This window comes from Anomaloglossus baeobatrachus, chromosome 4 (assembly GCF_048569485.1).
Source record: "Anomaloglossus baeobatrachus isolate aAnoBae1 chromosome 4, aAnoBae1.hap1, whole genome shotgun sequence".
NCBI lineage: Eukaryota > Metazoa > Chordata > Amphibia > Anura > Aromobatidae > Anomaloglossus > Anomaloglossus baeobatrachus.
The window spans coordinates 508,681,399-508,753,487 of NC_134356.1; the positions used below are offsets into that span (position 1 = coordinate 508,681,399).

Consider the following 72,089-nt stretch of genomic DNA (forward strand, 5'->3'; position numbering starts at 1 on the left):
CCTGTTGGCTATTTGCCGTGAAACACTTGATTGTTCGGTGATCACGCTTCAAAAGTTTGGCAATTTGAAGACTGCTGCATCCCTCTGCAAGAAATCTCACAATTCTGGACTTTTCAGAGCCTGTCAAATCTCTTCTGACCCATTTTTCTACAGGAAAGGAAGTTTCCTAATAATGAAGCACACCTTATATAGGGTGTTGATGTCATTACACCACACTCCTCCTCATTACAGAGATGCACATCACCTGATTTACTTAATTGGTAGTTGACTCTCAAGCCTATACAGCTTGGAGTAGGACAACATGTATAAAAAGTATCATGTGATCAAAATACTCATTTGCCTAATAATTCTGCACACCATATATGGCCAAAATGTGGAATATACAAAGCCTAAAGCCAAGTGCATTCATCCTAGATTAAATGGAGGAAAACTTTTTTTTTTTTCACTTAGAACAAGATAATTTTCTTTTTCAACATTGCATTCAGAGACAGTAACCCCTTCCCCCGACTGTCAAGAATTGCATCTTTCACACCAGTTTTGATTAAAAGTACCAAATTTAATCACCTATGTGCTACCGCAAGAAATTTACTTCAGTCCAAGACTAGAGTACATGATTGTAGCAAGTTATGATGAAGTGTTAGCTGTGCTTGTCCTTACCCTACAGCTAAGCATGACAGTAGGCAGAGCTGACCAGTACTTAGGTAAAATATCAAGACTTTTGCGCAATGTCACGTTTCTTTATGGGGAAGTAAATGGCAATTCCAATATTTTGTCCTTTTAAATCTTGAGCCAATAACGTGTAGACAAACCTTTTGGTTGTATAAATATGACTTTAGATCCATTTAACACCTTCCTAAGGTATATAGGTGTAATCACCGGCGGCTGCTGCGGGCCGCTGCCTGTGATCTGCGCACATGTCAGCTGATTTGAACAGCTGACATGTGTGCCTCAGACATGAGTGCATTCGTGATCCACCCGTGCCTGTTAATCCCTTAAATCGTGATGTCAACATGTGACATCGCGATTTAAATCCACGCCGCGGTAAATCGTCACTTACCTGGCCCCAAAGGCGGCGCTGTGACGTGATCACTGTGAGCTGATGGTTGTCTGGTAGCATAGGGTCATGTGATGACTCCTGTAGCGATCATGACTCTCTTCCTGTTTCACCCGGCCGACAGTTGCCAGTAACGAGATGGGCATTTTTGGTGATCAGCAGAAATGAATTTAGCGATCACACTGCTGATCCTTTGTCTCCTAGGTGGACTAGCAAAATAAAGTTTGTTTTTTTTTAAAAAAAAAAAATCCTGAAAGTTCAAATCACCCTCCCCAATTCGTCCCATTGAAATTGAAAGGGATAAAAAATATACACGCATTTGGTATCGCCGCGTTTAGAAATACCCGATCTATCAAAATATAAAATCAATTAATCTGATCGGTAAATGGCGTTGTGGCAAAAAAATAAATTTTTTTGGTCGCCGCAAAATGCAATAACAGGCAATCAAAATGTAGCCTCTGCGCAAAAGTGGTACCATTTTAAAAACGCCAGCTTGAGACACACAAAATAAGCAGTCACTGAGCCGTAAATCCCAAAAAATGAAAATGCTACAGGTCGTGGGAAAATGACGCAAAACGTGAGCCGCTTTTTTTGGACAAACGCCTGAATTTTTTTTAACCCCTTAGATGAAAGTAAACCTATACACGTTTGGTGTCTATGAACTCATACCGACCTCAGGCATCACACATGCCCCATAAGGTTTACCATATCCTGCCATCATTATGAGGAAGGCTCACCACATTCTGTATGTGCACATATCATTTGTCTTGGCTCCTATTGGTGAGGTTTTTTTTAAAATGCTGAATAGAGACAGCCATGGTATTCTAATAGCAAACCACAATTGCAATCCTTTGCCACTAATAATGGAAGATTTTTTTTTTTTTTTTTTTACACATTCTGATTCTTAAATATTTTATACAGGTAACATATACCTGTGTATTTTACCTGTATAAAATATAAATTTAAAAGAACTGAGTTGTCAGTGGTTGATACCTTTTTAATGGCTAACTGAAAAGATGGTAATAGCAAGCTTTCGAGACTACTCAGGTCTCTTCATCAGGCTCAGTTATACTGAGCCTGATGAAGAGAATTGTCTCAAAAGCTTGCTATTACCATCTTTTCAGTTAGCCATTAAAATATATCAACCACTGAGGACGCAGTGATATTTAAAAAAATATTTAAAAGAACTATCTCAAATGAATGTGTGAAGATAAAACCATGTAAAAATATACAGGGATCAACAATATAGGTACAGTAACAATAAAGATTAAGCAGTGGATAGATACAATTGCTTAGCAGAAGAGATATGGTACAGAATTAAAAATTACTAATAATGGAATAAATAATAAATAAATATTGTCCCTATATTCTAAATCTCTAATCACTGTTCCATTACCGCAGCGGTTGGCACTCTAAAAATTAGTCAGTTGTGCTCCTGCTCAACGTCGGCTCACCCCCAATACCCCTAGGAAGCCCTAATATAGCTTATTAATAAATGGGAGGGAAGGAGTATTAGAAATAAGACGTACAGGTAGGGTTTAGTTACTTAGCTTCTGACTGCTACAAGTCCATTTCTAAGATCCAATCCAGGACAAATTCGATGCCACTGGCCACACCTCTATCCAGAGACTGATGCGGGCTGCTACATTGAATGTTGATCTAGTGTTTGGCACAATAATATGATTTGTACATTGTCATTTTTATGTGTCCCATTCATTTTCTTTTGATTATAGGCATAGAGATAACAGACAACGGAGAGGCTGGGAAGGGAGACGTGATTGGTCCAACACCGGCTATAACCAACAGCGAGGTGGTAGTGGCTGGGGTAACAACCACCATCAGTACCGACAGGAGCGATCCTACCATTCAGAAGGCCACCATTCCGGGAACCAGAGATATTACTCTGATCGTTATTAGTGTTTAGTTTCTTTTTCTTTTTTAATCAACATTCATTTGCATGTGTGGAGACCAGCAATTCCTATGGCAATTGCATGACTTACCAAAAAATAAAGGTATTTTTAGCACATAAGTTTTTGCAGTGCTGTATGTAGTGAACGTCATCATGCTCTGTGTTTGTGCATTTTGCAAAATGTACTAAATCAAAAATCCAAATTTTCTCTTGTAATGACAATATATCTTATACAACATAATGCAGACAGCATAGCGATCAGGGCAAAAGCTCTGGTAACAGTATTTGGGACCTTGAGCTGGAGGAAAGGAAGTCTGTAACGAGTAGGTGAAGAATAAGCTAAAGTAAAGGGTCCTACACACCCCATATTTTCAGACATTTTGAGGGGACAGGCTGTTTATATACAAGTAAGTTAGTCTGGGGTCCATCCTCACATTTAAATAGCTTTGCCAGAAAAGAACAGATTCATATCTGCTTTCAATGAAGCATTTAAAACTTATTTTGTATGTATATACCCAGGGCTGCCACCAGGAATTTCACGGCCACATACAGGCAAACTTTTCAGGTACCCTTCAGACTCAACCCAGGCTCTACCCCCTCAAACCTTCCACAGTCCCACCGCCACTCGTAAGAAAAACTACACTTCTGCACTACATACTCGCCACTAATCACACATTAACTGTTCCCATCAAACACCATCTGCTGGCTGAAAATGTGGTGTGAGTCATATGTATGTTAGCACCCATGAAGTTGTACCAGAAAATTAAGTATTTCCCCTCATAAAAATTAATAAACCGCCCCTCTAAATCTCTCCCACACACTACCCTTCTGTATAATATCTCTCCCACATACTCTGCCCCTCTGTATAATATCTCCCCGCACACACTGCCTCTATGTATATTATTGCCCCACACACTGGTTGCAGAGTGATGACTTCATCAAGCTGCTGGATGATGTGCACTGCTCTGTCCCACTGATCCTGGAGCCACCACATGGCTAATTTGGATGTGAGGCAACATGCAAATTAGCCATGTGCACTCACCTAAAGTGGCCCCCTCTGCTGCGGCCATACTCTGCAGGCTAGGACTGGGGCCAGGTAAAGAGGGGAGGGCCTGACCCAGGACTTAATAAAGCGAAGTAAGTAGCCCGGCCGGGCCCCCCCTCTTCAATGAGCCCCATACACCAGTAAGAACAGTAATGCCCTGATGATGGCCCTGTGTATACCAGTTGTATTAATATGAGCAGAATCTCGTGTTCTTATGTCATCACTCCTAGTTAGTGATGGGCAAATAGTAAAATATTTGGGTTTGGATTATTCATATCGCATGCCTAGTACTATGCCAGTATTTGTCACTAATAACGAACCTAATGCAAGTTATTGGGAAACCCGAGCATTTTTCTTGAGGATTTCCCAGGAAAATGCTCGGGTTCCTCATTGACTTGCATTAGGTTCTTTATGCGTGACAAATAATGGAATAGTACTAGTGGGATGCCCCAGGGCTGTGGGGTACTCTGTCCTTGGCGTGTGTGACACTCAGGGTAGTTGTGATCGCGGCCGATGCCCCGTTCTGTGACCCTGGGGGTCGGTACAAATATAAAGGGGTTAAAATGAAATAAAAAGTTTTTCGACTACGCCACTTACGGTGTGCGGCCAGGTTATTTTAAGCCACTGGGGCTGATGGAGTAATGCAGCTTAGGTGTTTTGGGCCCTCCGCAAGCAGGGCTGGACTCCAGCAGTGTATGATGGAGGTTATAGTAGGAGACAGTCAATGTATGTGTAGGGAGGCAAGAAGGAAACAGTCCACACCAGTATTGCAGTTTTAACTTGCCTTGTTTTTACTTGAGTGTTTGTACCCGCTGGTGCCGGTTCCAGGTGTTCCCGCTCCCCTTGTTCTCCAGCCGTGACCTGGTTTGGCTGTCCTCTGTGCACACTTGTTGCTGATGGGCTCCCGTGGCCTAGAGCTATTTGGGAACCCCTCTGTTTCTGTCTTGGTCCTATTGCAGGCAGCCTGGACTATTTAAGGGGTTTGGTCCCCGCTTTATTGCTGATGCTTCAGACTCTTTGGTTGGCGATGGATCCTGAAGATCTTCTTGCCTGGCAGATTTAACAGTTGACCATAAAATGTCCCGCTGTTCTAGGGTCTGCACCCTGCCTTGTGCTGAGTCCTGTGAGCCTTTGTTCCAGACTTTCACAGGCGCCCCGCGGTCCCTGGAATTTTCCAATTCCACAGGTAACTGACGGTCCCTGGAGTCCTGGTTCCTTACTCCAGTCCCTCACTCCTGTCACAGCACTCATGTTACTTCAGGTCTTTTCCTTTCTTTATGTACATTCACTCTTTCACTCCTGACTACTACTCTCAACTCCTCTCTCCTTCCTTCTCTCGACTTCTGACTGACTGCACATCACTTCCTCCCGCCAACTTCCCAACTGACCACTGGCCCCAACCCTTGCTGGGTCTCTCCCTCCAGATTGGGTGGCGACTATCCACTAAGTGCTCACCTGTTACCTCCCTTTTACCTGTTGCTAGGCAGTCCTCCCAGTTTGGTGTTGGGGTTGTGTGTGTGTGTGTGTGGCCTGAAGGTGCCGGTGTGTTGACTGGCACGGATATTCCGGGGCTTGGGTTTCCACGTTCACGTTTTGTGGCACCTGGTACCACAGGGGTGCTACACTAGATATTCGGTACAAAAAACCCGAAACTGAATATTTAGTATTCACACAATTTTAAATGGTAACTTAACCATTTATCACTTTTTTTTTTAATTTGATTGCCCTTTTAATTGCAAGCAGATCAATTAGGGCCTAGTCCTGAGACCAATGATTGATCACTAAAAAAAACCTGAGGTGTTTAGCTCAGGCAACAAGACTGTATAGCAGAATGGGGTATGGATTCCACAGAAATCCTTTAGACATGAAGCCTATTCTTTCTTTGAATTCATGCTACGCGCTGCATTTTCAGGCAGCAGCTATACGCTCCTGTCTCATGAGCTGCGCCCCTCTCAAATGATTTTTTTTTTTTTTTTGTAGCCATTGCTGGTGGTCTGCGAAACCAGAACTTCTCCAATTCCCCGCAATTAAAAGGGCACTTAAAGAGTAACTAAATGTTTATCACTTTTTATATTCAAGGCCTCTTTCACACGTCCGTGAAAAACCATGCACGTTTTTCACGGACGTGTCAGAGGTGGGTATTGCCCTCCGTGAGCCGTGTTTATGGCACACATGTGTTCTCTGTGTGTTATCCGTGATAACACATGAACGGGAACTTTCTACTTACCTGTCCCTGGCGTCGCTGTCCGTGGTGCTGATCTTCGGTCTCTGGTCCTGCCGACTCCTTGCTGCTGCAGCTTCTGGTCGCAGTGAAGTGAATATGCAATGAGCATAATGAGCGGCGGTTGAAAGCAAGTGACAGCAGCGGCAGAGACAGGAGGGCTGGAGAAGGTGAGTAAAGGTTTTTTTTTCCTCAAACGTGGTTTCTCCGGCGCGTGTCACACGGAACACCTCCGTGTGGTCCATTTGCGTTCCGTGTGATGCCGGAGAAAAACTGACGTGTGGAGCACACTGACACACGATCCATGGCAGAACACGCACGTGAGCGCAGACCGATTGATTTTAATGGGTCTACGTGTGCCCAGTACGCGAGGAAACGAACCAAACACGTACCGGAGACACGGACGTGTGAAAGAGGCCTAAAAGGGAATTGTCAGCTTGTTTTGCTACCTCATCTGAGAGCAGCATGATTTAGGCAAAGGGACTCTGAATCCAACAATGTATCACTGTCTCAGAAGTGCTGCAGCCAGTAAACTGAGTATAACTCACATGATAATGTTTCTGATGTATTTTTTGAGGATCTCTTTATTAGAAAATGAATGTTCTGCTTTGACACATAAAAAAAAAATAACATTCTATAACCGAAAGAAAATATTACAGCAAATCAAAGTCCATCAGAAGGAAAATCCAACTCATGTTTTGGATGCTTCATTCTTTAGTTTTTCTAAAACAACTTCTGGCGAGATAGCGGCTGAAATCTTCACTATTTTCTCTCGACTTTTTCCACCCTGTAATGATAATTAGTCATTTTTTTTCCCATCTATATCATCATCATCATTCTCAATAAAGTAGAAGCATTTCATATACAGTACAGCAATATTGGTGCAGCATCTATGGTGTGTGTGTGTGTGTGTATATATATATATTATATTATATTATATTATAATATATATATATATATATATATATATATATATATATATTATGTGTATATATGTATGTATGTGAGAATTGAGGGGTCATTAGATTATCCGGTTCTTCTGTGAAAACAGTGGGCACAAGAGCAATACATAACAGTGCATCAGGTTGCAAATTTTATTGATTAATTATTTTGTGTGGCATGATCATCTGTTCTATGCAAACAAATTTAACAGACTTTTTTTGTTGGAAAGTTAAACCACTTCACTTTTAAAGTAACTTTAACCCCTTCATGACTTTTGACGTACATCTAAAGTTGTGTCTCTGCCTTTGATGTAGGCTTGAGTCTGCATCATTTCAGTCGCTTATTTAATCAGCCATCATGTGCCTCTAACAGCAGTGGGTGGATCAGAGATCCTCCCGCAGCTGTCAACTAGTTAAATTCCACTGTCAGAGAATCTGTCAACTAATCTGAGAGCAGTGTGATGAAGGAAGAGAGGTCCTGATTCCAGTAATATGTCACTTACTTGCCTGCTTAGCGTAGTTTTGATAAAATCACTGATTAAAGGGGTTATCCAGCTTAATTTGCTTTTTTTTATTATTAGCCTATTGGGCTACATTGGGGCAGGTAAGTAGATCATGGGTCCCCAATTCCAGTCCTCAAGGGCCGCCAACAGTGCATGTTTTCAGGATTTCCTTGGTATTGAACATGTGATAATTTAATCACCTGCACAGTTGATGATTCCAACACCCATGCAATGCTAAGGAAATCCTGAAAACATGCACTGTTGGCGGCCCTCGAGGACTGGAGTTGGGGAACCCTGAAGTAGATTGTGAGCACTTATCTGCCCTGGTGTCAGCCCCTCTCCCCCGGCTCAGAGTGGTCATGTGACCGCTCCTGCCGCAATTTTGCTGCTTCCGGTCATTTCATGTCAACATGGGCAGGACCATGTTGACATGCAACCTCCCCCTGTACTGCTGTGGGGGTCCGTGACCTGGGGGAGGGGCCTGCCTGCGGCTGCCGTGGTGTCAGCGCCAGCACCGGGCCCCTGCTCAGGATCGCACATTCAAATGTACCGGAATCACAGATCCCAAATGCCGATATATTTGAAAGCGTTAATGAGAGGGAGCGCAGCGCTGCTTCTTATCACTTCCTGTGCAGTCTGTGTCTGACAGTTCAGGACAGTGGTGACGTCACTACTGTGCTGATATGGCCAGACCAGACAGCGGACGAACGTGCAGGAGCGGCGGCGACCGAGGACGGGTGAGTATGTATTCCCTACATGTGTTCCCTATGTGGGTAGGGGGGGTCGGTACAGAGCGCTGTGTGTGGGGGTGGGGGTGCAGAGCCCGGGGTGGGGGTGCAGAGCCCGATGTGGGGCTATTTGCAATACTGTAGTGATAACAGGTCAGGTGCAGGGGGCGAGGCTGGACACTGAGGCCGGGCGGTGCCAGCTGTGACTGGGAGGTTTGGCACAGGAAGTGGTCATGTTTGCTGGAGCTGAATGTAAACAAAGAATTGCAGAGAATAAAGGGATAATTCAAGAGGAACAAAAGTTAGAAAACAAAAAATAACAATGTAGGGGTGTTTCATATGACAATACAGCACAGATTGGTTTAACAAAAATTTTTGAGTTTGTCGGACAACTCCTTTAATCAGCAGTAGTTCATCATTACAGGACTACTTTGCGTGCTGCAGGTAGTCCAGCATATTTATGAGCTCTGTATAACTGTTAGATCTGCAGCAGAGAAAACATTGATTCTATCAAAATGACAGCATACAGTTCAGTAAGTGACACATTGCTGGAATCAGGGTCTCTGTCTCTACATCATGCTGCTCTCAGATGAGAGAGCAAAACCTGGTGACAGATTCCCTTTAACACACGCTGGCAGGGAGCGTCTCATCAACACGCCTGTGATGTGATTGCAGGGTTACAACTGTATCGGAAAAGTGACCATCAGCCTCCACAAATGTGAACAGGCGCCAACCGAAAAAACAACGCAACTACAAAAGTATATCCAGTGGCACGCAATAATATAAGGATGCATTGCATTACTGCTATAAGAACTTTGGAGATAGGAGAAAAATACATAGCTAATGTGAAAAATGAGTAAAAAGACATAGGCATTGCATTACTGCTTTGGAAATATTGAAAAAAAAAAGATTTTAGCTTACATATTCACCAATCCATGTGAGCCCAATAACCGACGGCAAGGTGATCTCATTATATCGGGAACCTAACTCTAAATGCCTATATGTGCAATTAAAAATCTGCGTGTCTGTCAATATTTCCAAAACAGGGGTTTTGTCTGAATCATGTCTTTTGGGATGTACACGAAAACCCTGACAAAAGTGCTCAGAGGAGGCAGAATGAAGAAATAATCAGCAGTACAGGAATAGTTCTTATTTTTGTGAGGTTCACTTCACTGTGCGGTGTTAGTGATAGGAAGGATTTATTCTGTGGGTCGGTATGATTACAATACCTGATTTATACAGTGTGTCCACCCATATCCTCTCCACTGCCATTAACTTGAGACCGGCGGCAGCTATAGGCGTAGAAGTGGTGTCTAGGTACAGTAAAGTATCCATGCGTTACGTAATGAAACCACCTATAGCGCCACCTGGTGGAAAACCACGGAGTTAGCATTTTTATCTTGAAAACGGAACAAGATAGAGGAAAAAAAAGTGAATTACAAAGTTGTAGGACATCATCGATTCAATACGAATTGACACCTTGCACGCAGAAATGCTATGATAAGAACGTGTAAAACTCACAAGGCTGCGGACGTGAAGTGATACCTCATGGAGACCGTCCTATAAGTCATTGGGTATGGTGGCTGCGTGGAGTGGCCTCCACACTCTCCTGACCTGACCCCATTGGACTTCTTTCTGTGAGGTTACATCAAACGGCAGGTGTATGCGACCCCTCCACCAACATTGCAGGGCCTACGACGACGTATCACAGATGCTTGTGCAAACGTGTCACCTACCATATTGCACAACGTGCAGCAAGATACAGTATGCTGTCCAGAGTCCAGATGTGCATTGCAGCTGACGGTGGCATCAAAGTTAAATGAGCGCCATATGCGTGACCAGCATTCAATGTTTTGGGGGGTCATAGGTTTCATATCATAGCAATTCTGTATACAAGGGGTTGATTCCTATTGAATTGATGATGCGCTACAATTTTTTAATTCACTTTTTTTCTCTATCTTGTTCCGTTTTCGAGATAAAAATGCTAACTCCGTTGTTTTCCACCAGGTGACGCTATAGGTGGTTTCATTGCGTAGCGCATGGCTACTTTACTATACCTAGACACCACTTCTATGCCTATAGCTGCCGCCGTTCTCAAGTTAATGGCGGTGGACAGGATATGGGTGGACACACTGTATTGTTTTTTTTATGTTCTGCTTCGATCACACAGATTTTTTTTTTAATAGTTTTTCCATTGCAATATTCTGAAAGCTGTAACTTTATTTTTTGATGAAGAGGGCTATAAGCAGGGCTGTGGAGTTGGTAAGCCAAACCTTCGACTCCGACTCAGACTCCTCAATTTCTCTTGCACCGACTCCGACTCCTACATATATTGCTTATAGTTAGGTGAAAAATTTATTGTAGTACATGAACATGTGTATGTGAACATCAGACATTTAATAATTTTTTTGATACAATAATCAAGATATTTGGATAGAACGTAAAATATATTTATTGGAATACAACTTTAGAACACAAAACTAATAAATTGTAAATATGTAATACACTATGTAATATACAGTAGATTACATATATATCTTGTGTGTGTGTGTATATATATATATATATATATATAATATAATATATATATATATATATATATATATATATATATATACACACACACACACAAGATATATATGTAATCTACTGTATATTACATAGTGTATTACATATTTACAATTTATTAGTTTTTTGTGTTCTAAAGTTGTATTCCAATAAATATATTTTATGTTCTATCCAAATATCTTGATTATTGTATCTTAAAGATAATTAAATGTCTAATGTTCACATTGTACTACAATACATTTTTCACTTAAATATAAGCATTATACTAAATATTATTTAGTAAAATATTCAGCACATTCTGCATTGCACTACTGTCCCCAATTTATTATATATTTTAGGAGTCGGAGTCGGTGCATTTTATACCGACTCCACCAAAATGAACTCCGACTACGACTCCATGACTCCACAGCCCTGGCTATAAGGGGGCTTATTTTATGCATGACAAGTTGGGGAATTTTTTGGTACCAAATTGGGGAACACAACATTTTTGACCACTTTTTATTCAGAATTTTCAAATGAAGAACTAATAAAAATCAGCAATTCACTTATTGTTTTAATTTTTTATATTTTTATGCAGTTCACTGTGTAGAAAAAGTAAAAAGGCAGATGCATTCTTTGGGTCAGTACGGATACGATACCATATTTCTATTGCTTTGCTTTATTTACACACTAACATCTAGATTTTACAAACATTAATTTGTTTTTGCATGGCCATATTCTGAGAGCTGTAACTATTTTTTCCCAAATGAGACAAATTAGTGCTTATTTTTTGCGAGACAGTTTGGAGTTTTCATTACTACTATTTTTTTTTACATATGACTTTTTGATCACTTTTCATTTACATTTTTGTTTTAACACAATAGCTGTGTTTTAAATGGGTACATAGGTTTTCGTGATGTGTGCGCTTTTTTGTTTTTTTTACCCCTTAACTTTTTTTATTTTTTTCACTTAGTTTTACTGTGGGACATGATTTTTTTCGAGCTTTGATCATATGAGATCAGTGCCAGTGACTCATTGAAAGCCTGTAGGGCCTAGCTTATAGCTGAATCCTACAGGCCACAGTACAGTGAGGTCATCTGATGACCCCACGGTACCCTGGCAACAATCGGCACCCACGATCATAATCGTGAGGGGTCATTCTTGCCTTAAGGGAGCTTTTAAAGCTCCTTTAACAACTAAGATACCGCTGTTGCGATTGACAATGGTGTGTTTAAGGGGTTAATCGACCCGGTAGTTTCTAAAACCCGTCGGGGCCAATGCCCATGGGTGTCAACTGTCATGTACAGCTGCGACCCGTGGGTTTCCCACATGCGGCGCTATTTACTTAATCTTCAGCGGCGTTAACAAAGCGGCGCCGAGGAATAAGGCCCCTAAATGACCACCGTTAAAAGGCGTATTGGCAGTCGTTAAGAGGTTAAATGCCACCTTCAATCTTAGTCGTCTCAGAGAGGGTTCACTACGCCATATTTGAAGCGGGCTTGCTCAAGTGACAGATGATTGGCTGAATCTGGCGCCTATGTCATGCAAACATTTTCAGCTAAAGAAAAAAAAAATTCATCCTGATTTCTCTGTTATTGTAAAAAAAAATCATTTATATACAATTCACAAAGATTACAACTAAAATGGTTAAAAAATATAAACATAAAAATCAGTCCATTTTGGCAATTTTTTTTGTCTTATATGTACGGGCCGCTTTAGATACTGTTCTTAACAAACGTACAAAACACTTGCCTTCTCCAAATTTACTTCACTTTTCTTTACTTCCAGGACTTTTGAGAGATAGCGACATAATTCAGCATTTGCTTCTCCTTCAGATGGAGGCGCTGCAATTGCAACTCCAACAGCCTCTGTTGTCACATCTATAGAACAGGTATAACATGGTCAGTGAGTTAAAGGGAACCTGTCAGCAGAAATTTCGCAGTAAACCTAAAAGATTCCCCCTCTGCGGCTCCTGGGCTGCATTCTAGAAAGGTTTCTTTTGCTATTGTGCCCCCTTTTTGTATGTTTTTTTTATGGTCACGGGGGCGGGCTGTCTTGCGTCCGTTATTCTCCCTCCTGCCGCTTTACGCCGTCCCCCATCGCTCATTTCCATAGCTGAGGACGCCGCCCAGTGCTCCCGAGGTCTCGCGCATGCCCAGTGCAACTCTCTCGGGACTGAGCACTGTGCACAGTGTGACCGCTGGTGACGTGATTGCACAGGCGCGAGATTATGGGCGGCGCTGTGATTGTCATCAGCAAGTACCCGCCCATAATCTCATGCCCGCGCTTTCCCCTCTGCCTCCACCATTCTGCGCAAGCGCTGCCAGATGAACCCACGTCACCTATTACCCATCTTTCTTTATCGTTCCTTCCATGGGAGACCCAAACCATGGGTGTATAGCTACTGCCCCCGGAGGACACACAAAGTTACTACACTCAAAAACGTGTAGCTCCTCCCTCCTAGCATATACACCCCCTGCTAGCCAGATCTAGCCAGTTTCTTGCTTTGTGTCAGGAGGATCACACACACGCATGCATCCTTTTTTGATTTTTCATTTTTTCTAAAGATTTGGAAGAAAAGCGGGTCCACTGGACTCCCGGCATGTCCCTTCTCACCCCCCTGGCGGCGGTGCTGTTAAGGTTGACTTCAGGGCAGGAGCCCTTCATGCCGCGCTCCTTCACCATCCCTTAGGGGCTCTGGCTTGAAGTTGGAGCCAACACGGTTCTCACTGCCTTGCAGGAGACCGGCCTCCATCCGCAGCCCTTGTGCAGGACCCTGCTGGACGGAGCACTGACCCCCACCCCACAGGGACTGGGCCCTGCGTCTCAAAGCTAAGTATAGAGACGTTTATTCAGAGGGTCCTTCTGCATTGTGGGGCACTTTTATTGTGGGGGACAGTGATTGCTTGATAATGCTGCTTTTCTACTGTGTTTCCGGCCGGTTCCACGGTTTTTACTGAGAACCGCGCCGACGATGCCTGATTCTCGGCCGCATGCATAACTCTAGGCCCCGGCTTCAGCCGCGGCCTAGTTTCGTTTCGTTCCCCTGCATGTCAGTCATGCAGGGGGACACTGCAGTGCCGCCCGCCGGCCGCTCTGCACAGGGGAGGACGCTCCTTTTTGAGGAGATCATTCCCTCCCCTGTACATCTCCTTCGCCCTCCGATTCCCGCTCCTGGGTTAACCCCCGCCCCCCCCCTCACTCTGGCGCCATTTTCTCAGCGTCTTAGTACACTGGTCGGCGCTGGCTGCTCTGCAGCAGAGGGAGTGAATACTGGCTGGGGGTCCAGGCTTGGAATTCGTATGGCACTCATAATAGCGGCCTGATAAGTCACAACCTCTGGTTGTGCACTTTTATACACTCTCAGGGCATTCTGAAGGAGTTAATTCTTTATCATAGAACCTCCTCCTCAGCAGCATGTCTCACTCTAGCAGCAAAGCTCCAAGGCTGTACACTACATGTTCTGCATGTAACCTCATATTGCCTGAACCGGCACACTGTAATGGTTCTTATGTGGTGGATGGGTATTCTAGACATTCTAGACAGAGCCCCCACCTCTGCAGCATGTCTCACAGAGCGAGGCTGCAGGCTGTTTTTTATTATCCACTGCAGGTAGTCTCGTACGGCTATACCGAGCTCATAACCACTGTGGCCCCTCAGCATGGGGGCTCATTAATGGTCCCTCCAGCTGCTCCGGTTTCGGTGGCTGACCCCCGTGGGAATCCTATTTCCAGGAGTCGGCTGTCCCGGCATCTGCTGAGCATGCAGCCCCCTTCTCAGGGCGTTTTCTGCTTCGCTCAGCAAAGCTCACAAGGGACTCTCCTTCTGGGCTCAGACCCCGTCCTCCTGACAGGGAGACGCAGGGTCCCCTGTCCTCCCCGTCCCGCAGCTCCGATTTCGAGCTGACTCACTGGACGAGGAGGATGTCTCTACCACGGGCACGGACGGATCCGTCCGTACGTGACGCAGCTGCGAATGATTGGATTGCGTCCATTATTCTTGTACTGGACCTCCATCCGCCTGATCAGGGGAGTATTCCCCGCTGACAGAAAGGCATCAGTATACCTTTAACAGGACGAGGAGTGTGTTCCTTAACCACTCCAGTTTTCAGCCCGCTGCGTCCAAGCCCACAGCCTACCCTGCAGACCCCACAGCGGGGTTCTGCTGCCTGTCTCCCCCTCCCATCAGAGGTGGTCAAGGAGTGTACTCATTCGCCAAGGGTAGCCACTCCGGTGTCTAGACTTTCAGCCCGGTTAGTTGTATCAGTGGCTGACGGCACCTCTATATGGATTCTACGGTACATTAATTTTGTACTGGACCTCAATCCGCCGGTGTTACCTTATCTAGGTGAACACAACGTGTGTTCCTTAACCACTCCAGTTTTCAGGCCCCTGTGACTAGCCCAGGGTCCGCTCTGACACTCGCTTCCCATGAAGCGTGATTCTGAGGACTGTGTTTCCCCTGTCCACCAATGGTGGTCAAGAAGTGGGCTCATTCCCCTCAGGTGGCTCAGCCCGGACCGTTATGTCAGTGGCTGATGGCTCCTCACTTAAGGTTCTGCGGTCCGCCCGGTTGTCCTTTGGGCGAAGTCGGTATAAGGACGGCAGGAGCTTCGTTCTCCTCAGCTTTACAGCAGTGCGGTTTTTTTGTACCTTCTCTGCTTCTCTGGAGGAGATGCATTCTCTCACAGGGACTCTATGCCCAAAACGGTTGCCTGAACTTCCAGACTTCACTCTTTTCATCCTCTGCCAGGTCTGCCATGCTGGACGCCGCACGGCGGTGGTCTGGGCTACCTTCCTCGCTATCCGCAGGCTCCTGTGGCTTCGGAATTGGAAGGCAGATGCCTCTATGGAGGTTCCTTGCTGGGCTCCCCCTTGGTGGGACCAGTTTCCCCGGAACCAACTGGGTGAAATTAAGGAAGCTCTTGGCGGGGAGTGTTCTTCCTTGCCACAAACCTAAACCAGGGAACCTGTCCATGGCAGGAATCAGTTGAGGTTTCGGTGGTTTCCGTTCCTCCATCTGATCGTCCTCTAGCTCGGCCCAGGTTCATAGAACCAAAGGGCTCGAAGCTGCGTCTTCAGAAGACCGCAGGAGATGCTGTCACTGACTCAGCTTCCTCCGAGCTATTTAGCCACGCCAACAACCTCCTTGGTCGGTGGCAGGCTCTCTCCACTTGGCGACGTAGGGTTCTAACACGTCTCCGTTCAGTGGGGGCGAGATTATATCTCCCTTGGCTACAGGATGGACTTCTGTCCACCCGCCAAACAGATTTTTTCTGTCAACTCCTCCCGGCTACAAGGCCGCCGCCTTCTCACAGGCTGTGGCATTTCTTGCTGGCCAATGGAGTAATTGTACCGGTTCCCGACTGGGAACGGTTCTGAGATTTTTGCTTAAATCTATTCCTAGTCCCCGAAGAGGGCGGTGCCTTCCGACCTGGATCTTTAGCTTTTCAAGCATAGCCAGGTGGGGCGTCTTCACATGGAGTCTCGGTTTTGTTCCGTGTGTTTTTTTTCACCGGATCAATCAAGAACCCAAGGAGATTCCCTAGCAGCCATCGGCATCAGAGATGCCTATCAACAGGAGTCAATCGCAGTTTCACACCAGCGTTGACTACGTTTTGACAATCGGAGTGGTCCAATTCGTGGCTCTTCCCTTGGGGTTAGCCAAGGCCCCTCGAGTATTCTCATTGGGGCAGCTGTGATTAGGGTCCTGCCCCCCTAGGGTTTGGCAGTGATCTTTTGCCCTGGACGGCCTTCTTGTCGGGGCTTCATCCAGTGCTGACTCTTAGCAGAGTGCTTCGCTCACTCTCGCCACTCTGACCTATTCGGGTGGCAAGTCCACTCTGACTTCGAACCAGAGGTTCTCAGGGCGTCAATGGAAGCGGTTCCTCGCCCAGTTTCTCCTGCGTCCTCTGAGACTGGATGTTTTCCGCTGTACAAGCGAACTCAATCCTCCCACGGGGTGGTGGCTTCGCCACTGACCAGGGGCTCGTTTCAGTGGTGGCTTCGGCCAGTCTGTCTCAGGGGCGCTCCTTTCTGGCCCGTCCCGGGTGATCTTCACCAGGATGCTAGCCTATCCGCCTTGGGAGCAGTATATCTCCACCGTGGAGCGCAGGGCGCTTGGACTCTGTCCGAATCAGCCCTCTGGATCAATGTGCTGGAAATCAGAGCTGTATTTCTGGCTCTCTAAGCCTTCACCATCTGTGAGCGGCTAGGCACATTCGAGTCCAGTCGGACAACGTGACAGCGTTTTCCTACATCAGCTTCCAGGGCGGGACACTCAGCCGCCTGGCAATCTTGGCGGCTCAACATTCTTCAGTGGACAAGGTACTCCTAGTCCACCGTATCCGCAGTCCACATCCTAGATGTGAAAACTACGAGGCAGGCTATTTCAGCTGTCCAACCGTGGTCCACAATCCTCAGGTTTTGCGGTAGACACACTGGTTCATGTTTGATCCCAGCTTTGTCTCTTTTTGAATTTCACCCTCTACCTCTTGTCCAGAGTCCTGCGCAAGATCGGTAAAGGGGGCCGTCGGGTCATTCTTCCAGACTGACCCAAGCAGGCTTGGTACTCTGACCTGCTCCTTCTGTCCGTTGGGTTGCCATGGCATCTTCCGGACCGTTCAGACCTTTTCTCAAGAGGTCCGTTTTTTCCCGTCAGAATTCTGGATTCTCAGATTGACGGCGTAGCTCTTGAGTCCTGGATCTTGGCGACTTATGATATCCTTCCTGAAGTCATCTCCGCTATGACTCGAGCTCCAAAGTGTCCTTTGACCTTTTTGGCCTTGCCGACCCTCCTGTCCCTTCCACAGTCCGGTCTACAGCTATCATTAAGGGACAGGTCTCGGCTCTGTCAGTATGTGCCAGCGGCGTATCGTCCGGCTGGCTCCGGTGCGCTCCTTTAAGGGCGCATCTCACATCATTCCGCTTTTCCGGCGGCCTATGGAGACCTGGGACCTTGATCCGGTCCTCCCGGTTCCCGGAAACCCCCCTTTGCGCCTCTTGGGGAGGTTTCGTTGTTTCATCTTTCACAGAAAGTACTCTTTCTAGTGGCTATAATTTCCCGCCAGAGAGTTCTGGCTGCACTCTTTCGGAGTCGCCCCCTTTTTTTTTTTGGTCTTTTGCATCAAGACAAGGTGGTCTTCGTCCGACTCCGGCCTTTTTTCCCTAAGGTGGTTTCTGCTCCACCTTATCCGGGGCAATTTTCCTGCCTTCCTTTTGTCCGGCTCCTGTTCATCGCTTGAGGAAGCGTTGCATATCCTGGATCTGGTGCGGGCGCTCCGGATCTATGTGTCTCGCACCGCCGTTATTAGGCGGTGCACCTCTCTGGTGCTGACTGTTCGTCAGCGTAACGGTCTCTCGGCATCTAAGCCGACCCTGATGTTGGCTTAGGTCGACCATTTCCGAGACCTACGAGTGTACTCAAGTGCCTTCCCCGCCGGGGATCAGAGCACATTTGGTCAGACCTGTCGGCGCCTTTTTTTTTGGGCTTTCAGGCACCAGGTTACGGCTCAGTAGGTCTGTCAGACTGCAGCTCGAATTAGTCTGCATACTTTTTCGAAGCACTTCCCAAGGCATGCTCATGCTTTGGCAGACGTGGGCTTGGGCAGACGCATTTTTCCGGCGTCTGTCGCCCATTTGTGAAGTTAGGTTTGCCTGCTTCTCAGTTGTCTGTTTATTCCCACCCATGGACTGCTTTGGAACGTCCCATGGTTTGGGTCTCCCATGGAAGGAACGATAAAGAAAAAGAGAATTTTGTTTACTTACCGTAAATTCTTTTTCTTGTAGTTCCGACATGGGAGACCCAGCACCCTCCCTATTGCCTGTTGGCAGGTTTCTTGTTCCGTGTGTCTTCACCGGCTGTTATTGTTGTAGACAGAGGTTCCGGTTCTTCCGGATTTTACTCTGTCTCTTCTTGTGGGTGGATGTCCTCCTTCAGCTTTTGCACTAAACTGGCTAGATCTGGCTAGCAGGGGGTGTATATGCTAGGAGGGAGGAGCTACACGTTTTTGAGTGTAGTAACTTTGTGTGTCCTCCGGGGGCAGTAGCTATACACCCATGGTTTGGGTCTCCCATGTCGGAACTACAAGAAAAAGAATTTACGGTAAGTAAACAAAGAAGGGAATTATGTTTACTTACCGTAAATTCCTTTTCTTCTAGCTCCAATTGGGAGACCCAGACAATTGGGTGTATAGCTACTGCCTCCGGAGGCCACACAAAGCACTACACTTAAAAGTGTAAGGCCCCTCCCCTTCTGCCTATACACCCCCCGTGGGATCACGGGCTCCTCAGTTTTAGTGCAAAAGCAAGAAGGAGGAAAGCCAATAACTGGTTTAAAAACAAATTCAATCCGAAGGAACATCGGAGAACTGAAACCATTCAACATGAACAACATGTGTACCCGAAAAAAAACAAAAATCCCTAAGAAAACAGGGCGGGCGCTGGGTCTCCCAATTGGAGCTAGAAGAAAAGGAATTTACGGTAAGTAAACAAAATTCCCTTCTTCTTTGTCGCTCCATTGGGAGACCCAGACAATTGGGACGTCCAAAAGCAGTCCCTGGGTGGGTAAAATAACCCTCGTGACAGGACCGTAAAACAGCCCTTTCCTACAGGTGGGCAACCGCCGCCTGAAGGACTTGTCTACCTAGGCTGGCGTCCGCCGAAGCGTAGGTATGCACCTGATAATGCTTGGTAAAAGTGTGCAGACTCGACCAGGTAGCCGCCTGGCACACCTGCTGAGCCGTAGCCTGGTGCCGTAATGCCCAGGACGCACCCACGGCTCTGGTAGAATGGGCCTTCAGCCCTGAGGGAACCGGAAGCCCCGCGGAACGGTAGGCTTCAAAAATTGGTTCCTTGATCCACCGAGCCAAGGTGGATTTGGAAGCTTGCGACCCTTTACGCTGACCAGCGACAAGGACAAAGAGTGCATCCGATCGGCGCAGGGGCGCCGTGCGGGAAATGTAGATTCTGAGTGCTCTCACTAGATCCAACAAATGCAAATCCTTTTCACATTGATGAACTGGACGAGGACACAAAGAAGGTAAGGAGATATCCTGATTGAGATGAAAGGGGGATACCACCTTAGGGAGAAACTCCGGAATCGGGCGCAGGACCACCTTGTCCTGGTGAATCACCAGGAAGGGAGATTTGCATGACAGCGCTGCTAGCTCGGACACTCTCCGAAGAGAGGTGACCGCTACAAGAAAAGTCACTTTCTGTGAAAGGCGAGAAAGGGAAACATCCCTCATAGGCTCGAAAGGCGGCTTCTGGAGAGCAATTAGAACCCTGTTCAGATCCCAGGGCTCTAACGGCCGCTTGTAAAGAGGGACGATATGACAAACCCCTTGCAGGAACGTGCGTACCTGAGGAAGTCGTGCTAGGCGCTTCTGAAAAAATACAGATAGCGCTGAGACCTGTCCTTTTAAGGGAGCCTAGCGACAAACCTTTTTCCAAACCGGATTGTAGGAAGGAAAGAAAAGTAGGCAATGCAAATGGCCAGGGAGGAAATCCCTGAGCAGAACACCAAGATAAGAATATCTTCCACGTCCTGTGGTAGATCTTGGCGGAGGTTGGTTTTCTAGCCTATCTCATGGTGGCAATAACCTCTTGAGATAACCCTGAATACGCTAGGATCCAGGACTCAATGGCCACACAGTCAGGTTCAGGGCCGCAGAATTCCGATGGAAAAACGGCCCTTGAGACAGCAAGTCTGGTCGGTCTGGTAGCGCCCACGGTTGGCCTACCGTGAGGTGCCACAGATCCGGGTACCACGACCTCCTCGGCCAGTCTGGAGCGACGAGGATGGCGCGGCGGCAGTCGGACCTGATCTTGCGCAGCACTCTGGGCAACAGTGCCAGAGGAGGGAACACATAAGGTAGCCGGAACTGCGACCAATCTTGAACTAAGGCGTCCGCCGCCAGAGCTCGGTGATCGTGAGACCGCGCCATGAAAGCTGGGACCTTGTTGTTGTGCCGGGACGCCATTAGGTCGACGTCCGGCATCCCCCAGCGGCGACAGATCTCCTGAAACACGTCCGGGTGAAGAGACCATTCCCCTGCATCCATACCCTGGCGACTGAGAAAATCTGCTTCCCAGTTGTCCACGCCTGGGATGTGAACTGCGGATATGGTGGATGCCGTGTCTTCCACCCACGTCAGAATCCGCCGGACTTCCTGGAAGGCTTGCCGACTGCGTGTTCCTCCTTGGTGGTTGATGTATGCCACCGCTGTGGAGTTGTCCGACTGAATTCGGATCTGCTTGCCTTCCAGCCACTGCTGGAAGGCTTGTAGGGCAAGATACACTGCTCTGATTTCCAGAACATTGATCTGAAGGGTGGACTCTTGCTGAGTCCACGTACCCTGAGCCCTGTGGTGGAGAAAAACCGCTCCCCACCCTGACAGACTCGCGTCTGTCGTGACCACCGCCCAGGATGGGGGTAGGAAGGACTTTCCCTTTGACAAAGAGGTGGGAAGAAGCCACCACTGAAGAGATTCCTTGGCCGCCTGAGAAAGGGAGACGTTCCTGTCGAGGGACGTCGACTTCCCGTCCCATTGGCGGAGAATGTCCCATTGTAGTGGACGCAGATGAAACTGCGCGAAAGGGACTGCCTCCATTGCTGCTACCATCTTCCCTAGGAAGTGCATGAGGCGTCTCAAGGGGTGTAACTGGTCTTGAAGGAGAGATCGCACCCCTGTCTGTAGTGAACGCTGTTTGTCCAGCGGAAGCTTCACTATCGCTGAGAGAGTATGAAACTCCATGCCAAGATACGTTAGCGATTGGGTCGGGGTCAGATTTGACTTGGAAAAGTTGATGATCCACCCGAAACTCTGGAGAGTCTCCAGCGCAACGTTCAGGCTGTGTTGGCAAGCCTCTTGAGAGGGAGCCTTGACAAGCAGATCGTCTAAGTAAGGGATCACAGAGTGTCCCTGAGAGTGCAGGACTGCTACTACTGCTGCCATGACCTTGGTGAAGGCCCGTGGGGCTGTCGCCAGACCGAAAGGCAGAGCTACGAACTGAAGGTTTTCGTCTCCTATCACGAAGCGTAGAAAACGCTGATGCTCTGGAGCAATCGGCACGTGGAGATAAGCATCCTTGATGTCTATTGATGCTAGGAAATCTCCTTGAGACATTGCGGCGATGACGGAGCGGAGGGATTCCATCCGGAATCGTCTGGTTTTCACGTACTTGTTGAGAAGTTTTAGGTCCAGAACGGGACGGAAAGATCCGTCCTTTTTTGGAACCACAAACAAATTGGAGTAAAAACCGTGACCTTGCTCCTGAAGAGGAACCGGGATCACCACTCCTTCTGCCTTTAGAGTGCACACCGCTTGCAGAAGAGCATCGGCTCGGTCGGGAGGCGGAGACGTTCTGAAGAATCGAGTTGGAGGACGAGAACTGAACTCTATCCTGTATCCGTGGGACAGAATGTCTCTCACCCAACGGTCTTGGACCTGTGGCAGCCAAACGTCGCCAAAGCGGGAGAGCCTGCCACCGACCGAGGATGCGGAGAGAGGAGGCCGAAAGTCATGAGGAAGCCGCCTTGGTAGCGGGTCTTCCGGCTGTCTTTTTTGGGCGTGACTGAGCCCGCCAAGAATCTGAGCTCCTCTGATCCTTTTGAGTCCTTTTGGACGAGGAGAATTGGGACCTGCCCGAGCCTCGAAAGGACCGAAACCCCGACTGTCCCCTCCTCTGTTGGGGTTTGGTTTGTCTGGGCTGAGGTAAGGATGAATCCTTACCCTTGGACTGCTTAATGATTTCATCCAAACGCTCACCAAACAGTCGATCACCAGAAAATGGCAGACTGGTTAAGCACTTTTTGGACGCAGAATCTGCCTTCCATTCCCTTAACCATAAGGCCCTGCGTAGAACCACGGAGTTGGCTGACGCCACTGCCGTACGGCTCGTAGAGTCCAGGACAGCATTAATCGCGTAAGACGCAAATGCAGACATTTGAGAGGTTAAGGATGCCACCTGCGGAACAGATGTACGTGTGACCGTGTCAATCTGTGTAAGACCAGCTGAAATAGCCTGGAGTGCCCATACGGCTGCGAATGCTGGAGCAAACGACGCGCCGATAGCTTCATAGATGGATTTCAACCAGAGCTCCATCTGTCTGTCAGTGGAATCTTTAAGTGCAGCCCCATCCTCCACTGCAACTATGGATCTAGCCGCAAGCCTGGAGATAGGGGGATCCACCTTGGGACACTGGGTCCAGCCTTTGACCACGTCAGGGGGAAAGGGATAACGTGTATCCTTAATCCGTTTGGAGAAACGCTTATCTGGGTAAGCGTGGTGTTTCTGGACTGCCTCTTTAAAGTCAGAATGGTCCAGAAAAGTACTTAATTTACGCTTGGGATACCTGAAATGGAATTTCTCCTGCTGTGAAGCTGACTCCTCCACCGGAGGAGCTGGGGGAGAAATATCCAACATTCTATTGATGGACGCTATAAGATCATTCACTATGGCGTCACCATCAGGCGTATCCAAATTGAGAGCGGTCTCAGGATCAGAATCCTGATCAGCTACCTCCGCCTCATCACACAGAGAGTCCTCCTGCTGGGACCCTGACCAGTGTGATGAAGTCGAGGGCCGCTCATAGCGAGCTCGCTTAGGCTGTCTGGGACTGTCGTCCGTGTCAGAGCCTTCACCCTGGGATGCATGGGACACCCCCGGAGCGCGGAGCTGTTCCAATTGAGGGGGACCAGGGAGCAATGAGTCAACAGTGCCCCTGGTCTGAGTTACTGGTCTAGACTGCAAAGTTTCTAGAATTTTAGTCATAGTCACAGACAATCTATCAGCAAAGACTGCAAACTCTGTCCCCGTCACCTGGACAGTATTCACAGGTGGTTCGCCCTGGGTCACCTCTAGCAGAGGCCCCGGCCGAGCAGTTGCCACAGGGGCCGAGCACTGCACACAGTGGGGATCAGTGGAACCTGCAGGTAGAGTAGCCTCACATGCGGTGCAAGCAGCATAGAAAGCCTGTGCCTTGGCACCCTTGCTTTTTGCGGATGACATGCTGTTGTCTCCTCTGAGCAATATAGGAGGGTATATAGCCAAGAATCACTAGCGACCGTACAGTGCAATGTATAGCATGCAAGCATAAAAATACAAATGTACACTTCGGCACTAAGTGGGGTCAGCACCAGAGGTGCCGCTTACCGCCCGCTCAAACGCGGGTGTGTGGTCGCCAGAATCCCGTGTCTGGGTCTCCCAGAACCTGTCTCCCCTCTCCAGCTCAGACTGCACCACAGGAATGGCTGCCGGCGTTCTGTGAAGAGGGGCGGACCGTGGGCGTGCCGCAGACAAAGTGCGGGAAACTGGTGTCCCACTGTGCCCAGTGTGAGGGCTGGAGTATGTAAATAGACTCCAGCCCTCTGCGCTGACATTCTGTACAGCGTCCCGCCCTTCCCCTGATGGCAGGCCTGGGGGCGGGAACGAAACGAAACTAGGCCGCAAAAGCCGGGGACTCGATTAATAAGCGCGGCCGTCATACATGCACGGCCAGCGCGGAAGTCCAAGGCGCACCACAAGTCCCAGCCGCGCCGCAGCATTTTTTAAACTAACAGCAGCGGCCGGCGCGGCAGTTCGCAATACATAGACTCACTCAGCAGAGCTGTAGTGAGTAGTGGCACCAGCGCGCGCGCTGTTGTCCCCGGCGCACTAACACACTCAGCAATGCTGCAGTGTGTCTGCGTCTGTATGGGGACACAGAGTACCTTGATGTAGCAGGGCCATGTCCCTGACGATACTCAGCTCCATATCCAGCAGATTTTCCAGGGGCTGTGGATGGAGCACGGTCTCAGTGCCTGGAGACCGGTAAAATCCCACTTCACCCAGAGCCCTAAGGGGGATGGGGAAGGATGCAGCATGTGGGCTCCAGCCTCCGTACCCGCAATGGGTACCTCAACCTTAACAAACACCGCCGACAAAAGTGGGGTGAGAAGGGAGCATGCTGGGGGCCCTAGTATGGGCCCTCTTTTCTTCCATCCGACATAGTCAGCAGCTGCTGCTGACTAAACAGTGGAGCTATGCGTGGATGTCTGACCTCCTTCGCACAAAGCATGAAAACTGAGGAGCCCGTGATCCCACGGGGGGTGTATAGGCAGAAGGGGAGGGGCCTTACACTTTTAAGTGTAGTGCTTTGTGTGGCCTCCGGAGGCAGTAGCTATACACCCAATTGTCTGGGTCTCCCAATGGAGCGACAAAGATATTCTCTTTTTCCCTGGAGCAGGAAATAGATGGCAGGAGCAGCACACCACCGATCAAGAGGAGACGCAGAGACAAGCTTACTGAAGTACACAGTAAAAAAAAAAACTGTAAAAAGAAACAAAGACACACATTGTCTTTTGCAAAGTGACAAGCACTAAAGTGCAGAACGGTGGAGGCAGACTGAGAAGCGCGGGCACGAGATTATGGGCAGGTACTTGCTGAGGACAATCACAGCGCCGCCCATAGTCCCGCGCCTGCGCAATCACGTCACCAGCGGTCACACTGTGCACAGTCCCCCGAGAGTTGCACTGGGCATGCGCGGGGGACCTCTGGAGCACTGGGCGGCATCCTTAGCTATGGAAATGAGCGAGAAAAACATAGGACAAAAAAGGGAATAGAAAATAGTCACTTCCCAGAAAAAGCAGGTCTTCATCCCTGCCTAGCCTTAACGTGTTTCTCCTTTCCAATAAAAGGTTCCTCAGGAGGCTTGGGGAGACACAGCAAATCCTGTATGGTGGTGATCCATAGCTGTAAGCATGACATGTTGTTTATCAATAGTATCTATAACGGGGGCTATTGGCACCCATTGTAAGGACATTAACATCAGTGGGTGGTAGAAAATTTGCCTGCGGCTTACCCAGTCCTGTTACATATACATAAGGATTCTGGTGGCTCTTTCTGTGACATCCTAATGTTACAGATTAGTATATGAGCTAAATTGTGCACTATTATTGATTTTTCACTTTTTGTGTGGTTGTACATTTAAATTGTTTTAGGTCAGGGACTATAAAAGACGTGTATATTATATATATATATATATATATATATATATATATATATATATATATATATATGTACATTTTTAGACCCTAACTCCCCTTTCTCTACCTTTTGGGACGGGTCCCCCCTACCCATTTTCCCTCCCCCCCCTTTTTTTTTTTTATTTTTAGGGCGAGGGAAAGGGCTAGTCGACGCAGAACGGGGGCGCCCGGGAACTTAAGCTGTCACACCCTCCGTTGTTAGGTAGGGACACTGATATTATTGAGGGTCATCAGGGCCTCCCCGCCCCCCTCTCTATCCCTTTGTTTTGTATCAACCAATTGAGGGGTTATTTGACCCTGGTTTGTTATCTGTTTGTGTGTCTATGGGGTTATTTTAATAACTATTAATAAAACTTACATTTTAATAAGAGTTTGAGGATTTTTGTGAATCCATTTTTGCACTCTACCCGCATTTTGATTTTTTTCTTGTTAAATTTACTGAAATCAATGATTGGAAGGACTACAAAACACAGGAAAAAAATGCACGAACAACTGACATGTTGACTCTTTTTTTCTGCACCCAAAACTGCAAGGAAAAAAGAAGCAACGTGCGCACAGTGCTTCAGAATTCTCATTGACTTTACTGGCATAAGGATAGACATGCAGATTTGTGTCGCAAAGTGCACTAAAAAATGCATCAAAAACGCACCGTCTGCACAAGGCCTAATACTGTACATCACTGACCACTGCGCCAAGGTTCTTGAGTATCCAGTTCTCAGGATAGCTGGGGCCATAGCGGTACTCAGTTCTCAGGATAGCTGGGGGCCAAGGCTTCAGTACCCAATTCTCAGGATAGCTGGGGGCCAAGGCTTCAGTACCCAATTCTCAGGATAGCTAGGGACCAAGGCTTCAACCCAATTCTCAGGATAGCTGGGGGCCAAGGCTTCAGTACCCAATTCTCAGGATAGCTGGGGGCCAAGGCTTCAGTACCCAATTCTCAGGATAGCTGGGGGCCAAGGCTTCAGTACCCGATTCTCAGGATAGCTGGGGGCCAGGGCTTCAGTACCCGATTCTCAGGATAGCTGGGGGCCAAGGCTTCAGTACCTGATTCTCAGGATAGCTGGGGGCCAAGGCTTCAGTACCTGATTCTCAGGATAGCTGGGGACCAAGGCTTCAGTACCCGATTCTCAGGATAGCTGGGGGCCAAGGCTTCAGTACCCGATTTTCAGGATAGCTGGGGGCCAAGGCTTCAGTACCCGATTCTCAGGATAGCTGGGGGCCCAAGGCTTCAGCACCCGATTCTCAGGATAGCTGGGGGCCAAGGCTTCAGTACCCGATTCTCAGGATAGCTGGGGACCATGGCTTCAGCACCCGATTCTCAGGATAGCTGAGGGCTAGAGCTTTTGGACTTCAGCGATCTGAAAGTTATCCCCTATCCTTTGGATAAAGAATAACTTTTAAGCCTGAAAAAACTCCTTTAAGAATACCAATATAGGAGGTATAACCCTGAACTTTCATTTTTTTTCCTGGTATAACACCCATACATAGGCTATGCTTAAATTGTTATGTCTATTCACAAAAATACTAACCATTAAAAAAAAAAGAAAAAAAAAAGATAAATAAATAAAGAAAAAAAATTGTGAAAAACTGATTAAAACTATCAAAATAAAAAAGCAACTTTAACCAGACCTAGCTATATATTAGGACATTTACACCTGGCTGTGTTGGTGCTAGAGAAAGTTATGTGAGCCCCAACGTCCAGTAAGTTATTTTTACAAGACACTGACTAAAGTAACAAAGATGGTGCTGGAATGCATGTAAATAATTGAATGTGCCATTCTGTGATCTAAGGCTGGAAACACATCTATGCGAGTAAAATCGGTCCGACTGGGCTGAAAAAAACTCGGCTGATTTTAGTTCACGTTAGGTGCGAGTGCAACGCAAGTGCGATGCTTTTTTGCTCGCGTGTGTGTCGCGTTTGCGATGCTAGTTTCATGCAACATCTTAATTATATAAAAGCTATTACACATGTGTCATTTAATTTACCTTTGGGAATGTGATGTCACATTCATCTGTTGAATATTTAATGAGCGAAGTTACTGCCACACTCGCAAATGTGAACGCTGGTGCGCATGTGTGATCCTACTTTTAATCCCCTTCCATAGGAAATCATTGGGACAAATGGTGCGAGAAACTCGGAAAAAAGCAGCATGCTGCGATTTTTTTCTCAGTCCGATTTGGACTGAGAAAAAAAATCGCAGATGAGAGCTGAATCATTCACTAACATGTGTCCGATTCCAATGCGAGTTTTTCTCGCATTGCTCTACTGCGAGAAACTCGCAAGTGAGAAGCAGCCCTAAAGGAAAAACTCTTGCTTGGACAATTAATGGTCCAAGTATCGACTGTCTCCTGAGTAAAGCTTAACAGCCTCATAGGCATAAATGTGGCTAATAAGTTAGTCTCAGGAGACCCTTGGCTGGACTGGAAATTGAACCATGATTGTTGGACATGTGAAACCTGGTCAAGTATGTGCACACGGCGCCCGAGACATCCGTCAAAGTTTTCCTAGGTGAAGCGGCTTCAGGGAAAACCTGGCGGTCGTTCTCCTGAAGCAGCTTCACTGGTGCTTTCACAGTCGATTTAGCTGTGGCTCCACCTCTGATGTCTTTTTTGTCTTTTTCATGTAATTTAAACTATAGCTCTATAAAAGAAGTTCGGAAATTTTGCAACTTTTAACGTTTTCACGGCAGTTTGAAACAGCTTCACCAAAATCTGAATAAGCAGGGCAACATGAGGTGTGGCCAAGCTTGTCCATCCAGTTAATTAAAAGTGCTAGTGAGAAAAAGACCTCGCTTCACCTTGTGTAGGTGCTCTGGAGAAAAACAGTCAGTAAAAATTGAGATAACTCCGGCACACTACTAATTTTCCCATAAGAATCAAGGAGACATGGTAGATTTGAAAAATCTTTTTTCTTTTATTTTGCTTGTGAGGTAGTGAAAAAGGTGCTGTACATAAGTCCGCCGACGTTTCGGCCAATCGGCCTTCCTCAGGTCGGACAAAACTGGAAAGCAGCAGGAGAAGAAGCAAAATAGAGGTAGATATATTAGACCGTATGTACGAACAGTAGGGTGAGCACTGTTGTATGCAGGAACATCACATGTAGTTCTACTGGGAATAGTGACTCACTATAGAGGGGATACCTCTTGTCAATCGGAAACAATAGAATATCGTGGTCCTCTGGTGGCCGTTCTGTGACTACCAGAAAATAGGTATGGAGGGTCACCAAGTTACGTCAAAAATGGCCAGCAACCATTATTCTTAGGCGTTCACAAATCTTGTTATTCCAAAGTAGCTGTAGCTCCAGTAAGCGTTCTAGGATAGGGGCTGGAGAAGGGTATGTGGAATAAGATAGGGCCTGACCCGGGTAGTGACCTATGATTCCAGGTGCTAAGGTATGGGAGAGGGTCCCAGGAGATAGGGGGAATCCGGGCAACTACCGGCGGGTGTCAGAGGTGCTGGGTAGCTGGACCGCGCGTCCTGTTACCCAGCACCTCTGACACCCGCCGGTAGTTGCCCGGATTCCCCCTATCTCCTGGGACCCTCTCCCATACCTTAGCACCTGGAATCATAGGTCACTACCCGGGTCAGGCCCTATCTTATTCCACATACCCTTCTCCAGCCCCTATCCTAGAACGCTTACTGGAGCTACAGCTACTTTGGAATAACAAGATTTGTGAACGCCTAAGAATAATGGTTGCTGGCCATTTTTGACGTAACTTGGTGACCCTCCATACCTATTTTCTGGTAGTCACAGAACGGCCACCAGAGGACCACGATATTCTATTGTTTCCGATTGACAAGAGGTATCCCCTCTATAGTGAGTCACTATTCCCAGTAGAACTACATGTGATGTTCCTGCATACAACAGTGCTCACCCTACTGTTCGTACATACGGTCTAATATATCTACCTCTATTTTGCTTCTTCTCCTGCTGCTTTCCAGTTTTGTCCGACCTGAGGAAGGCCGATTGGCCGAAACGTCGGCGGACTTATGTACAGCACCTTTTTCACTACCTCACAAGCAAAATAAAAGAAAAAAGATTTTTCAAATCTACCATGTCTCCTTGATTCTTATGGGAAAATTAGTAGTGTGCCGGAGTTATCTCAATTAAAAGTGCTGGCATTGTCTACTCCAGAAATGTTACTCTAGCCCAGGGGTCGGGAATCTATGGCTTGCAGACAAATCTTTAATAATAAAAAAAAATACCATATTTTCCAGTTTGTAAGACGCATTTTTTTCCCCTCAAAACTGGGGGAAAAATGGGGGGTGCATCTTACAAACCACATATGGCTTACTCAGGCGGCAGTGGTGGCGCAGAGTCAGCGATACTGAGTGCTCGTTGGGTGTTGCGGCAGCGAGCACCATTGATCTGCGGGCTGCTTTGAATCTTCTGCAGGTGATGAGATCAACTTCAAGAAAATGGCAGCAGAGCGTGTGCGCAGATAGGACTCTGCAGCCATTTTCTTGAAATACATTGCGTCGATCTGCGCATGCGCCGCGGCTATTTTCTTGAAGTTGATCTTATCAACTGCGGGAGATTCAAAGAAACCCACCGGCAGATCAATGGCGCCCGCCACCATGAAACCCCAGTAGCCTGCAGAAGTATCACCGACCCTTTGCACACTGACCCTCTTGAGCCACGACACCCCCTCCTTTGTGCCCGCAGCATCGCCTACCCTGCTACCCTGCCTCCTGGGACCTTCTGAACTGCTCCACCACCGCTTCCCCCCGGTGTGTATGACTCTCACGGAATTACATTTTAAAATATGTGGCGTTCATGGCTCTCTCAGCCAGAAAGGTTCCTGACCCCTGCCCTAACCCCTAACTGGAGTAGTATTTTGGTGCTGCGTATGGTGGCACACTCCACTCAAAAATTGTGCTGAATTCGTTAAGTGACATGCGACTCAATGAATTTGACATCTTAGGGTATGTGCGCACGTTGCTTTTTACCTGCTTTTTTGCTGCTTTTTCTTCTGCGCTGTTTAATGCCAAAATGGATGTGTTCTTCTTGTCAAGCAAAGTCTATGGGAATTTGGGTTTCTTGTTCACACTATGTTGTTCAAAATGCTGCCTTTTTGTGGCAGAACTTTGGTCAAAAACTCAGCTTTGCAGTGCAAAACCCAAATGGCAAAAACAATTGACATGTTGCTTCTTTGAAAAGCTGAGTTTTTGACCAAAGTTCTGCCTCAAAAAGGCAGCATTTTGAACAACATAGTGTGAACAAGAAACCCAAATTCCCATAGACTTTGCTTGAATAGAAGAACACATCCATTTTGGCATTAAACAGCGCAGAAGAAAAAGCAGCAAAAAAGCAGGTAAAAAGCAGGTAAAAAGCAACGTGCGCACATACCCTTATACGGCATAAAGCCAACACGCACTGCAGCCAGTCTTAAGGAATCTACCCCTAAGTGTCCAACCCACAGCCAAGCACCACATGCCAAGAACGCTAGAAAAGGAAGGGGAGATGTTGAATCACTTTAGTAATCAGCAAGTTTCTAGTTTTTCTGAAGCCATACTACCATGTGTATTACATAGCCTAATACAGGGAGCACATATGAAGTATTGGGAATGTACTCAGGTATTACCTGTTACTGCATTCAGTCTAGAACCCGGTTTGGCATGTACAGATATTAACACGGAGCCACTTTTGTCTACTACAACTGGGCCTGTAGGATGGGCGACCTGTGCCAGTTCCTTCTTCTGTCCTTTTCGCTGTAAAGTACAATCACTTTAGTGTGCAGAATTTCAATCTGTACAGATAAAATACAAGATAAGCAGAGGGCCGCATTAGGTGTGTACACAGAAATCATGGGGCCCCACAGCAAAAGTTCTCATTGCCTTCCCCCTCCCAAAAAAAAAAAAAATATTCAGCGGGGTCACTGAAGAGCATATCTCCCTACTTTACAGCACTTACAAAGTAATTTTCCTCCAGTTGAAGCCTCTCGATTCCCCTTTCATTGCAGCCATAAAGTATAATGGCAGCAAAAGTGCCCCAGAAATGCTGTATGACACCCCCATAGTGAATCCCTTCACCACCACAGTACCCGACACACACAGTAGTATGATAAAACTGTAACACCCTCCTCAACTATCCCTGCAAATTATGGTGATCCCCCCCAACACAGTATGATCCCCACACACCTCTTCACACTGTATAATGGCCCTCAGTAACCCACCAAACAGTATAATGGCCCCAACAGAGCCCTCCACACAGTATGAAGGATCCCATACAGGCCCTCCAAATAATATATTGGCCCCCATGTAGCCTTCCATATAGTACAATTGTCTCCACATTGCCTTCCATAAACTATAATGCACCCCATAGTCCTCCATATAGTGTAATGGGCCCCACATGGCCTTCCATATAGTACAATGCCGATACAGTTGAAGGTGTGGTGAAGGGTGGGGCCCTGTGTGAGCATCGGGTTCCTCCCCATGACTCACAGGCCCCCAAAGCAGCCGCGTGGCCTGCTGCAATTGGCAGTACGTCAGTGTCTTCCATGTAAGAGCAGTATATGGGACCCTTGGACTCTAATAGTTCATCATACAGCGCCTCCATTTGTCTCTAACACTACACCAGTAATTGTAAGTCAGGAAATGCAATTAGCCTTATTTAGCTGATTATGTAAAGTAACGCTGCACACAAACATGCACCTACAGTTAGGTCCAGAAATATTTGGACAGTGACACAATTTTCGCGAGTTGGGCTCTGCATGCCACCACATTGGATTTGAAATGAAACCTCTACAACAGAATTCAAGTGCAGATTGTAACGTTTAATTTGAAGGTTTGAACAAAAATATCTGATAGAAATTGTAGGAATTGTACACATTTCTTTACAAACACTCCACATTTTAGGAGGTCAAAAGTAATTGGACAAATAAACCAAACCCAAACAAAATATTTTTATTTTCAATATTTTGTTGCGAATCCTTTGGAGGCAATCACTGCCTTAAGTCTGGAACCCATGGACATCACCAAACGCTGGGTTTCCTCCTTCTTAATGCTTTGCCAGGCCTTTACAGCCGCAGCCTTCAGGTCTTGCTTGTTTGTGGGTCTTTCCGTCTTAAGTCTGGATTTGAGCAAGTGAAATGCATGCTCAATTGGGTTAAGATCTGGTGATTGACTTGGCCATTGCAGAATGTTCCACTTTTTTGCACTCATGAACTCCTGGGTAGCTTTGGCTGTATGCTTGGGGTCATTGTCCATCTGTACTATGAAGCGCCGTCCGATCAACTTTGCGGCATTTGGCTGAATCTGGGCTGAAAGTATATCCCTGTACACTTCAGAATTCATCCGGCTACTCTTGTCTGCTGTTATGTCATCAATAAACACAAGTGACCCAGTGCCATTGAAAGCCATGCATGCCCATGCCATCACGTTGCCTCCACCATGTTTTACAGAGGATGTGGTGTGCCTTGGATCATGTGCCGTTCCCTTTCTTCTCCAAACTTTTTTCATCCCATCATTCTGGTACAGGTTGATCTTTGTCTCATCTGTCCATAGAATACTTTTCCAGAACTGAGCTGGCTTCATGAGGTGTTTTTCAGCAAATTTAACTCTGGCCTGTCTATTTTTGGAATTGATGAATGGTTTGCATCTAGATGTTAACCCTTTGTATTTACTTTCATGGAGTCTTCTCTTTACTGTTGACTTAGAGACAGATACACCTACTTCACTGAGAGTGTTCTGGACTTCAGTTGATGTTGTGAACGGGTTATTCTTCACCAAAGAAAGTATGCGGCGATCATCCACCACTGTTGTCATCCGTGGACGCCCAGGCCTTTTTGAGTTCCCAAGCTCACCAGTCAATTCCTTTTTTCTCAGAATGTACCCGACTGTTGATTTTGCTACTCCAAGCATGTCTGCTATCTCTCTGATGGATTTTTTCTTTTTTTTCAGCCTCAGGATGTTCTGCTTCACCTCAATTGAGAGTTCCTTAGACCGCATGTTGTCTGGTCACAGCAACAGCTTCCAAATGCAAACCACACACCTGTAATCAACCCCAGACCTTTTAACTACTTCATTGATTACAGGTTAACGAGGGAGACGCCTTCAGAGTTAATTGCAGCCCTTAGAGTCCCTTGTCCAATTACTTTTGGTCCCTTGAAAAGAAGGGAATTTTGTTTACTTACCGTAAATTCCTTTTCTTCTAGCTCCTATTGGGAGACCCAGACAATTGGGTGTATAGCTTCTGCCTCCAGAGGCCACACAAAGTATTACACTTTAAAAAGTGTAACCCCTCCCCTCTGCCTATACACCCCCCCGTGCATCACGGGCTCCTCAGTTTTGGTGCAAAAGCAGGAAGGAGGAAACTTATAAATTGGTCTAAGGTAAATTCAATCCGAAGGATGTTTGGAGAACTGAAAACCATGAACCAAAAGAACAATTCAACATGAACAACATGTGTACACAAAAGAACAAACAGCCCGAAGGGAACAGGGGCGGGTGCTGGGTCTCCCAATAGGAGCTAGAAGAAAAGGAATTTACGGTAAGTAAACAAAATTCCCTTCTTCTTTGTCGCTCCATTGGGAGACCCAGACAATTGGGACGTCCAAAAGCAGTCCCTGGGTGGGTAAAAGAATACCTCAATAAAAAGAGCCGAAACGGCCCCCTCTTACAGATGGGCAACCGCCGCCTGAAGGACTTGCCTACCTAGACTGGCATCCGCCGAAGCATAGGTATGCACCTGATAGTGTTTCGTGAAAGTGTGCAGACTAGACCAGGTAGCTGCCTGACACACCTGCTGAGCCGTCGCCCGGTGCCGCAATGCCCAGGACGCACCCACGGCTCTGGTAGAATGGGCTTTCAGCCCTGAAGGAATCGGAAGCCCGGAAGAACGGTAGGCTTCAAAAATCGGTTCCTTGATCCACCGAGCCAAGGTTGACTTGGAAGCCTGCGACCCCTTACGCTGGCCAGCGACAAGGACAAAGAGCGCATCAGAACGGCGCAGTGGCGCCGTGCGAGACACGTAGATCCGGAGTGCTCTCACTAGATCTAACAAATGCAAATCCTTTTCACATTGGTGAATTGGATGAGGGCAAAATGAAGGTAAGGAGATATCCTGATTGAGATGAAAAGAGGACACCACTTTGGGGAGAAAGTCCGGGACCGGACGCAGAACCACCTTATCCTGGTGAAATACCAGGAAGGGGGCTTTGCATGACAGCGCTGCAAGCTCTGACACTCTTCGGAGTGATGTAACTGCCACTAGAAAAGCCACCTTCTGCGAAAGACGTGATAGAGAGACATCCCGCAGCGGCTCAAAAGGTGGTTTCTGAAGAGCCCGTAGAACCCTGTTGAGATCCCAGGGTTCCAGCGGCCGCTTGTAAGGTGGGACTATGTGGCAAACTCCCTGCAGGAACGTGCGGACCTGCGGAAGCCTGGCTAGACGCTTTTGAAAAAACACGGAAAGCGCCGATACTTGTCCCTTGAGAGAGCCGAGAGACAAACCCTTGTCCATTCCGGATTGAAGGAAGGAAAGAAACGTGGGTAAGGCAAACGGCCAGGGGGTAACCCCCTTATCAGAGCACCAGGCTAAGAAGATCCTCCAAGCCCTGTGATAGATCTTGGCTGACGTTGGTTTCCTGGCCTGTCTCATAGTGGCAATGACCTCTTGAGATAACCCTGAGGACGCTAGGAGCCAGGACTCAATGGCCACACAGTCAGGTTGAGGGCCGCAGAATTCAGATGGAAAAATGGCCCTTGAGACAGCAAGTCTGGTCGGTCTGGGAGCGCCCACGGTTGACCTACCGTGAGGTGCCACAGGTCCGGGTACCACGACCTCCTCGGCCAGTCTGGAGCGACGAGGATGGCGCGGCGGCAGTCGGACCTGATCTTGCGCAACACTCTGGGCAGCATTGCCAGAGGAGGGAATACATAAGGCAGTCGAAACTGCGACCAATCCTGAACTAAGGCGTCCGCCGCCAGAGCTCTGTGATCCTGAGACCGTGCCATGAATGCCGGGACTTTGTTGTTGTGCCGAGACGCCATGAGATCGACGTCCGGCGTTCCCCAGCGGCAACAGATCTCTTGAAACACGTCCGGGTGAAGAGACCATTCCCCTGCGTCCATGCCCTGGCGACTGAGAAAGTCTGCTTCCCAGTTTTCTACGCCCGGGATATGAACCGCGGAGATGGTGGAGGCTGTGGCCTCCGCCCACAGCAGAATCCGCCGAACTTCCTGGAAGGCTTGACGACTGCGAGTGCCGCCCTGGTGGTTGATGAACGCGACCGCCGTGGCATTGTCCGACTGTATGCGGATCTGCCTGCCCTCCAGCCACCGATGGAACGCTTTTAGGGCTAGATACACTGCCCTTATCTCCAGAACATTGATCTGAAGGGAGGACTCTGTCGGAGACCAGGTTCCCCGAGCCTTGTGGTGGAGAAAAACCGCTCCCCACCCTGACAGACTCGCGTCCGTCGTGACCACAGCCCAGGATGGGGGCAGGAAAGATTTTCCCTTCGATAGGGAAGTGGGAAGAAGCCACCACTGAAGAGAGGTCTTGGCTGCCAGAGAAAGAGAGACGTTCCTGTCTAAGGACGTCGACCTCTTGTCCCATTTGCGGAGAACGTCCCATTGGAGTGGACGCAGATGAAACTGCGCAAAGGGAACTGCCTCCATTGCTGCCACCATCTTCCCTAGGAAGTGCATGAGGCGCCTCAAGGGGTGTGACTGGGCCCGAAGGAGAGATTGCACCCCTGTTTGCAGCGAAAGCTGTTTGTCCAGCGGTAGCTTGACTATCGCTGAGAGAGTATGAAACTCCATCCCGAGGTAAGTCAGTGATTGGGTCGGAGTCAATTTTGACTTTGGGAAATTGATGATCCACCCGAACCTCTGGAGAGTCTCCAGAGCCACGGTCAGACTGTGTTGACATGCCACCCGGGAGGGTGCCTTGACTAGGAGATCGTCTAAGTACGGGATCACCGAGTGGCCCTGAGAGTGTAGGACTGCCACAACGGATGCCATGACCTTAGTGAAGACCCGTGGGGCTGTCGCCAGGCCGAAAGGCAGTGCCACAAACTGAAGGTGTTCGTCCCCAATGGCGAAACGCAGGAAGCGTTGATGCTCTGGAGCGATCGGCACATGGAGATAGGCATCCCTGATGTCGATTGATGCTAGGAAGTCTCCTTGGGACATCGAAGCGATGACAGAGCGGAGGGATTCCATGCGAAACCGCCTGGTTCTCACATGTCTGTTGAGCAATTTGAGGTCCAAAACGGGACGGAATGAACCGTCCTTTTTTGGTACCACGAACAGGTTGGAGTAAAAACCGCGACCACGTTCCTGAAGGGGAACGGGGATCACAACTCCTTCTGTCTTCAGAGTGTCCACCGCCTGAAAAAGTGCAACGGTTCGCTCGGGGGGCGGAGATGTTCTGAAAAAACGAGTCGGAGGACGAGAGCTGAACTCTATCCTGTAACCGTGAGACAGAATGTCCCTCACCCATCGGTCTTGGACATGTGGCCACCAGGCGTCGCAAAAGCGGGAGAGCCTGCCACCGACCGAGGATGCGGTTTGGGGAGGCCGAAAGTCATGAGGAGGCCGCCTTGGAGACGGTGCCTCCGGCGGTCTTTGGAGGACGTGACTTAGACCGCCATGCAGAAGAGTTTCTCTGGCTCTTCTGTGGCCTGTTGGACGAGGAGGATTGGGACCTGGCTGAGGGCCGAAAGGACCGAAACCTCGCTTGAATTTTTCGTTGCTGAGGTCTCTTTGGTTTGGGCTGGGGTAAGGACGAGTCCTTTCCCTTGGATTGCTTAATAATTTCATCCAATTGTTCGCCAAACAATCGGTCGCCAGAAAAAGGCAAACCGGTCAAGAACTTCTTGGAAGCAGAGTCTGCCTTCCATTCGCGTAGCCACATGGCCCTGCGGACTGCCACCGAATTGGCGGATGCTACCGCTGTACGGCTAGCCGAGTCTAGGACAGCATTCATGGCGTAGGATGAAAATACCGACGGCTGAGAAGTCAAAGACGCTACTTGCGGAGCAGAGGTACGGGTGACCGCATTAATCTCAGACAGACAAGCTGAGATAGCCTGGAGTGCCCACACTGCTGCAAAGGCTGGGGCAAAGGACGCGCCTATGGCTTCATAGATGGATTTCATTAGGAGCTCTATCTGCCTGTCCGTGGCATCCTTGAGCGTTGAACCGTCAGCCACTGCTACTACGGATCTAGCCGCCAGTCTAGACACTGGAGGATCCACCTTGGGACATTGAGCCCAACCCTTAACTACGTCAGAGGGGAAGGGGTAACGTGTGTCATTAAGGCGTTTAGTAAAGCGCTTGTCCGGGAAAGCCCTGTGCTTCTGGACAGCATCTCTGAAGTTCGAGTGATCGAAGAAAGCACTCCGAGTACGTTTGGGAAACCTAAACTGGTGCTTCTCCTGCTGTGCGGCCGACTCCTCTATATGTGGAGTTGGGGGAGAAAGATCTAGCACCTGGTTGATGGACGCTATAAGGTCATTTACTATGGCGTCCCCTTCAGGTGTATCAAGATTGAGAGCAACGTCAGGGTCAGAGTCCTGGGCTGCGACCTCCGCCTCATCCTCTAGAGAGTCCTCAAGCTGAGACCCCGAACAGTGTGATGAAGTCGGGGAAGATTCTAAGCGAGCCCGCTTAGCCGGTCTGGGACTGCGGTCCGTGCCGGAGTCCTCCACGTAATAACTAGAGGCCACCCCAGGAGCACGCTTCGTCGCAGACCGAGAGGGGCCTGGGGGCGATCCCGCAGTGCCCGGGGCCTGTGTAAGGGCCGGTCTGGACTGCAAAGCTTCTAGTATCTTAGCAGACCATTTGTCCATAGACTGAGCCATGGATTGTGAAAGTGACTCAGAGAGTTTCTCAGCAAAAGCTGCAAACTCTGTCCCTGCCGCCTGGACAGGGGAAGCCGGCGGTTCTTCCTGGGCCGAGGGTCCCACCAGTGCCCCAGGCTCCGGCTGAGCGAGTGCCACAGGGCCCGAGCATTGCTCACAGTGAGGGTAGGTGGAACCTGCAGGTAGCATAGCCGCACAAGAGGTACAGGTTGCAAAATAACCCTGTGTCTTGGCACCCTTGCTCCTTGTGAACGACATCCTGTTGTCTCCCAGGAGAGTGATCACTGAGGGATATATAGCCACAAGCTAACAGTATAGCCGAACCGAGAAAATGTATACAAATATAATATATATATATACAGTTCGGCACTCTAGGGGGCGCAGCACCGGGTGACCGGTGTGGCTTACCGACCGCACAAGCGGTGTGTGGCCACCAGATTCCCTGCCTCGGGTCTCCCAGAGATGCAGCCAGAAGTCCTCCACCGGCAGAATGTGCTTAAAACATGGCTGTCGGCGTTCACAGGGGAGGAGGGAGCCGTGGGCGTAACTACAAAAGTGCGGGAATCTGGTGCCCCAGAGTGATTAGTGAGGGGGGCGGAGGACAGCTAAGTGTGCTCCAGCCCTCACTGTCGGCGTTATACCGACCGTCCCGCCCTTACCCCTGACTGGCAGGCCCGGGGGCGGGAGTTTAAGGCACTAGGCCGCAAAAGCCGGGGACTAAAGTTAAAACCGCGGCCGGCAAGCAGGCGCGGTCGGCGCGGTAGTCCCGGTCTCATACCAACACCGCAGTCGCTGCAGCGTATGAGGCCAAGGTGCTCCATGCACCGTCCCCAAGGGGACACAGAGTACCTGTAGATGCAGGGCCCTGTCCCTGATGATACTCAGTCTCCTGTCCGTCAGAATCCCACAGGGGCTGCGGAGGGAGCCCGGTCCCAGTGCCTGGATGACCGGATAGGATCCCACTTCTCCCAGAGCCCCTAAGGGATGGGGAAGGAAAACGGCATGTGGCTCCAGCCTGTGTACCCGCAATGGGTACCTCAACCTTAACAACACCGCCGACTTAGTGGGGTGAGAAGGGAGCATGCCGGGAGCCCTGTTAGGGCCCTCTTTTCTTCCATCCGATACAATCAGCAGCTGCTGCTGACTAAAATGGGAGCATGAGTGCATGTGTGCCTCCTTCAACACAAAGCATAAAACTGAGGAGCCCGTGATGCACGGGGGGGTGTATAGGCAGAGGGGAGGGGTTACACTTTTTAAAGTGTAATACTTTGTGTGGCCTCCGGAGGCAGAAGCTATACACCCAATTGTCTGGGTCTCCCAATGGAGCGACAAAGAAAGAGGAGGCTATGCATTACAGAGCTATGATTCCTAAACCCTTTCTCCGATTTGGATGTGAAAACTCTCATATTGCAGCTGGGAGTGTGCACTTTCAGCCCATATTATATATATAATTGTGTTTCTGTACATGTTTTTGTAAACAGCTAAAATAACAAAACTTGTGTCACTGTCCAAATATTTCTGGCCCTGACTGTAGATATTTCTTTATCCTCCAACTGTTCAAGATAATCCCACTCTCTAAACACAGGTCAGACAAGAGAGCCCTTAAGGTACCGTCACACGAAGCAACATCGCTAGCAACATTGCTGCTGAGGCACGACTTTTGTGACGTAACAGCGATGTTGCTAGCGATGTTGCTGTGTGTGACATCCAGCAACAACCTGGCCCCTGCTGTGAGGTCGCTGGTTGCTGCTGAATGTCCTGGGCCATTTTTTAGTTGTTGCTCTCCCGCTGTGAAGCGCACATCGCTGTGTGTGACAGCGACAGAGCAACAACTGAATGTGCAGGCAGCAGGGAGCCAGCTTCTGCGGACGCTGGTAACCAAGGTAAATATCGGGTAACCAAGAAGCCTTTTCCTTGGTTACCCGATATTTACCTTCGTTACCAGTGTCCGCCGCTCTCACGCTGTCAGTGCCGGCTCCTGCTCTCTGCACACGTAGCTGGAGTACACAATGGGTAATTAACCCGATGTGTACTCTGGCTAGGAGTCCAGGGAGCCAGCGCTAAGCGGTGTGCGCTGGTAACCAAGGTAAATATCGGGTTGGTTACCCGATATTTACCTTAGTTACCAAGCGCAGCATCGCTTCCACGCGTCACTCCTGGCTGGGGGCTGGTCACTGGTTGCTGGTGAGATCTGCCTGTGTGACAGCTCACCAGCAACCCGTGTAGCGACGCTCCAGTGATCCCTGCCAGGTCAGGTTGCTGGTGGGATCAATGGAGCGTCGCTTAGTGTGACAGTACCTTTACTCATAGAAATTTGACCAAAAACTCACCCGACACATGTAAAAGGCTGCGGTACCACGTGTTGGCCAGATCAAGGCAGAGGTCTTGCTGTAAAGGCTTGTGCGCACGTTGCGTAATTTCATGCGTTTACGCAGCGTTCTGCACCGCAGCGTAAGCGTCCTGCGTCCCCAACACAATCTATAAAGATTGTGCATAATCCGTGTGCACAATGCTTTTTTGAATGCCGCAATTTGAGTGTCAAAAATTTGACAAAATCTCTGCGTTTAAAAATGCAGCATGTCAATTAATTAGTGCGCTGGGAGAGGCAGCATCCAGAGTGCATGAAATCGGGATTTATTCTGCAGAAACACTGCATCCATTATGCAGTGTTTCTGCAGTGATTTGAATCGCACAAGAGCTGTCAAATCACTGCAGAAATTTCGGCAGTGACACAACGCAACGTGCGCACGAGCCCTAAAGCTGCTGCCTCAAGTCACTGCAGATTCCACTGATTCATTAGAAATTGTGAAGTGAACAATAATATTATGCAAGTGTCGCACCAAGCCTTAGGCGGGCTTTGCACGTTGCGACATCGCAAGCCGATGTTGCGAAGTCGCATGCGATAGTCCCCGCCCGCGTCGCAGGTACGATATCGTGTGATAGCTGGTGTAGCGAAAATTATCGCTACGCCAGCTTCACATGCACTCACCTGCCCTGCGACTGTCGCTCTGGCCGGCGACTGGCCTCCTTCCTAAGGGGGCGGGTCGTGCGGCGTCATAGCGACATGACGCGGCAGGCGGCCAATAGCGGCGGAGATGAGCAGGATGTAAACATCCCGCCCACCTCCTTCCTTCCACATATCCTACGGAAGCCACCGGGACGCCGGTAGGAGATGTTCCTCGCTCCTGCGACTTCACACACAGCGATGTGTGCTGCCGCAGGAGCGAGGAACAACATCGGACCGTCGCGTCAGCGTAATTATGGATTACGCCGACGCTGCACCGATGATACGATTACGACGATTTTGCGCTCGTTAATCGTATCATCTAGGCTTTTCACACTACGATGTCGCATGCGATGCCGGATGTGCGTCACTTTCAATTTGACCCCACCGACATCGCACCTGCGATGTCGTAGTGTGCAAAGCCCGCCTTAATCTGTCTACCAATCACAATGATTGTAGAATGTAATCAGCATCTAAAAAGCTACCGCAGATCTCTACCATAGGGTAAACGAAGGTAATATTTGGGGAAGATCAGAAGAGACAAGGGTTAAGGCCACTTTACACATAGAGATAAATCTGTGGCAGATCTGTGGTTGCAGTGAAATTGTGGACAATCAGTGCCAGGTTTGTGGCTGTGTACAAATGGAACAATATGTCCATGATTTCACTGCAACCAGAGATCTGCCAAAGATTTATTTCTGCGTGTAAAGTGGCCTTTAGTTCTATCCTGCAAAATATCTGTGGGAGTAAATAGCCAAATCAGAGCAGTTTCACCATTTGCGGCATTAGGGTGATTGGTCAGAAGTCGATGAGAAAATCCAGCTGTAACAGATCCCCTTTAACCAATGAAGACACCCCCAACCCATGAACTCACACAGGGTGCCGTGGATGTTATTAGCTTTACTCCCTCTCAGACAAGACAGCAATTTACTACCTAAGGCTGGAAATACACTTATGCGTGTAAAATCGGTCCGAGTTGCATGATAAAAAGTCGGACGATTTAAGTTCACGTTATGATCAGTGTGCAATGCAACTGCACTGCGATCCTGGGATTTTTCTCATGCTTGCAGTCCGTGTGCAATGCGTGTTTGATGCGTAAGGGATCCGTTTTTACTATGTCATCTGCCATTCAGCTCTGCTACATGGCCGCTGACAGCAGACACAGACAGAGCCGTGTAGCAGAGCTGAATGGCCGCTGACAGCAGACACAGACGGAGCCGCACGATCAGAATGAAGTCGGGTGAACTTCACCCGACTTCATTGTCATCCTGCGGCTCTGTCTGTGTGGCATGGCCCCTGATTTTCGGTCACCGGTGAAGGTCTCGCCGGTGACCGCAAATCCCCTGAGTGACCGCAGTGAGCCGCGCGATCAGCGGTGCCGTCACTGAGGTTACCCGTGGCCACAGCTGAAGTCCTCCCGCTGAGATCTGTGGCCGCAGGTAACCTGAGTGACGTCATCGCTGATAGCGCGGCTCACTTCAGTCGCTGCGGGGAGCTCACAGAGAGCGGTCGTGGTCTGTGACCGCTCTCTGTCAGCTTCCGATGTAGCAGAGCTGACAGCGTCGAGGGACCTCTGTGGATTACGTCGGACATGGAAGGGTATTTGGGGACTTGAATAAAGTGGTGAACGAGGGTTGTTTTTTTGTTATTTATTTAAAATAAAGGATTTTTTGGTGTATGTCTTCATTTTCTTAAACTTACAGGTTAATCATGGAAGGTATCTCGGGGAGACGCCTGCCATGATTAATCTAGGACTTAGTGGCAGCTATGGGCTGCTGCCATTAACTCCTTATTACCTCGATTGCCACCGCACCAGGGCAATTCGGGATGGCCGGGTACAGTCCCGGAACTGTCGCATTTAATGGATGCGGCTATTCCGGGCGGCTGCTGGCTGATATTGTTAGGGTGGTTGGCTCCCCATAACATGGGGCTCCCCATCCTGACAATACTAGCCTTCAGGCGTGTGGCTTTACCCTGGCTGGTTTTAAAATTGGGGGGGACCGCACGCCGTTTTTTTTTAATTATTTATTTATTTTACTGCATGATATAGACCTGCCCACCGGCAGCTGTGATTGGTTGCAGCTGTCACTCATCGTGGGGGCGTGTCTGTCTGCAACCAATCATAGGCGCCGGTGGGCGGGTAAAGCAGGGAATACGAGATTGAATAATGAGCCGCCGGCTTTTTCAAAAGAGGAGAAGCCACTGGAGCAGTGTGAACGCCGTGCAGCGCCGTGCTGGTGATCGGTGAGTATGAGAGAGGGGGGGAAAGGAATAGACCAACATGGACAGAGAGAGAGACCGACAGAGAGAGAGACCAACAAAGAGAGAATAGAGACCGAGAGGGAGAGACCGACTGACAGAGGTAGAGATTGACCGACATTGTGAGACCTCACTCATTTCCAGTGTTTTGTGAAACATGCGATAAATGTATTTAGAAAAACGAATGTCACTAGGATGGATGGTGTGAGTGCCGTCCGTGTGACATCCGTTTATTTACCCGCTCCCATAGAGTTGCATTGGAGAGACTCGCGCGAGAAACTCTCCAAAATGCAGCATGCTGCGATTTTTTTTTTTTTCTCAGCATTGCACTACTGCGAGAAAATCGCAAGTGAGAAGCCGGCCTAAATACTAGCAAGGAACCTTTCTAACAGGGGCGTAACTACCAAGGTCGCAATTGCGACCGGGCCCAGGAGGTTAGGGGCCCGCGGCCGCCCAGCAGATCAGCAGCAAGTTCCTTTCTGTGAGAGAGGAGCTGCGCTGTTCTACCGCAGACGACGCGGCGCTGCGGCCGCTATATGACCCAGTCGCTGCCGCTGACACCGGGCTCCCCTGCCTGGTATCAGGGGTGGCGTCACCGCGCACTGCTTTGATATTGCATAGAGCGTCCGGCGCCGCTCTATGCATCGTCAGTCTTCCCCCGTGCCTGCGTGGTGACATCACTCCTGTGTGACTGCTGTGTGTGGTGAAAACACACAGCACAGGAGGACGCCGACCGGAGCCACGGGGGAACGAGGACAGAAGTGAGGACGAGCAGCGGTGAAACAAGTAGAAGGAAAAAAGAGGTGAGTACTTGTTTTTTATAAATGAGTGAGTACACGGGGAGGCTGGCTGCAGGACACATGGAGGCCCTGGGGGGGCTGGCTGCATGACACATGGAGGCCCTGGGGGGGCTGGCTGCATGACACATGGAGGCCCTGGGGGGGCTGGCTGCATGACACATGGAGGCCCTGGGGGGGCTGGCTGCATGACACATGGAGGCCCTGGGGGGGCTGGCTGCATGACACATGGAGGCCCTGGGGGGGCTGGCTGCATGACACATGGAGGCCTGGGGATGGGGGGCTGCATGACTCATGGAGGCCTGAGAAGGAGCTGGCTGTATGACACATGGAGACCCTGGGGGGCTTGCTGCATGACACATGGAGGCCCTGGCTGCATGATACATGGAGATCTATGGGGCTGCATGATACATGGAGGTCTATGGGGATGCATTATACATTGATGTCTATGGGGCTGCATAATAAACATGAAGGACACCTTATACATTGACTATATGGGTGCATTATACATGGAGCAGTATGGGGCTGCATAATACAATATGAAGGTTATGGGGCTGCATTGTAATACATATAGGACTATGGGGGCTACATTATAATATATGGAGGAATATGGAGACTACTTTATACATGGGGGTGCGTTATAAAATATGGAGGACTGTGGTGCAGTATAATATATGAAGGGTTATGTGGGACCCTTTATACTATATGAAAGGCTATGTGGGGGCCACTATAGTATTTGGAGAACTATATACGAGGGGGGACAAAGATACAAGCATGGGATGGGAATGTTTTGTGCTGAGGGAAAAAGGCTCTTTCCCTCAGCACCCAGCTTTCCCATGCTCTGCTGTACATCTCTCAGCACCCAGCTTTCCCATGCTCTGATATGGGAAAGCTGGGTGCTGAGGGAAAGAGCCAAGTGTCAGCATCATTATACTGTACCCCGAGTGTCAGTGTCATTATCCCGTACCCTAAGTGTCGTGTACGTGGAGGGGGGCCCCGGTCCAAATTTTGCACAAGGGCTCATCAAACTCTACGCCACTGCTTTCTAACGTAACTGGATTCTAAAAAATGGGCAATCCCTTTAAAAGGAATCTGTCACCAGGTTTTTGTTACCTCATCTTAGAGCTGTATAATTTAGGAGGAAAAAAAATCCTTATACCCACAATGTATGACTTAGTTTACTGGGTGCAGCAGTTGTGATACAATTAGTTTTTAGATATAGCAGCGCTCAGGAAGCTAACCCCATACCCAGCACCCTTGTGTACATTATATATTTTACACACGTGTGAGCCGAGACTCGGTGCAAATCGCAGCATGCTGCGACTGCACCGAGAGCACAATTCGTGAGGAGAAAAAACGGGACAGAGGAAACAGTCTCATTGTTTAACACTGGTGCAAGTGGAATCCGATTTTTTTTTTATCGGATCGCACTCGCACCAGGAAATCGCAGATGGAAAAGTGCCTTTAAAGCCCCACTCCAGCAGTGAAATAAAAAAAATAATCTGGCATGCTGCTTTAAAGGGAATCTGTCACCAGGTTTTTGCTGCTCCATCTGAGAGCAGCATAATGTAGAGACAGAGACCCTGATTCCAGTAATGTCACTTACTGAGCTGTTTGCTGTCATTTTGATAAAATCAATGTTTTCTCTGCTGCAGATCTAGCAGTTATACAGAGCTCATGAATATACTGGACTACCTGCAGCACACCAAGTAGTCCTCCAATGATAATCTACTGCTGATTAATAAGTGATTTTATCAAAACTACACTAAGCAGCCCAGTAAGTGACAAATCGCTGGAATCAGGGTCTCTTTCCCTACGTTATGCTGCTCTCAGATTAGGTGGCAAAAATCTGGTGACAGATTCCCTTTAAATGTGGATGTATGAGGGCTTATGTGGTACATTCCTGATATAGAGCAACATCTGCACTGGTACAAAGGGGCATGTTATCCAGTCACATGAAGCATGCCTGACATAACGGGGTTGACCACATTTAAAAATAAAAGTGGCATATGACTGCACAAGCAGACCCCAAACCTGCTACAGAAGAGGCACCCAGCCTCCTACAGAAGAGGCACCCAGCCTCCTACAGAAGGGACTCCCAGCCTCCTACAGAAGGGACTCCCAGCCTCCTACAGAAGGGACTCCCAGCCTCCTACAGAAGGGACTCCCAGCCTCCTACAGAAGAGGCACCCAGCCTCCTACAGAAGAGGCACCCAGCCTCCTACAGAAGGGACTCCTAGCCTCCTACAGAAGGGACTCCTAGCCTCCTACAGAAGGGACTCCCAGCCTCCTACAGAAGGGTCTAGATTCCTAAAGAAAGGTCCAGCCTCCTGCAGAGAAGCCCAGTCTCTTATAGGGGGGGCCCAGCTTCCTGCAGAGAACCCCAGTCTCTTATAGGGGGGGCCCAGCCTCCAGCACAGGAGCCCAGTCTCTTATAGGGGGCCCCAGCCTCCTGCAGAGGAGCCCAGTCTCTTATAGGGGGGCCCAGCCTCCTGCAGAGGAGCCCAGTCTCTTATAGGGGGGCCCAGCCTCCTGCAGAGGAGCCCAGTCTCTTATAGGGGGGCCCAGCCTCCTGCAGAGGAGCCCAGTCTCTTATAGGGGGGCCCAGCCTCCTGCAGAGGAGCCCAGTCTCTTATAGGGGGGCCCAGCCACCTGCAGAGGAGCCCAGTCTCTTATAGGGGGGCCCAGCCACCTGCAGAGGAGCCCAGTCTCTTATAGGGGGGCCCAGCCACCTGCAGAGGAGCCCTGTCCCTTATAGGGGGGCCCAGCCACCTGCAGAGGAGCCCAGTCTCTTATAGGGGGGCCCGGCCACCTGCAGAGGAGCCCTGTCCCTTATAGGGGGGCCCAGCCACCTGCAGAGGAGCCCAGTCTCTTATAGGGGGGCCCAGCCACCTGCAGAGGAGCCCAGTCTCTTATAGGGGGGCCCAGCCACCTGCAGAGGAGCCCAGTCTCTTATAGGGGGGCCCAGCCACCTGCAGAGGAGCCCAGTCTCTTATAGGGGTGCCCAGCCTCCTGCAGAGGAGCCCAGTCTCTTATAGGGGGGCCCGGCCACCTGCAGAGGAGCCCTGTCCCTTATAGGGGGGCCCAGCCACCTGCAGAGGAGCCCTGTCCCTTATAGGGGGGCCCAGCCACCTGCAGAGGAGCCCAGTCTCTTATAGGGGGGCCCAGCCACCTGCAGAGGAGCCCAGTCTCTTATAGGGGTGCCCAGCCTCCTGCAGAGGTTCCCCTTATTGCACAACATTCCCGCCTCTATAAATGAAATAGAAGATAGAAGACGGAGCATAGCGCGGCCTGCGCCCGGGGAGGAGCGGGGCTGGAGTAGCCGCCTTTCCCGGAGCGGCTGCAGCAGTCACCTCTTTGCTTTCCTTCCTGGGCGGCATAGTGTGTGCGGGAGCAGCCGCGGCCCTGAGAGCAGCAGACACACCGGCAGCAGCGCCGCGGCCCCGGAGCAGCATGGAGACGCTCCCAGCCGCTGGGTGGCGCTGTCCGCCCGGCTGTCTGCAGAGGGGCGGAGGACGAGGCGTCCATACTGTGCGCCGGCAGAGAAATGTCCCCAGAACATGAGAAGACAATGCCGGAGTGTACTCTGCTGTGTCCTGACAGGAGAGGAGCCGGGCAGAAATGTTGCTGCTAAATATAAAAACAGTGACTTGTTTTCGCTGGGCAACAACAGCATCTTCATTGTGTGTACATACAGGCCAGTTCACACTACGAAAATAATCATTAATCGTTTAACCTTTTCCCGACTTGTCGATTTTTAATTTTTGCCCTTTAATTTTTTCCACCAAGAGCCTTAACTTTCCTATTTTTCCGTCCACACAGCTGTTGTACTTTTCAATGATCATCCTCCTCCTCCTCCTCCTCCTCCTCCTCCTCCTCCTCCTCCTCCTCCTCCTCCTCCTCCAGGAGCGCAGACAGCATGGGGAGCATGGACATCACCTGGGGCACAGCGCTAGGGGTGATACACAGCACTGGGGGGGAGTCACACAGCTCTGGGGGAGTTGGGGGCACACAGCCCTAGGGGAGAGGGGGCACACAGCCCTGGGGGACACACAACTCTGGGGGAGGGGGGCACACAGCCCTGGGGGACACACAACTCTGGGGGAGGGGGGCACACAACCCTGGTGGAGCGGGAACAGAGGGAGCAGGCACACGGCACCTTGGAAAAGGGCACATAGCACAATGGGAGCATGCACATTGGTAGCGGGTACACAGCGCAGTGGGAGCGCGCACGGGGGAGCTGGCACGCAGCACGGAAGAGCGCTCACACATCACAGTGGGTACACAGAGTTGAAGCTGAAACTGTTGCTGCCCGCTGGGCTTCTGTGCGACTGGGCGAAAGTGCCAACTCCACCCACAAAATAAGTCTTGGGCACACAGGCACTGACCAGCGTTCAGTAGTGAACGCTGAATGTGCGTCCCCGCAGCGCCCATGGGGATGTAAAGGGTCGGCAGCCGGCAAGACGCGGCTGCCGGCAGATTCCCGGGGGCCCCAGAAAAGGACACATGTCCATGATCCGGGCTCAGACAGTTGCGGTCTCTCTTTTCTGTTCTCCCTTGGGAGAACGCTTGCGTCTCTGCAGCAATAAATTGTCATGCTTGTGGCTCGGAAAGTCGCACAGCAGGTCAGTTTACACTGCGGGCAGTACACACACACTTGGCATGGGATTTCTAGAAATCCCATCCACTATGCTTGTACTGTATATTGCAGTGTTTTGGACGCAGGTGAAGCATGCGGCATCCAAAATGCTGTGAACCCTGATTATGGGCACACACCCTTAGCAAGGATCACCAAGCTACGACGAAGAGAGCAGTCACTGGAGGACATGATTAGAGATCCAAGGTTCCGTGCTTGATGTGCGGTGTTAACTCAGACTTAAAAAAAAAACCAAAAAAAAAAAACCAGAGTCCAGGTTCAGAGTTCGAGTGCAAGGAAACCACTTGTGCCACTCAATGCTCAGCCCAGTGCGAGCCGCTTGCAGTGTTTGAATGGCTTTCACTGTGGGTAACAACAGCATAACCGGATATAGTGTGCACCCCCCCAAAAAAATGATTAAGGACCCTGTCCGAAACGCGTCAGGCTCATCTTATTTTAATCGCACTATGTTTTAATTCTATTTAATAAAAACAAGAGTTATAATCAAGTCTGGTGCTGGACTTCAAATTTCTATACATTCATTCTGTGGATGCCAGACACATGGATAATGCACCTACCCTCATTTGATCCACTAAGGCAATTTTGATATGGACTACCACAAGCTTCTCACGGTGAGCTGATATATTTTTCTTTTGTCCTCCCAAAAAATGACGATATATTGACGACGACGTAAAAACCCTGCCCTCGTTCCCCTGGAAGTGATCTGTTTATGGTTGGCTACATGTGAGAGGAGAACCAAACTGCCCAATTAGTGACTTCTATTGGGGTTCAGGTCAAGTCCAGGTCCAAAACCAAAACTTTAATATCCAACTGATTCCACCCAACCGAACTTCCACAGGTCCCTTCATCTCTAATCATAATTGAATGAACAGAGGGAACAAGGCAAAGAGGAAAACCAGCAAACTCATGGCTTGATACTATCAAGATAATGGTGGAGAAGACCCTGATAGACCTATCTAGGCTGCTCAAGATCAATCTTCCTAGAGAGAGTTCAGCCATCAAGTCGCCATCGCCCCAAGATCAATCTGAAGACCGTTAAATAATAAATGATGAAAAAAAGTCAGAAATTCGTAAGGAAAAAAAAACTATGGCACTATATGAGGGCATAATATTTGCGTGTTGAGCTGATCTTATCAGTAATATTATTTTGGAGTAGATACGACTATTTGACTGCTTATATTTAGTGATGGGACCGGCGTACCTAACCGGAATTTAAAAATATAAGTCTATGGGGACCAGAATCCGACAATTAAAAATGGTGGTAGAAGGGATAGGGGGGATAGGAGAAGGCGCGCTATATTTACCAAGGCTCTGGTGCGGCTGTAACTGCACCCGCGGCTACCCATTCACCTCCTTGGCCACTCATTAGGCTCATGCATATGCACTGCTTTCCCTGCCCACCGGCATTTGTGATTTGTTGCAATCAGACGCGCCCCCACCCAGAGTGTCAGCTGGCTGCTTCCAATCACAGACGCTACGGGCGTGTATCGTGGTATATAAATAAATATGCATCCAACATCTGCCTGGAAAGATCAAATACAGGAAGCTGACATTGGTCATATGGGTGCATCCAGTGTCAGTAAAGGGTTAACAGTACTTAACACAGACTAAGCACACTTCAGATGCGCCCAGAACGACCGGTAATAAATCAGTAATAGATTGGTGCTCCTGGCCTTCTATTCTTCTCACTTCCCCAGGACACTGCTGTTGAAAACAATGATTTTTTTAAGCCAGCCAAAAGATAATTTCAGCCAACGAATATGCATTTTGTTTATTTGTTGTCCGGTGATCGTCAACGTGTTTAAACCACACAATTATAACATTTTAACGTGGTCCCATATAGCCAGAGCACGGGCAGCAGCATACAGTCATATGAAAAAGTTTGGGCACCCCTATTATTGTCAACCTTTTTTCTTTATAACAATTTGGGTTTTTGCAACAGCTATTTCAGTTTCATATATCTAATAACTGATGGACTGAGTAATATTTCTGGATTGGAATGAGGTTTATTGTACTAACAGAAAATGTGCAATCCGCATTTAAACAAAATTTGACCGGTGCAAAAGTATGGGCACCCTTATCAATTTCTTGATTTGAACACTCCTAACTACTTTTTATTGACTTGCTAAAGCACTAAATTGGTTTTGTAACCTCATTGAGCTTTGAACTTCATAGGCAGGTGTATCCAATCATGAGAAAAGGTATTTAAGGTGGCCACTTGCAAGTTGTTCTCCTATTTGAATCTCCTATGAAGAGTGGCATCATGGGCTCCTCAAAACAACTCTCAAATGATCTGAAAACAAAGATTATTCAACATAGTTGTTCAGGGGAAGGATACAAAAAGGTGTCTCAGAGATTTAAACTGTCAGTTTCCACTGTGAGGAACATAGTAAGGAAATGGAAGAACAAAGGTACAGTTCTTGTTAAGCCCAGAAGTGGCAGGCCAAGAAAAATATCAGAAAGGCAGAGAATAAGAATGGTGAGAACAGTCAAGGACAATCCACAGACCACCTCCAAAGACCTGCAGCATCATCTTGCTGCAGATGGTGTCAATGTGCATCGGTCAACAATACAGCGCACGTTGCACAAGGAGAAGCTGTATGGGAGAGTGATGCGAAAGAAGCCGTTTCTGCAAGCACGCCACAAACAGTCGCCTGAGGTATGCAAAAGCACATTTGGACAAGCCAGTTACATTTTGGAAGAAGGTCCTGTGGACCGATGAAACAAAGATTGAGTTGTTTGGTCATACAAAAAGGCGTTATGCATGGAGGCAAAAAAACACGGCATTCCAAGAAAAGCACTTGCTACCCACAGTAAAATTTGGTGGAGGTTCCATCATGCTTTGGGGCTGTGTGGCCAATGCCGGCACCGGGAAGCTTGTTAAAGTTGAGGGTCGCATGGATTCAACTCAGTATCAGCAGATTCTTGACAATAATGTGCAAGAATCAGTGACGAAGTTGAAGTTACGCAGGGGATGGATATTTCAGCAGGACAATGATCCAAAACACCGCTCCAAATCTACTCAGGCATTCATGCAGCGGAACAATTACAATGTTCTGGAATGGCCATCCCAGTCCCCAGACCTGAATATCATTGAACATGTGTGGGGTGATTTGAAGCGTGCTGTCCTTGCTCGGCGACCATCAAACTTAACTGAACTGGAATTGTTTTGTAAACAGGAATGGTCAAATATACCTTCATCCAGGATCCAGGAACTCATTAAAAGCTACAGGAAGCGACTAGAGGCTGTGATTTTTGAAAAAGGAGGATCTACAAAATATTAATGTCACTTTTATGTTGAGGTGCCCATACTTATGCACCGGTCAAATTTTGTTTAAATGCAGATTGCACATTTTCTGTTAGTACAATAAACCTCATTTCAATCCAGAAATATTACTGAGTCCATCAGTTATTAGATATATGAAACTGAAATAGCTATTGCAAAAACCCAAATTGTTATAAAGAAAAAAGGTTAACATTTATAGGGGTGCCAAACTTTTTCAAATGACTGTATTACCAGTCATTTGACAACTGACATTTGACATAACAAATTGCCAGTTATGTATATTTGATTTTATGACAGGGTATTGATCCAGGGAACTAGTCTGATTGCCGGATGTGGAGTCAGGAAGGAAATTTTTTCCCCATTGGAACTTGTTTGCCACATTGGTTTTTTTTTGCCTTCCTCTGGATCAACATGTTAGGCTACGGGTTGAACTAGATGGACTTAGAGTCTCCCTTCAACCTTAAAAACTATGATACTGTATGAGGCATCCCTGAGGCTCTGGTTGCCGCAGGGCACTGCGCCTCAATTAAGGTGCAGTATCTATCTCAGGTAAGGTGGGTTAATCACCGGTGTTCCACATTCAAACACTTTGCATACAGCTTAGGGTCGGATGGCTCAGGGTAGGCAGGATGGTGGCCATGACGACACATGGGACTTCCCCGGTCACTGAAGCCAGCCACCTGGGGGGCGGGTTCCACTTGGGGTAGATATAGGCGCAACACACTCACACAAACAGATCCGTCGGGACCATAGTTCTGACAAGACATCTCTGGAATACTTGGACTTTACTAGGAGCGGGATCTCAGCTAGGGTAGGGTACCTAACTGCTGAGGGGGACACCCTAGAAACAGGACACTATCTCTCCTCGTTCTTCAAACACCGGTGTTGGCTCCTTACCTGCCTGAGATCGACCAGAGTCCATAACGGCAGTGACCAGTGCGACCGGGCTGACAGCTGAAGTTATGAGTAAACGACACCCTGAACCCACAGAGACTGTGTTGGCTCATCCTTACCGGCGCCGCCGCCCAGCGCTTAGTCGCCAACAGCCTTTATAACCCTCATCGTCCACCTGGGGCCTGCTCCGCCTGTGGGGAGCGACATCATCCCGGCTGCCTTAACACCAGCCCCGGCGAGGAACTCTGCAGCGGCGGCTACCCCTGGCTACATACCACAGGTGGCGTCATGACAAACTCTCCCCAATACCCCGCCAACCATCCCATCCTGTATGCCTCGGCGATGAGTAGGTTGACCATCTGCCCCGTGGGGTGCTACACATACAACTAGTTAATTCATTTTCCTATCTTCTATTTTGAGTAAAACTGAGGATTTTGTAATAATAGTTGTAACACCCATACTGGTGTCCCTGCACTGTCTTGCACCTCTTCCCCAGGGAGGTGCCAGGGCAGCATGTTCCTAATGTTGCTAGTGCTCAGGTCCCTTTGTGCTGCTGCTGTTATTGCATTGCATGCTGTATTACTGATATTCTTCTATGTTCCAGTGCATGACAACTCTGCTGCCGCAACTACCCACATCTACTATTGCTGCTGTCGCAATTGTCCATGCCGCATGTTCTTACGTTACTGGACACTGCTATTGCCGCTGCTGCAACGGCTCATCTCGGCTGCTATCGCAACTACCCGCCTCGGCCGAATCCTGCGATATTACCTGCTGCTTCTGCCCCTGCAATCAGAGACTATTTGTGTATAAACCCATGGCAGCATCTTTGCCTATCTCCACCTCCAGTAACTTTAGTGGTAGTTGTTCAGGTATGCTCCTCCAGGACAGTGATCAGTGTCTTTGGTCCTGTGGGTCCACTTACCCCTTGCTCACCTGGCGAGCATTACAATAACTATATTATTACCTGTCTTTCAGTGAGATATTGATTAAACGTTTACTTTTTAAAGGGGATGTACTCATTTATTCTGAGCAATAGCAATGTCCTCTTTAGATTTTGTTTCTCCTCATTTCTGACTTGGGGGGGGGGGGGATTCTTCCCTTTTTATGCCCCTAGGTTTCCTGGGTAGGCAGTTGTCTCTTCTAGTGCTGTCATTGGCTACAGAAAATCAAATTTTTCATAAGTGATTCTAATATTTTTCTAGAGCAGGTTAAAAAAAAGAAAGCTGGAATCTGATTGTTGCTGTATATAACTCCGCCAACTTTTGTCTGTGCTAGTTTTTCTAGTTGAGGCCTGGTATGTATATTACAAGAGAACATGTATTTTAAGGCTTATTTATAGCCTCGAAAGCAGTAATCCAGTTCACATACCTCTCAGCAACAGACAGGAATAATAATACCCAGAAATAAACTAGCACATTTATTCTCTAAGCTACGCAGCCATTTTTTCACCTGTTGATCACAGGCCTTCAATCACAATGCCAATTATCTTGTGGCAGCAATCATTACTAGCACATAGTGAGGGGGTGAGAGATACAGTGGGGAAAAAAACTATTTAGTCAGCCACCAATTGTGCAAGTTCTCCCACTTAAAAAGATGAGAAAACAAATCCAGAAAATCGCCTTGTCTGATTTGGCAAGATTTTGTTTGCAAATTATGGTGGAAAATAAGTATTTAGTAATCTAAAAACATGCAAGATTTCTGACTGTCACACACCTGTAACTTCTTCCTTAAGAGGCTCCTCTGTCCTCCACTCATTACCTGTAGCAATGACACCTGTTTGAACTTATCAGTATAAAAGACACCTGTCCTCAACCTCAAACAGTCACACTCCAAACTCCACTATGGTGAAGACCAAAGGGCTGTCAAAGGACACCAGAAACAAAATTGTAGCCCTGCACCAGGCTGGGAAGACTGAACCTGCAATAGGCAAGCAGCTTGGTGTGATGAAATCAACTGTGGGAGCAATAATAAGAAAACAGAAGACATGCAAGACCACTGATAAGCTTCCTCGATCTAGGGCTCCATGCAAGATTTCACCCTGTGGGGTCAAAATGATCACAAGAACAGTGAGCAAAAATCCCCAGATCCAAGCGGGGGGACCTAGTGAATGACCTGCATAGAACTGGGACCATCATAACAAAGGCTACCATCAGTAACACAGTACACCGCCAGGGACTCAGATCTTGCCGTGCCAGACATGTTCCCCTGCTTAAGCCAGTAAATGTGTGGGCCCATCTTAAATTTGCTAGAGAGCATTTGGATTATCAAGGATAGTACTGTAGACTCTGTCTTCCGGCCACTTTTGTTTCCGCATCCGATCATTGCTGTGCCCCCGGGTAACCACCACTGACTAAAGGACCTTCCATGACGTCATAGCCATGTGACCAGTTTGGTGTGAATGTTGTACAGACATTGGCTTACAGACTAGTCACATTTGCTATGACGTCATCGAAGGTCCTGTTAACTGAACTTTGACTGTCACTGTGTGAGTGTCACATCGCATCACCCGACACTGCGCACACTCTCCCAGCAGGAGCGGGTCAGCTGCATGTATTTCCATGCAGCTGAGGTGCTCCTGTCCTGAGAGCGTCAGGCCATGCGGGGTGATGCAATGCGAGACGCAAGTGGAATCCTACCCTCACTGTCAGCCTGCTTCTCTCTCTTTACAGAGCGATGAAGCAGAGCTGATATAGCTCTCTCTGCTTCTCATTCTGTATATACGCTGTCTGTACAGAGTGATGAAGCAGAGATGACAATCCTGTACCTGTGCACTACGCCATTCTAAGGATTTTTTTTTATAATAAAGATGGAGTATTTAAAGTTTATTTTTTCCAATTTCTAATAAAAAAAAGTTTCTATGTGTTATGTTTTTTTTTACTTTTCATCTTCTGAGAATACAAAGCTGGTATTAGCCCCTTTATTAACCAGTGTACCACCGCCATCAGGGCCGCTGCGCGAGCCGGGTAAAGCACCTGGAAAAGGTGCTAAGAAACAATGTGCCATTTCCAGGGGTAACTGCAGGCAGCCGGAGAATCCCAGCCCCCAGCTGCCTGGTTTTACCTAACTGGCAATCAGAATACAGCGAGAGGCCACGCATTTTTTTTTTTTTTTAATAATTAAAAAAAAAATGACTTGTCTTCCCTGTATTTTGATTGCAAGCCAAGGTAAAGCCAGATAGATGGGGGTGGCAGTCTGTAGCCGTCCACTTTATCTGCACTGAGAATCAGAAATAGCGCTATGTCATTTTTTTTAATGATTTATTTTTATACAACTATATATTGTGTATATATATATATACAGCTCTGGCAAAAATTAAGAGACCACTGCAAAATTTTCAGTTTTTCTGATTTTTTGCCTTATAGGTATAATTTTGAGTAAACTGTAAATTGTTTTATTCTATAAACTACTATTTTCAGAAAATAAATACAAAATTGAAAATTTTGCAGTGGTCACTTAATTTTTGCCAGGGCTGTATATATATGTACACAATATATAGTTGTATAAAAATAAATCATTAAAAAAAATGACATAGCGCTATTTTTGATTTTCAGCACAGATAAAGCGGACGGCTATGGACTGCCACCCCCATCTGCTGCCTGGCTTTACCTTGGCTGGCAATCAAAATACGGGGAAGACAATTCATTTTTTTTTAAATTATTTAAAAAAAAATGAGTGGGCTCTCGCCGTATTTTGATTGCCAGTCAGGCAATTATACATTTTTATATAATATATGTACACAATATATAGTTGTATAAAAATAAGTTAATAATTATAAAAAAAATTACGTAGTACTCCACAGTATTTTTTTTTGTTTTAATGTTTTATTTATTGAAACAATTGTCAAATTACAAAGTCAACAGATAACACGATCAGATCTAGTATCATTGCAGTTAAACTCATTGCTATTAGTTCTCCCCACTTTCTCGGAACTTTAAATACGAGATCAAAACTAAACCGAGTAATAAAAATTTTCAATTTGATAGTGGGTAACATCGAAGCTAGAACATTAATCTGTTTTCCGGATTATTATGAAACTATTTATATATATATATATATATATATATATATATATATATATATATATATATATATATATATATATATTAAATACAATAAGAACTGTAAGTTGGGGAAGATAACTGAAATCCAAGAGAGCAAAATTTTATCTCAAGAAATTCAGTTTTAGGAAGGAAGTTAGTGGGTTCAGGAGATTGAGAGAAAGAAGAAGATGATGGGAGAGGGAGGAGAGAAAGAAAAAAAAAAAAAGGAGGGATTGGTCCAGAGTCCATTCATCAGTGCCAAGAGTAACCAGTGCTCTACCGGTGGTACGTCCACCTTCCTGGTGGGGGAATGTGGCTTAAGAGCTTCTATTCTGTCTCATTTTGCTGGGCTACTTCACCAGCCTCCCTCTGCGCTGTGGCTGCTAGGAAATAGGGTTTAACCCTATAGGTTTGCCAAGCATTCCAGACTTGGGTGAAGGAGAGCATATCTTGATGTGAAAGGGCTGAAAGTTCCTCAGCATAGTACAGTTGATCTATTTTCAGCAGAAGTTGTGTAAAGGCTACTTTACACACTGCGATATCGGTCCCGATATCGCTAGTGTGCGTACCCGCCCCCATCTGTTGCGCGACATGGGCATATCGCTGCCCGTGCCGCACAACATCGCCCAGAGCCGTCACACATACTTACCTGTCCGGCGACGTCGCTGTGACCGGCGAACCGCCTCCTTTCTAAGGGGGCGGTCCGTGCGGCGTCACAGCGACGTCACTGAACCGCCGCCCAATCGCAGCGGAGGGGCGGAGATGAGCGGGACGTAACATCCCGCCCACCTCCTTCCTTCCGCATAGCGGCCGGGAGGCAGGTAGGGAGACGTTCCTCGCTCCTGCGGCGTCACACGCAGCGATGTGTGATGCCGCAGGAACGAGGAACAACCTCGTTACTGCTGAAGTAACGATTTTTGGGAATTAGGACCCGTGTAGCCGATTAGCGATAAATCACGCTTTTGCGACGATTTTACATCGCTGAACGTTGTTACACAAAGCTATATCGCTAACGATTGCGGAAGTGCGTCACCAAAACCGTGACCCCAACGACAAAATTCGGGCGATATCGCAGTGTGTAAAGCCCGCTTTAGGGTGGGTATCTTCATCGAGCGCCACATTTGGGCAATAAGAAGTTTACAGGCTGAACCCACAAATGACACCAGTTTCGAGTTAGCCTTATCTTTGGGCCACATTGGGAAATTCAAGAGCATTTGCCTCGGGTCTAGACTCACTACTTTGCCTGTGAGGTCAGATAAAAGTTGTGATGCTATTTTCCAGAAGGGCTGGAGAGTCGGACATGTCCACCACATTTGGAGATATGTTCCTTTATCCCTCTCGCATCTCCAGCATTGATCCGAGGAGGAGGAGCTCCATGAATTATATGAAGTGGGGACACTGTACCATCTCGTAATCACTTTGAATGAATTCTCTTGGACCCTTACACAACATGACGGCCCATGGGAGGCACTATAGATTTGTTTCGTTTGTACATCTGTGAATGTAATGTTCAAATCTCTTTCCCATCTCATTAGATATGTTCTCTTCATCACCAGTTTTTTTGTGAGTATGGTATTGTATAGATGAGATAGTATTTTTTTGGGGGGGTCTGTGTTTGCATGCAGAATGATTCAAAAGTTGTTGGGGGGTCTGTCAAGACAGGATTGTACATCAAATCCGGGACTGGAGAAAAACAGGTTTAACACCGCGCTTGAAGACCACGGACATCAGTGTTGAACACACAATTCTTTTATTTTACTTCGTTCCTACGCGTTTCGGAGACCACAACTGCCTCCTTCTTCAGGGAAAAGAATTTTACAGAGACCAAGGAGGAGCCCTTAAAAAGGATATACAGAAAAAAAAAGGGGAAGAAAAAAAGGAGGAGAAAGGAAGAGGGATCCCTGGCTATGACGTCAGTTCACCGTGTGCTGCAGAGCAATGACTCATTGCCACGTGGAGTAAAGCCGCATTACATGGCCTTTACAAAAATTAAATAAAATATACATTGATACACCTCAGGGACTCAGCCCATCTGGTAGAATTTCTTAATGGAATCGCATGGAACAAATCCTATATCTTTGTTTCAATTGATATAGCATCATTATATTCAAATATTCGCCACCATTTGGGCCTGTTAGCGTTCTCTTTTTTTCTGGAGGATGATAACAGATTTCCTCTTCTACAAAAAAACTTTCTTTGTGAAAGTATGCACTTCATCCTTCACAATAATTTTTTTACTTTCTTGGGTAAATTGTATCATCAGCATGTCGGTACAGCTATGGGATCTAAAGCTGCTTGCTCTTATGCTAATTTGTTTATGGGGCTATTTGAATTATTATTTATTGACAATGGCTCACATGAGAGTAGCCTTATCCTGTATAAAAGGTTCATTGATGACCTCTTCATAATCTGGGATAGTGACCACTCAGATATCAGAACCTTTCTTGATGAACTAAATAGTAATGATTGGGGTTTGGATTTTACAGCTACTATATGCAATAAAGAGATCAACTTTTTGGACCTAACGATTTTTCATGACAATGGAAAAATTCTCACTAAGACCTTCTTTAAGAAAGTAGATGCAAATGCCTATATACACTTTGGAAGTGAGCATTATGCCAAATGGTTACGAAATATTCCCCTCAATCAATACAAGAGGATTAGGAGAAATTGTTCGCGTGACACTGATTTTAGAGATCAAGTAGATGTATTGAGGGGACGTTTTTCAGAGAAAGGATACCCTGGTTCTTTGGTCCGGAGAGCCTACCAGGAGACTGCTAAACTTAAACAGTCTGATCTCATTAAAGGGAGAAAGGTCCCCCTGGATCTAACAAAGGGTAAAATGTTAGATGGATTTGCACTCAATTTTATCACTACCTTCAGCAGGGATAATCTGATCATAAGAGACACTCTATCTAAGCATTGGTCGATCCTGCAAAAAGATCCCATTCTTAGCTCCACTTTGCCCTCAGCTCCTGGTGTTACTTTCAAACGGGCACCAACTATCAAGACTATAGTAGCTCCTAGTAGGCTCAGAACAGTAACTCCTAACCAAAATAAGAATACTCCTACCATAGGGGGAGCTTTTAGATGTGGGTCAAAAAAATGTTTGTGTTGCAAAAATATATGTCACGGGAGGACCACTTTTAGTACTCCTGGTGTCTCTGAGAATTTCCCAATAAGAGATCATCTGACATGTCAGTCCGATTATGTGGTGTATCTGGTGGACTGCAAATGTGGGAAGCAGTATGTGGGTCGGACCAGTCAGGAACTCCATAATAGAGTCAATTCCCACCGCCATAATATCAAGATTGGCTTCCTAAAACATGGGTTGTCTAAACACTGCACTATTGCACACAATAAAAATCCAGATTTTAAAATCACACCCATTGAGCAGGTTCCCCCTAATGCCAACAATAGGGCAGAAACACTCAGCAGAAAGGAAACCTACTGGATACACAGATTGAATACTCTTAAACCCTTTGGCCTCAATGAGATTACTGATTTATTTTATTAGTTCATGGGAATATGTTTTTGTGTTTTTTAATCATAATGATTGCCTTTTATATATTATATATATATTTATTTTTTATATATATATTTACACAATTCTTTTATATATATATTTACATTTTTATATATATTCATATATTTTTATATCATTTTTATATTATATTATTTTCCTCTGATGGACTGTTTTTTATTCATTCAAATATTTAATATATTCATGTCTTAAATGTTGTTTTAATCACCAGTTCAGATATTTTTAATCCCCCCCCCCTCCACTCCCACCCCCCTTTTTTCATGTTACTAATGATGCACTGTCAACATATGTTTTGTCATCAATCCCTGTGCGCATCGCACATATATCCTATTTTTATCTATTTTTTATTAATTCATTTCTGCTCAAATTACTACGTGTTTCAAATAATGCATTATTGTTTTTACGTCACTCTTTCCCTTCCCTTGCTCTTTAATGTTAAAGACTAGTTTTTTCGGCAAAACAATTTATGAGTGATTTTTGGATGTTTTGTCAGATTAAAATGAACTATCTTTTATTCTTCCTAGCACTGTTGGGCTTGATCCCGTTTCACACTTCTCTGAACATTTCATCCGTGATTTGCCTTTCCTTCTCCACGGCTTGACTACATGGTTTTTCTGAGTTAAAATCCTTAACTGTCACTGACTGCACGCACGCGCACTATAGTTAGTTCCCACGCTTCTGAACTTTCTTAACCCTGAGATGTGAGGAACTTGCTGCTTTCTATGTTAAGCGCGCCTGCGCTTTGCTATTTTTTCCCACGATCTGAACTCTGTTCACCTCTTCTCATTAAGAGAACCTGCTTCCATTCTTATACATGCGCACCACACCGTTCCTCTGTTGTTCCTCCTGGTTTATCATAACGGATCCTTGGAATTAGTCTATTCTATTCAAGTGCACCTCACTCATTAATTAAAAAGGTTGAGTTCTAATAAAAATGATGTCATTATCGGTTCTACTTGTAAATATAATATATGCCCTGTTCTATTTGCCGATTTTTGCCTAGTGCAGGTTTAATGGTTAATGGTTTTTGTAGCTAATCATGAGGCATCACCCAACCTCTCTGTTAGCACAATGTCAGTGAGATGGCCGGTCATTTTCACGGCCTCTCTACCCCGGGTTCGTGTCAAAGATCATTAATAGTTGTACATATATTTCCCCCCCCCCCCTTTTTTTCACGTTTTCACTGTAAATTCATTTTGTCTGTATTTTTCATTGCTATGTTTTTTGATTATGAATTTTCTGTTTGAGCTAAATGTATCAATGTATATTTTATTTAATTTTTGTAAAGGCCATGTAATGCGGCTTTACTCCACGTGGCAATGAGTCATTGCTCTGCAGCACACGGTGAACTGACGTCATAGCCAGGGATCCCTCTTCCTTTCTCCTCCTTTTTTTCTTCCCCTTTTTTTTCTGTATATCCTTTTTAAGGGCTCCTCCTTGGTCTCTGTAAAATTCTTTTCCCTGAAGAAGGAGGCAGTTGTGGTCTCCGAAACGCGTAGGAACGAAGTAAAATAAAAGAATTGTGTGTTCAACACTGATGTCCGTGGTCTTCAAGCGCGGTGTTAAACCTGTTTTTCTCCAGTCCCGGATTTGATGTCTTGCTTGTACAACAGGGCTGCTGCTGGACCACCTTAGCACTTGCCTATGCCATTAAAGGGGTTGTGACTGGCACAACCCGACCAGGTGAGTGCACCATTTCCTTATACCTCTTACCCAGTAAATCGGGTAATACCCTATTGCGCCTTCTCTCTCCCATCTTTAGTTTGCTCAAGACAGGATTGTATCAGTAATGGTTGGATCACCTGTTTTATTTTCATGTAGTGGAGAAATGTAAGTTTAGCTAGGGGGGGAGTCTTACACATATCCTGTTTGGAGACCAGAGAACCGTCTACCAAAAGATTAGTCACCGGGACTTTTGCATTGCTTAAGTGAGTGGATTTTGTGGAGTTAACTAGGTTTATACTGGCATCTAGGATATCAGATATTTGGGTGAGAGGGAAGATAGGGGAGGCCAATGTCTCACTATTTTTTTCCCAGTTTTTCAAGAGTGTTCTCGTTAGTTCATTGGAGAAAGTTCTTCTATCCTTTTGGCAGGGAGGGGAGAATAGTAAGGCTCGTAAAGGGGTGGGGGACAAATATTCCTCTACTGTCGTCCATAACTTATTCGGGGGGCGTCTGATCCAGTCTACTGCTCTAGAAAGAACAGCGGCTTGATAGTATATGGAGATATTGGGTAGCCCCATGCCCCCTTTACCTTTTGGGAGGCTCAATGTATGAAAGTTGTTTCTCGGTTTATGTTTGTTCCAGACATAATTGGAGATTAGAGAGTTACTCTGGGAAAGAAACGATTTGGGAACAGGTATGGGTAACATTTGGAAAAGATAGATGAATTTCGGGAGTATAATACTTTTAATTAAATTTTTCCGACCTATCCACGATAGAAATGGTGCTTTCCAAGAAGATATTTGTACGTTAAGCTTAGGGAGGAGGGGCTTATAATTGAGATCAAATAAGGACTTGAAAGTTTTTCCTATTTTGATGCCTAGATATGTAATGTGACTTTTTGGCCACCGAAAGGGAAATGATTTTTGGAGGAGTTTGATAACATTGCCTGGGATATTTAAGCTTAGTGCTTCTGACTTGGATAGATTGATTTTGAAGTTAGACCATTGACTATAGTCCTCTAGTATTTTCATGAATGCAGGAAAACCCTTTCTGGTCTGGACATTACTACCAACAAGTCATCCGCAAAGGCGGCGGACTTGTGATGTATTCCCTGTAGTTTGATCCCCTCGATTTACTGGTCCTGTTGAATGGAGCTTATTAATGGCTCCATTACCATGACAAAGAGGAGAGGGGACAAGGGGCATCCCTGACTCGTTCCATTTTTAATGGCAAAGGAATCAGTGAGGGTGTTAATCTTTATCCTAGCTGTGGGGAATGTGTACATCTGCAGTATTGCGCGTATAGCATCAGGGGGGAAGTGAAAAGCCTCCAACGTTCCCTGAAAAAAAGTCCAGTCTACTCTATCAAATTCCTTCTCGGCGTCCGTTCCCAACAGCACAAGAGGCAAATTGTGGGCTCTAGCGTATTGCATTAAATTCAGCAGGCGTAGCGCGTTATCTTTCCCTTCTCTTCCTCTTACGAAACCAGTTTGCTCCGGAGAGATTAGGTCAGGGAGGATTGCCGCCACTCGGTTGGCAATTAAGCTAGCATAAATTTTTAGATCCACATTTAGGAGTGAGATGGGTCTATAACTTCCACAACACTCCGGGTCTTTCCCTTCTTTGTGTATTAATGATATATGAGCTTCCAATGCTTGTTTGGGAATAGGATCGCCGAGTAGTAGAGCATTGCACGTTGCTAGGAGATGATCTCCTAGGATATCGATTAATTTTTTATAATATACAATAGGTAGGCCATCTGGGCCTGGGGCTTTCCCCAATGGACTTTTTGACAGAATAGACTGAACTTCAGCGCGAGAAAATGGTTTTGTCAAGGATACTTGTTGTAGTTTAGAAAGTTTCGGGAGATTGAGTTTGGCTAGATAATTATGTATGCCGCGTTTCCTCTTATCTCTCTCTATTTCTGACTCGTCTGGTCGGATTTGATATAACGCTTTATAAAATCGCAAAAATTCTTTTGAAATTTGTTGGCCCTGAGAATTTTTAATTGTGTGGATAAAGGTGCGAGCCTGCCTTTTTTTTTTATCAGGGACATCATTAGTTTAGAAGCCTTGTCCCCATGGAGGAACATGCGATTTTTCCAGCTTAGATATAGTTTGGCTGACTGTTTATTAAGTAAGTCTCTAAGTGCCACACGCTTCGCGGTCAGTTGTTCCAAAATCTGTTGGGATAAAGATTTCTGATGCTGAGTTTCTAATGTGGCTATCTCTTTGTATAGATTTTGTAAATGCAGTTTCCTTTGTTTATTAAGTTGTGAGGAAATGGAAATCAATTCTCCCCTTATGACCGCTTTGTGTGCTTCCCACAAAATTGGGGCCGCGATATCTTGTGTCTCATTCACCGCAAAATAGTTGCGAAGACATTCAGAAATGCGCTTCCTATTATCTTCTGAGGAGAGGATTGACTCATTTAACCTCCATATACGATGGAGCAAATATGGCTTCTGGAGTGAAAAACTAGCCGAAACAAAAGAATGGTCAGAGTAAGGTGTTGACTGGATTGCCGTGTCAACGACATTAGGTAAGAGATGTCTTGATATGAAGATGTAGTCTAACCTATGATATGATTTGTGGGGGTGTGAGAAAAAGGTAAAGTCTTTGGTTGTGGGGTGTTGATAGCGCCAGATGTCAATCAAGGAAAGGGAGAGGAGAGAGCTTTTGATCCGCGAGAGGTCTGAAAGGGAGATGTGGCTCTTTTTTGATGTGGAGTCTAATCCAGGTTCCAGGGCTAAGTTAAAGTCCCCGCAAAGTATGGGAGTACCCTCTAGGAAAGCCCGATATTTTTTGAGCGTAGCCAGTAACCATGGTATCTGCTTAACATTCGGGGCGTATATATTCCCTAGGGTTACCATTGAGCCGGCCAATAAGCCTTTAATAAATATGAACCGACCTTCAGGATCTACCTTTACCTCTCGAGGTAAGAAAGGTATATCTTTAGCAAGGGCCACTGAAACCCCCCTGGAACCTCTGCTTGGGGAAGGGGCATGAAACCAGAATTTGTAATGTGCTTTTTCGAAGCATGGAATTTTGCCTTCACGAAAGTGGGTTTCCTGCAAAAAGATTATATCAGCGTGTTTCTTATGTAGGCTAGATAGTGTTTGTGAGTAGATTATCTTTTTTCCAGGAGGATGAATGGACCGGACCTAAGACCAGAGAGGGAGAAGACAAAACGAAGAAGGAAGGGTGTAGAAAGGAGTTCAGAAGAGAATAGGGTAATACTTTGAACATTTCTAACATTTTGAGATTAAAAGGAAACATAGGTGAGCATCAAGAGGGAGCAGTAAGTGCAAAGCCCCTATAATGACTTCTTGCTTTTTATGTACATAAACAATAATAGGCAGTAATAGACCAGAGCCTAGACCCCTTCAGTGGGGCTCGTTTTCTAGGTTCATCTGTAGCTTCTTTGCCGCTTTACGTCTGGATCTGTGGGTCTTCGGAGTGAAGGTGTGCCAAGGTGATGATTCTGGGAGCTGCTGTAATGCTGATGTTGAATGTTGAATTTCTAGCTCAGGGTATTCCCCCAGAATGATCCCCAGATCTTCACAGGTTCGTCTTATTTCTGCCGATGTTCTGCCATGAAAATGTTTCCCTTTCGCCGTTATTGCAATGCCGAATGGAAATAGCCAGCGGTATGGAAATTGGTTTTGGCGTAACACTTCTGTAAAGGGTTTTAGTAATCGCCTCTTGGTTAGAGTGGTGGAGGCAAGGTCTTGAAATATCAGGATTTTTGAGCCCTCATAACTTATGGAGTCGGCCTCTCTATCTTTTTTGAGTGTAAGTTCTTTAATTCTGTAGTCCAAGAAGCGGCAAATGACATCTCTTGGTGGCTCCCCTTGCTTAGGTCGGGGTCTCAATGCTCTGTGAGCTCTGACTAGTTCCACGGGGGGAGTGGGGTCAGTGTCCAACAGATCAGAAAATATACTTTGTAGAGCCGAGACCAGGGCTTCATTTGCTACCGATTCTGGAAGACCTTTCAATCTGAGGTTGTTTCGCATTTCTCTATTTTCATGTTCCTCCAGGATGGCATGTATTTGGTTGACACTATCCTCCTGTTGGTGCAGGCAAGAGATGATAGCATTGGAGGTGGTGGTAATGGTGGCATGTGAGGCTTCTAGAGTTTCCACTCCATGGCCTGTTTGGCTGATATCTTGTTTTTTTTTTTTTTTTAAACTTTGAATTTTTATTGAGATTTTCAATTTACGTTTTTCATACATAAAATAAAACATAAAATTCACAATTCTTATCGAACCTAGACAAACAATGACAGGACAGGTGAGGAGGGTTAGGAGGGGAGAGGAGAAATAGGAGGGAAGAGGGAAGGGTTTCAAGAGTCCATGCTCTTTCCATAGGACCCATAGGCCTCAGTCTCACAGATCCTCCTGTCCCGCAAAGTAGTCCCATGGTGCCCACACGGCCTGGAAGCGGTCAACTGTGTCATGCAATAGTGCCGTGAGATGTTCCATGCGTCTAACGTCCAGTAATCTATACTTGAGGCTCTGGAGTGAGGGTGTCCCTGGCTGCCTCCAATTCTTTGCAATTAAGCATCTGGCCGCCGTAAGGATGTGGGACAAAAGCTTAGAGGCCGTTTTTCCCAATCCCCCATTCCCAAGACCCAGAACATAGATCAGGGGATCAAGATCAACCTCTATATATAGTACTTTATGGATCAACCCTCTAACCCGCTCCCAGAAGGGGACTATCCCTGGACAGGACCAGAATATGTGCAGAATGGTGCCCCTGCCTCCCCCGCATCTCCAGCAACAAGCCGGTATGGAGGGGTCTATGCCATGAAGGAAATCTGGAGTGTGGTACCAAAATAGCAAAATTTTATAGATATTTTCCTTATATAGTGTGCATATTGACGTCTTGGCGGCGTTTCCCCAGATTGCTGCCCATTCCTGAGGAAGTATCCGCCTTCCCAATAGAGACTCCCATTTCCGCATGTATGGAAAAGACCCCTCGGGCCCCTCCCGTGAATCAGAAAGCAAAATGTAAATTTCCGAAATCAGCCCCTTAGTATCAGTGCCCCTTCTGCAAATTTTCTCAAAATCTGTGGGAATCGAGGCCCCTGCCCTGCCAAACAAGGAGCCAGCCAAGTCTCTGATCTGCAGATATTGGAAAAACTCTCGATTAGAGAGAGAGAATTTATCTCTAAGGTACTCAAAGGAATGGATCTGCATTGTACTTCCATCTATAATGTCTGCAAATCTGAATAGACCTGCCTTGAGCCAGGGGTGCACCATGTCCGACTCCAGACTGCTTGGGAGCAAGGGTTGGTATATGAAGGACACCAGAGGGGAGCAGGGGGATGCCAAAGGAAATCTTCTAATGCAAAATGCCCAGAGGTCCCTAGTGAATTGCATCGGTCCAAGAAGAGGGGGGGGCGAATCACACCGGGCCGGGGGCCACAGGAGCGCGTTTGGATGTATAGGCGCCAGCCAAAGTTTTTCAATCTCAGTCCACCTGTTGTATGCCCAAAGGGACACCCAACAGGGGATCCTCCTAAGATGGGCCGCCCAATAGTATTTTAGGATGTCCGGGACAGAAAGCCCCCCCCTGTTTCTCCGAGCCATCAACACCTCCCTGGCCACCCTATGACGTTTGTTACACCAAATAAATCTAAGGATAGCCGCCTGAAGGGACTTCAGCTCCTTTATTGGTACCTTAACTGGGAGGGTTTCAAAGAAATATAATAATTTTGGGAGCAAGCTCATTTTAACCGCCGCAATGCGCCCCATCCACGAAAGAGGGAGGGGCAACCACTTGCTCAAAAGAGTTCTCAGCTCTCGGAAAAGGGGGGGGAAGTTAAGGTTATAGAGGGAATCATAAGTAGATGTGAGGTTAACCCCCAGGTACTTGACCGCATCTGTCTTCCAACGAAACTTAAAATTCAAACGCAGGTAATCCAGGGCCACCGGGTCGAGATTCAAGGGCATTGCCTCCGTTTTGCTAGAGTTGATCTTATACCCCGAAAGGCTCCCGTACCTACCCAAGGTGCACATTAAAATTGGAAGGGACACATGGATGTTAGTAAGTGTAATGAGCACATCGTCGGCAAAAAGTGAGATTTTAAACGGTTTATTCCTGACCAGGACCCCCGAGATGTCTGGGTTGCTCCTGACCGAGGCCGCGAGGGGCTCTATGCATAGTGCAAAAAGGAGGGGGGACAGGGGGCACCCCTGCCTGGTGCCATTGGAGATGAGAAAAGGCTTAGAGATGTGGAGGGGGAGTTTGATAGAGGCCGTAGGAGCGCTATACAGGGACTTCAAGGCCCGCATAAAGCCACCCGAGATCCCAAAGACCTCCATTGTCTTGAAGAGAAAAGGCCACGCAAGGCGGTCAAAAGCCTTCTCTGCATCTAGACTCAACACCAACGCCTGTTGCTTCGTCCGATTTGCCACATCCACCAGGTCTATGACCTTCCTGGTGTTGTCCCCCCCCTGACGGCAAGGGACAAAACCCACCTGGTCTTTATACACGAGTTGGGGCAACCATCGATTAAGCCTGGCCGCCAAGAGCTTGGTGAACATCTTCAAATCGGAGTTCAAAAGGGCTATTGGTCTATAATTAGCACAGTCCAATGGGTCCCTGGGTGGCTTGGGCAGGAGGATTAAATGGGAGTGTAGCATGGATGGAGGGATAGGGTCACCCTGAAGGAAAGAGTTAAACAAGGCGGCCATGTGTGGGAGGAGCTCCGCCGCAAACACCTTGTAATAAAAATAAGTAAAGCCGTCCGGGCCCGGTGACTTCCCGCCAGGCAGGGCTTCCAGAACTTGCTCCAGTTCCTCTGTAGTAATCTCTTCATTCAAAGCCGCGGCTGCTCCGCAAGGCAGTGAAGGGAGCTCAAGGGCCGAAAAATAGTCCCCAAGTGCCCCAGCCCCGCGCGAAGCCATGCCCGGGGGAGCCGGAAGGTTATAAAGCTTGTTGTAGTAATTGAAAAAAATGTCAGCTATTGAAGCGGGGTGATAGTGGATAGTGCCCTTTTCGTCGCGCAGAGCCTGAGGGCATGAGGATGTAGCGCGCTCCTTAAGCTGCCTGGCGAGTAAGGTATGAGCCTTATTACTCCTTTCATAGTATCTTTGTTTGGAAAAGGTTAGCAATTTTTCTGCTCTGCCAATTGCCAAGTCTCTCAACTTTTCCCTAAGGCTGATGACTCTCCTAAGAATAGTCAGTGATGGGGCAGCCGCCAGTCTCCCCTCCTGTAGCTTAAGATGGGCCGTTATAGAGTCCCGCTGGCTTGTGGCATTCTTTTTAGCCCTGGCGCCCTCTCTAATGCATAGTCCCCTCATCACTGCCTTGTGAGCTTCCCAGAGTGTTGCCGGCGACGTGACCGTGCCCGTGTTCAACTGAAAGAATTCGACCAGTTGCTTATTTAAAAAGGCCCTAGTGTCGGGATTTTTGATCAGAGATTCATTAAGGCGCCAATGCTGAGGCCTAGGTCGAGGACCATCTTTCTTGAAGTCCATTATGAGTGGGGAATGGTCTGACCACGTAATGGATCCCATTTCCACCCTCTCAAGACGCCCCAGCAGCTGTGAGTCAATGAAAAAATAGTCTATTCTGGTGTGCGTCTGATGCGGATGCGAGTAGAAGGAAAAGGCCTTCTCTCCCGGGTGGTCCACCCTCCAAGCGTCGTATAAAGCCCCTGATCTAATGAGCCTCCGAAAGTCCCGGGACAAATTTTTCAAAGCACCCGATGGAGGGTGTCCACCCACAGAGAGTCTGTCAGCCACCTCCGAAAAAGGGATGTTAAAGTCTCCCCCCAACACCGTAGAGGCCGGTGCCAGTCCGCCTATCAGATCGAGTATTTTCTTAAGAAAGCGTATCTGCCCTTCATTAGGTGCATAAATGTTGGCCAGTATGTGCGGGGATCCCCCCAGTTGGCCCTCCAGAATCACATATCTACCCTCTGGATCGCAGTGAGAACCCGTAATTTGTAGAGGACAACTGGAGGATATTAAAATAGCAACTCCCCCCCTCTTGGAGCCCGAGTAAGCCGAGTAATGGATGGGAAAGCGGTGGGACGCAAATTTGAAAGTGTTTGATTCCACAAAATGTGTTTCTTGGATAAAGGCTATGTCTGCCCCTGATGTTTTCAGTTCCTGTAGCAGCAATTTCCTCTTACGGGGTGAATTCAGACCTTTTACGTTAAGAGAGATAATGCGGGTCATATCTAAAACTTAGAAGTAAGAAAAAGCTAATGGCACACCTATACCGTCGGGGGCATGACTTCCCCTGTGAAGCCGGCCAGAGGAGATGGTCCATACGACAAAGGGCCGCAGCTCCCAGGGACTCTAGAAGGGGTGGTACCTGAAAGGACACATAAGGAAAAAACATCGGGGAGGGGGGAAGACAAGGACAAACATAGAAATGAACATGAATTAAGAACAATAACCAAAATGCATAAACCTTAGGCATAGATTCCCGGGGGGTCAACCCGGAAGGGAGAGACCTAGAGGGAGGTTCCCCAACCCGTCTGAGCTAAGAGAGCCACCCACCTCACTCCCCAGTAGCCCTCCCACGGGGGTCAGTCCAGTGGGCACAGGCCCGTGCCAAAAGGAAACAAGGGAAAAAAAAAAAAAAAAAAAAACAAAACAAAAAACCTCAACCACTAACTCCAAGTAAGGGGACCGGGCTCCCGCCAACCCCCTACCACCCACGGCATCATTGTGGCTACAGCCCCCCCCCCTTATGCAGCTCAACAGACCCAGAGGGCCGCAGATGACACAATGGACAGTCAGAGGCTTGCTGTAGAGAGAGTCACAGTATCACAAAGCATGCTCAGCCACTGGAACTCAGAGGGTATAAGAAATAGGCACCAACCAGGTTAAGAAGTGTCCTCAACGGTGAGCCGGGGAGGGGGGCAACCCGCGGCCCCTACCTCCTCTCCCCCCCAAAGCCCCACGCCCTCCACCCCTCACCTTGGACCACACGGGAGGGGGCGGCCCTTCTAACCTTTGCAAGTCCCAATCTGGGATACAGACCGCTGGAATGTCCAGTGCTTCACAGAACAGAGTGGTATCTGCTGGAGTGCGAAGGGTCGCCGATTTACCCCCTCTGCGCGCTGTTAGTGCAAACGGGTAACCCCAGCGGTATGGAACCTGGTGCTCCTTCAGGCTCGTGAGGAGGGGTTT

At 47.5% G+C, this 72,089-nt stretch overlaps 2 protein-coding genes across 2 annotated transcripts in view; one reads left to right on the forward strand and one right to left on the reverse strand.

Annotated features, from left to right (window-relative positions):
* Nucleotides 1–3,083, forward strand: part of RAMAC (RNA guanine-7 methyltransferase activating subunit) — an 8,731-nt gene extending 5,648 nt beyond the window's left edge. Inside the window, exon 3 of the mRNA XM_075342768.1 lies at nucleotides 2,788–3,083. Coding sequence (XP_075198883.1) covers nucleotides 2,788–2,971 — 184 coding nt within the window. The 3' untranslated portion in view covers nucleotides 2,972–3,083. The remainder of the gene's footprint in view (nucleotides 1–2,787) is intronic.
* Nucleotides 3,084–6,793: 3,710 nt separating this feature from the next.
* On the reverse strand, nucleotides 6,794–48,312 carry C4H15orf40 (chromosome 4 C15orf40 homolog). Its single transcript, XM_075342769.1, has 4 exons — nucleotides 48,201–48,312; nucleotides 31,562–31,688; nucleotides 12,701–12,828; nucleotides 6,794–7,016 (listed from the first exon to the last, which is right to left on the reverse strand). Exons 1-4 carry the CDS (start codon nucleotides 48,300–48,302, stop codon nucleotides 6,921–6,923), a joined length of 453 nt encoding a protein of 150 aa, XP_075198884.1. The 5' UTR covers nucleotides 48,303–48,312; the 3' UTR covers nucleotides 6,794–6,920.
* Between the last annotated feature and the right edge of the window lie 23,777 nt (nucleotides 48,313–72,089).

Bases quoted from the DNA above. Each gene is read 5' to 3' on its own strand.
- C4H15orf40 (XM_075342769.1), bottom strand. From the start codon at position 48,302: ATGCTGCTCCGGGGCCGCGGCGCTGCTGCCGGTGTGTCTGCTGCTCTC. The intron at 12,829-31,561 runs GTAATACCTGAG...CCTGTTCTATAG, and splicing joins TAGACTGAATGCAGTAACAG to ATGTGACAACAGAGGCTGTT. The intron at 7,017-12,700 runs GCAAGTGTTTTG...TTATCATTACAG, and splicing joins GTGAAGTAAATTTGGAGAAG to GGTGGAAAAAGTCGAGAGAA.